The following is a 72,089-nucleotide window of genomic DNA, read 5'->3' on the forward strand; positions in this document are numbered from 1 at the left end:
GGGACAAATGACTGTTGCTGAGTATACCAGTAAATTTGAGGAGTTATGTCGCTTTTCTCGTATCTGTCAAGGTGCGCCTGAAGATTTTACTGAATGGAAGTGTATTAAATATGAGGGAGGTCTTCGGAGCGATATTCTAAGCTTCGTTGCCCCAATGGAGATCAGGGTGTTTTCTGAATTAGTGAATAAGAGTAGGGTGGCTGAGGATTGTGTGAGGAAGGCGGCAGCAGAGAAAGGGAGTTTGAGGATGCCTTTTCAGAGGTCTTCAGGGAGGAACTTTGCTCCGAGAGGTAGGAATTTCAAGCGTGGAGGCTTTGTTCCGCAGTAGACTCAGGGTCAGGGTAATTATAAAAGGCCGAATATTACTGCTAATCAAGGAAAAAGGTTTGGGAAGCAGCCACAGCAGGATCTGAATTGTCAGAAGTGTGGAAAATATCATCCTGGAGTTCCGTGTAGATTAGGACTTGGAGTGTGCTATTCCTGTGGACAGCCCGGGCATATAGCCAGTAATTGCCCTGAGAAGAAGTATGAGACTGGTAGGGTGCAGCAGCCGGGGAGAGTATACACCACTTCTACCATTGGTGCTGAGGGATCTGCGACACTGATTAGAGGTAATTGTGAAATGGCTGGTAAAATCTTAAATGCTTTATTTGATTCAGGAGCGTCTCATTCATTTATTGCATTTGAAAAGGCCAATGAATTAGGATTGAGAATGGTGGTTTTAGGTTATGATTTGAAAGTATATAATGCTACTCATGAAGCTATGGTGACTAGGATAGAATGTCCACAAGTTCCTTTTCGAGTGCAACAACGTGAATTTGTGCATGATTTGATTTGTTTGCCTATAACTGGTCTTGATCTCATTTTGGGATTGGATTGGTTATCCAAGAATCATGTTTTACTTGATTGTTCTGAAAAGTCAGTACAGTTTATGCCGGAAGGGTCAGAAGCACCAGTTGTGGTGAATAGTTACTATTTGAATTCTATGATAGTAAACTGTTCTGGAACTGAATGTCAGGGTATTATGTTATTAACTGCGGGAGTATCAGGTGATGATCAGAGTTTAGAACAAATTCCGGTTGTATGTGAATTTCCAGATGTGTTTCCGGATGATATTAATGAATTCCCACCTAACCGAGAGGTTGAATTTGCAATTGAGTTGGTACCTGGATCCGGTCCAATTTCAATTACTCCTTATAGGATGTCGCCTTTAGAAATGGCTGAACTGAAAGCTCAGCTGGAAGATCTGTTGGGTAAGCATTTTATCCGACCAAGTGTTTCTCCGTGGGGAGCGCCAGTGTTACTTGTAAAGAAGAAGGATGGGAGTATGCGGCTGTGTGTCGATTATCGGCAATTGAATAAGATCACTGTGAAGAATAAATATCCGTTGCCTAGAATCGATGATCTAATGGATCAGCTACAGGGTGCCAGTGTGTTTTCTAAGATTGACCTGCGATCCGGATATCATCAGATAAGGGTTAGAGACGAGGATATTCCGAAAACTGCTTTCAGGACCCGTTATGGTCATTCTGAGTATACAGTGATGTCTTTTGGGTTAACTAATGCCCCGGCAGTATTTATGGATTATATGAACAGAATTTTTCGACCGTATCTGGACAAGTTTGTTATTGTCTTCATTGATGACATTCTTGTTTATTCTAAGACTGAAGAGGAACATGCTGATCACTTGCGGATTGTGCTTCAAATTCTGAGAGATAGGAAGTTATATGCTAAGTTATCTAAATGTGAGTTCTGGAAGAGTGAAGTGAAGTTTCTCGGCCACGTGGTGAGTAAGCAGGGGATAGTTGTGGATCCTGCTAAGGTGGAAGCAATGATGAATTGGGAGCGACCAACTTCAGTGACAGAGATCAGGAGTTTCTTAGGTTTGGCAGGGTATTATCGCAGATTCATTAAGGGATTTTCACAGCTCGCCTTACCTTTAACTAAGTTGACTAGGAAGGATACACCTTTTATCTGGACTCCGGAATGTGAAGAGAGTTTCCAGGCATTGAAGCACAGGTTGACTACTGCACCTGTATTGGTATTACCTGAACCAAGTGAACCGTTTGAAGTGTATTGTGATGCATCTCTGAAAGGGTTAGGGTGTGTTTTGATGCAGCACCAGAATGTTGTAGCATACGCCTCACGGCAGTTAAGGCCGCATGAGATGAACTACCCGACACATGATTTAGAACTTGCTGCTGTTGTGTTTGCTTTAAAGATTTGGAGGCACTACCTCTATGGCGTTAAGTTTCATGTTTTCTCAGACCATAAGAGTTTGAAGTATCTTTTTGAGCAGAAAGAGTTGAATATGCGTCAGAGGAGGTGGATGGAGCTTCTGAAAGATTATGATTTTGAATTGAATTATCATCCAGGAAAAGCGAACGTTGTGGCGGACGCTTTGAGTCGGAAGTCTTTATATGCAGCTTGGATGATGCTACGGGAGGAAGAGTTACTGAAGGCATTTCAAGGTTTGAATTTGGGAGTTAGAGAAGAATCTGGAATTTTATGTTTGAGTCAGTTACAGATTTCAAGTGATTTTAAATCAGAACTTCTGAAGGCTCATCAAGATAGTGAAGCGTTACGTAAGGTATTACCAGCAGTTGAACAGGGAAAACAGTGGAGAATGTCAGAAGGTCATGATGGTTTATGGAGGTTCAAGAACCGGATTATTGTGCCTGATGTTGGAGACCTACGACAAAGTATCTTGAAGGAAGCTCACAAGAGCGGGTTTTCAATTCACCCAGGGAGCACTAAAATGTATCAGGATCTGAAAGCGATGTTCTGGTGGCCAGGTATGAAGAATGATGTGGCATTGCATGTATCTAAATGTTTAACGTGTCAGAAGGTTAAGATTGAGCATCAGAGACCATCAGGGACCCTTCAGCCTTTAGAGATTCCACAATGGAAATGGGAGAGTATCGCAATGGATTTTGTGATAGGGTTGCCTAGAACCCGATCAGGTTATGACGCTATTTGGGTGGTTGTAGATCGATTGACGAAATCAGCTCACTTTCTTCCTATCCGAATAAGTTGCACAATGGAGGAATTGGCTCGAATGTATATCAAAGAGATTGTCAGATTACATGGTGTGCCCTCTACTATTATATCTGATAGAGATCCCCGTTTTACATCAAGGTTCTGGGGAGCTTTTCAGCGTGCATTTGGGACTCAATTAAGCTTGAGTACTACGTATCACCCTCAGACAGATGGTCAGTCAGAAAGAACTATTCAGACCTTGGAGGATATGCTAAGGGCTTGTGTTTTGGACCAGCCGGTAAGCTGGGACCGGTATATGCCATTAGTAGAGTTTGCTTATAATAATAGCTATCATGCGAGCATCGGAATGGCTCCATATGAGGCTCTGTATGGCAGAAAATGTCAGTCTCCGTTGTGTTGGTATGAAACTGGAGAAAAGAGTTTATTAGGGCCTGAGATGATAGCCGAAACGACTGAACAGATAAAGAAGATTCGTAGTCGAATGCTTATAGCCCAGAGCCGCCAAAAGAGCTATGCTGATCAGAGGCGAAAGCCTTTGGAATTCGAAGAAGGAGAACATGTCTTTCTGAAAGTTACACCAACCACTGGAGTGGGAAGAGCTATTAAGACCAAGAAACTGAATCCTCGTTATATTGGACCGTTTGAGATTCTGAAGAGAATTAGACCAGTGGCTTATAGAATTGCCTTACCGCCGTACCTTTCGAATTTGCACGATGTATTTCATGTATCACAGCTTCGGAAGTATACTCCTGACGCAAGTCATATTCTAGAACCAGAACCAATCCAAGTGAGAGAAGATCTAACACTTCCAGTGATTCCAGTGAGAATTGATGATACTAATATTAAACGATTACGCGGAAAGGAAGTATCATTGGTAAAAGTGGCTTGGAGTCGAGCTGGTATCGAGGAACATACCTGGGAGCTCGAATCAGATATGCGAAAGGACTATCCACATCTCTTTTCAGGTAACTAGATTTGAATTTTGAGGGCAAAATTCTTTATTAGGTGGGTAGGATGTAAACCCCGGTTAAATTAGTAGATAATTAGTCAATAAATTAATTTTTAATAAGGAAGATTAGAAATGTGAATATTATATTAAATTAGGATAGAGCTCATCGAAACGAGAATTTTGACACCAATTTCGAAGAAATCGGTCCAAAATTAGACCGAACGGGCCAAACCGGTTGAACCGGGCCCAAACCGGGCCCAACCGGACCAGCCCTTTAAGTGAACCCACGTTCTTCTTCTCCCCATTTTTGGCAGCGTCGAAGAGCATCAGGGAGAAGAAAGGAAGAACGTCAAAATTGTTACGTTAACTTCCGATCCCCGTAACTTCTCCGTCCGAGCTCCAATCGCCGCACCGTTTGCGGCCACGCGTTCACCGCGTCGAGCTCTACATTTCTACCGGAACAATTTCATAGGTAACTTGCTATTTCACTCTCAGCTTCATCTTCCCCCAATTTTCGAATTTTAAGTGGGAATTTGAATTTCTTTGATTTCTGATGTTTTAGGATCCAATTAGCTTGAGAGAAACGTTCACTCTTGCTTATGTGAAGCTTGGGTAAGGTGAGGATACGATAATTCTATTTTAATTTCATTAAATTTGAGCTTTGAGTATTAAATTGGGTATATATGTATTATGAATGTGTATTAGGTTGAAAATAAATAATTGGAGCTTGAAATTGTGAATACTGGAACTTGGAGGAAGCGAATTAGTTGAGTTTTGAGGGGCTGTCTTGGTTTTGAATAAATAGCTTTGGTCGTTACGTGGAAATCGGTTAAGGTATGGTTTAGGTTTCTTGCATTTAATATATAATGTTCTGTGAAAACTTAGGCTAGACGGCCATAGGATAAGTTGGAATGCAGGTGTATGTTTAATGTTTAGTAATTTGTTGATGAATATATTTGGTTGAAGTTTATTGGATAATTAGTTATTAATCTTGGATGGTGAATGTTATTGTTGATGAACATGGTTGGTCTAGTGCTAATGATTTGGTGAATTATTGATTTGAGATATTATGTGTTAGAAGCCTAGGGTTAGTGAACTATGATCCTTAGTTGAATTTTTGGTTGTTGGATTTGAATATTGTATGAATATAATTGTAAATCTGAAGTAGATTTATTGTGGTGACTGTTATGATGATGAGGAAGGGTATGTTGAATTGAAAAGAAAGCAGGTTTGGACCCGAAAAGGGTGGCAAAGTCCGAGTTTTAGAGGAGATGCTGCCGAAATTTTATAAAAAATTAGAGATTTTGTTTAGATGATTATTTAAAAGAGATTTAGATTTAAATGTTATATGGTTTGATTTTGAGTTATTAAGAAAGTGAGTATGTTTTAAGTTTGAAGTTTGATTCTTAGAAAAGAATGATTTATGTTTTGAATTGAAACTATTGATGGACGGAATGGGAGGTGTGATAATGAAGGATAAGGATTGAATATGTTTAATGTATGATGATGAATGAGATGCAATTGAGAATGATGTGGATGTTGAGGAATTATAATTGAATTATTTATATGGCTTATGAATTTGAATAATCTGAGATACGAGATTCCTTGGATTAAGTGTCGTGGCTTGCCACCACGTGTATCAGGTTGAAAACTCGATACTCTGTTGACCCTACGACGTAAGTGTGACCGGGCACTATATAAATTCCCGGGAATGTTACCCCCATTGAGCAATATTGATTATTTGAGAAAAATCTATGCATAGACTCTTGGGGATGCACGTCGGGGGACAGTCTAAGGACAATTCAGACTTGTCGGGTTGGCTGGATAACCGACAGATGAGCCTCATCAGCCATAGGACAGGCATGCATCATATGCATATTACTTGAATTACTTGCTTGTGTATTAACTGGGTGTGCCTAAATGTACTTGCCATGTTAAATGTATATTTGTTATCTGCAGTACTTGTAACCTTCTTGTGCTTGCCTTTGTCTGTTTAGTTGTCTGTGAAAATGCATGATGGAGTCGGAGGTATGGAGGAATGGCAGAATGGGATTTAGATTTAAGGTTAAGTTAAGTTAGGTTTAAATATCCTTAGTAAACCACCTTTTATGGTTTCTGTTTAATACTTTAAGCTCTACAATCTGAGTGTCGGCGTTCTAGGATTGCCTCTGGCATTCCCAGGACCTTATATATTATGTGTGTGGCACCTTTACCATACTGAGAACCTCCGGTTCTCATTCCATACTATGTTGTTGTTTTTCAGATGCAGGTCGGGAGCCATCTCGTTAGACGTCTGGACTCTTAAAGCGGAGGGGTTACTAGATAGTGTTGTTGTATAGTTTTGTTGTACAGTGATGTATATATATGTACTTAGCTTTCTCTCCGCATAACTTGTCCTTTTTGATCCTCTTAGAGGTTTATGGAGAGGCAGGATTGTGTGTATGTACTTTTGGGTTTTGGATATGTATGTACATATGTGTAAATATTCTCCGGCCAGTCTTAACTTCGCAGGCTGAGTTAGGAGCTTGTTATCTTGTATCTTTGGCACTCTATTCCTACTTCTGTTATCTTATGTTTGACAGTTACAGTTTTCTTAGCATGCAAGTTAACTCGTTCCTTGAGCGTTGCGCTTTTATCTCGCGATTTTTATTTTCCCTATCCTTCAAGGCTCCTAGCATATTATAACTCTTCTGCTATTATATGTACTTATTTTATTTTAGAGGTCGTAATACCACATCACCTCTGTTTTACGACTTAAGCGTAAAGCTTTGTGTGGTAGGGTGTTACACTTCTCACCCCTGCCCCATCGTCGACCCCAAACCCGCCCCCGTGCCACCACCGCAGCACCGGAGCTGCCTTTCCGCCACCACCAGCGCCACCATCAACATCCCCTTCCCTCTTCATTTCAATTTCTTTCACTGCCCTCCCAGGTTTTACTGCACTCCAATTTCTTTTCCGTTCAAATTAGTTAGTTTGCATATTTTAATTATGTTTAATTTAATTTAGTTAGATATGCATGTTCGTAGTGGATTCTAGGTGGTTAGGTAGCTTGGATGTGATTAGAGAATTCTAGGTCTGATAAGTGCTCCTTCGTACATGCTATTTGATTTATCTGCTTTTCACTATTGGTTGGCTGCTGATGTTCCTATTCACTGCTGTTTGATTGCTGTTCAATCCTATTTTGCTTCATCAAATCTTAATTGATTGAACCCGCTGCTTCTATAGCTTCATATACATTAGCATTCTTGTTGCGAATTACTTTTTCCTTGTTAATTCAAGTGAGCTAATTACATTGCATCCATATCTTAAACTATTGCTTGCTTTCTGAATTTGCTTAGGATAGGCTGACTGCATATACATGCTTATTGCTGTTTTGGATTGGCTTAATTACTGGATTCTTCTGGTGTTACATAGTTTTCATGCTTGAAATGGTTACTGCCTTCATCAGGAATCCAAACTGATAAAAATGAGTTTCCAACCAGCATGCTGCCTTGTTTTGCTTTATAATGTCTGAGTCGCATAAATTACCTTGTTTTCCATGCTGCTAACATATATCCATATTCATATGTTATTTGAAATTAAAGGTTTCTTGCATGTTTCTATGCTGCTTTTATGAAATTTTATTTACTTCCTAAAGTGCTCCAATTCAATTTTTCCTATTTTAATTCCGCACTTCCATCTTTTCACTCAACCATGCTGATTTGGTTGCTAAATTTACCTTGACTTTCTAGTGATTCAATTTTTCTGCTCACTACCATTTTACTTGCTAGTTTGATATATCTTGTTCTCAGACTCATATAAACTGCTAAATCTTTTTGACAATTGCTGCTACTAGCATTATTATGCTGTTTGATTTTCCGGGAACGTTCCTTTTACAGCCAGAATGCTGCCCAATTTTTCCAAAAACCGATTTTACTTAACTGCTATTCATGACTCGCCTTTGGTAATTTCACATTGTGCTTTCCTTGGTTTAAACCAAAGTCACCTCATGATATGCTGGGCTAGCATTCACAATCTCTTTTGGTTCCTTTCCAACTTTAATTGCATTATTGATGATTATTAATCTTTTTCATGCTTCTTTTATTTTCATGTTTACCATCAATAATCTACATTCTCTGCTTGAATGTGAGTTACTTGTTCTTTAAGTTTATGCATTTCTGTTAGCTAGGAACTACAGTACCATGCCACTAACTTTAACTTTCCTTTTTAACTTTTGACTTCATTGACTTTCTAACTTCTTTCTTGGTTTACACTAACCCCTTTTAACCCCTTTCATGGCATGCTTATTGTTGTTTCCTGCCAAACAGGCATTGTGCATTTCAGTTAATTGTTTTTGGATTGTGATTTTTAATTGAATTCTTTGAATTTTATCTTGCATTCAGTCCAACATTCTATATATTTTTGGCTCACTTCATGCTTTGGCTTTTATTCCTCTTTTGCCCATCTATGCTTATCTTGCTTGAATCCTATTTGTCTTCCTATTTTTTCTGCTTTAAGTTAATAAATTATACCCTGAATTTTCTGTTTTTCAGGATGTATGATCCCAAAGGGAAAGGAAAAGCAAAAGCAGGCACAAGTAAAAGAAAGAGAGGAGAATCATCTCCCACTGTTTTAGATATACTACATGATGATTCCTGGCGTGAGAAAAACTTTACTCTGCAAGAAAAAGCAGATCAACTCGTGCCTGCCACTGATCTGATCAAGTTCGCAAGCCGCTACTATGAACTGAAATATGAAGTCTTTGGGACAAAGAGGCACCTATATCTGGAAAAAACCCTCATAATTCCAACTGAATTACAATAGTATACCACAGAGCAAATAAAACAGAGAGGCTGGTTCTTTCTGGAAAGGAATTTGACTGAGGTTAATGCATCTTTGGTCAGGAAATTTTACTGCAACTATTATAAAACGACCCTGAATGCATTATAGCTCAGAGGAAAACAAGTTTTAGTTACTGAGGAGGCAATTGAAGATATCCTCCATTTCCAGCCTAAGTCAGATGAACCAGATGGTTACTAAAAGGCTGAGGAAGCCATGAGATTCATGACTTTTGATTGGGAGGCAGTGAAGCGAACCATCTCTATTGATCCAGCTGTCCCATGGATTATGGGTAAGTCAATAGTGAACCCAAAAGGCATAAAAATTATTTATATGAATCATGAGGCTCGGCTATGGCAAAAAATTCTGAGCAACTATGTGATGCCGAGAACTCACGAGACTGAGGTGCCAGCTGCCATGATTACCCTTATCTGGTGCGTGATGGAAGGCAAGGACATGTACCTTCCCCGATTTATACGTCACTCCATGGCTAAAGTTCATGCCCGAGGCACTCTACCTTTCCCATATTTGATCACCCAGTTGGGCCACCGAGCTGAGGTACCCTGGGAGCCTGAAGATGAGAAGCCACCAGCCACCGACTGTAAGAAGATCATCCCACATGGCAGGAAGTTCGAGGCTCTGGGCTACAAACCGCCCTTTCTTACTGCCTCTGCTGATGCAGCCACATCTTCTGCTACCCCTTCAGCACCTGCCGCACCACCCACACCCACAGCACCCTCGCCAGCTTCCCAGCCCATCTACCACCTTATGCATCGACTCTTCGAGCGCCTGAATCGGATGGAGCGTCGCAATAAGCAACGCTACGAGCATCTGAAGCTAATGATCAGGACAAGACACACTGACATCCCCTCTGAGCCTGACACGCCATCAGAGCCATCTGAGGAGGAGGCGGATGAGCATGAGGAGGATGCACGAGCAGAGGATGAGCAGGCAGAGCACCAGCACCAGGAGCATCAGCAGACACAGCCGGCAGATCCACAGGCCCCTATACAGGCATAGCCTCAGGCACCTTCACTACCAGAGCCTATAGAGACAGCATCAGCATACCCTTCCAGAGGTGACGACTCTTCACACCCAGCCTGACTGAGCATCGAGGATGATGCTATTATGTAAGTGTGGGGAGGTCGCCATCTCTGGCGAACTTTATTTTGGTGAACTACTTTCAGACTCTCTTTATCCTATTTTGTTTCATTTTCTGTATTTTTATTTTATTTTATTTTATCTTATTTTTCTTTCAGTACTTGCACATTTTCTTTTGCTATATTTCTGTTTATTCCTACTTTGTTATATTTCGCACTTTGGGCTGTATATATATCTTAGATATTTAGCTTAATTTGCACTCTTAGCTTATTAGTTGTGATATAGAAAAATATGGATTATTAAGTTTAGTTTACCCTTTTATCATATATAATTTGGTTTAATTGAAAATAAAGAGTAAACTAGAAATTTTTAGATTTTCATAATCACAACAATCTAACTAAGCATAGATATATAGTAATAAATGTTGGTAAATTGACGACATTTTTTTTCAAGGAATATATTTATTTTTATAAAAGCCATTCAAACATTCACATTGATTAGAGTTGAAACTCTTTATCCCTACTTGCATAATATACATGACTGATATATGGTTTCTGAGCCAAAGAACACACAACCCGTGAGTTTTTTAGCTTAATTGCATGGTCACATTATTTAACCATAGTTTTCATTCCTGTGTGTTTCCTTCTCTATAATTGCAGACTTTACTTTGTTCCACTCTATATGTCCAATATAGAATGTATTTACATGCTTGCATATGATTAAGGCCATTACTTATTTTTGCTCACTTATCCCAAATAGCCTACCCTTTTATGTCACCCTTGTTAGCCACCTTGAGCCTTTAATCCCCCAATTATTCCATATTTTATCACATCACTAGCCTTAAGCTGAAAAATAATTATAAATATCCCAAATTGAATCTTTGGTTAACTTAAGATAGAGATTGTGTATCAACTAAGTGTGGGAAAATTGTGGGAACATGGGTTGATAGGAAAATGTTGAATTGACAAAATATTTGGAATTTGGGTGCATGCTCATGTGAAAGTTAAATAATTAAAATACCATGTGCATTGATATTTTATGTTCATGTTATGAAAAAAAAATTTCCTATAATTAAATAAATAAATAAGGGGACACAAAAATTACCCCAGTATTAAGTTTAGTAAAAATCAATGCACATGTGAAAATAAAATTAAAAAGAATTGGTACATGAGTATGAATTGAAAAAGTGGGAATTATGGGAAGCTAGGCATAATTTAAGAATTGTATAAAAGTATGTATATGTTAGGTGAAATCTTAGACTAATCAAGGATTCAATTTATAGCTCACTTAGCCATATATATATATATATATATATATACCCTCACCTTTGCCTTCACCCCATTACAACCTTGAAAAGACCTCATGATGTTTGCATGTATACATTAAATATTTGTTGATTGGTTAGATGAAGAACAAAGTTTCAGAAAGCATGACTAGAGAAAGTAGAGTGATTAACCCCAAACACTGAGTGATTAGAGTGTATATACAAATCCAGTGAGGTTTCAATAGCTCATTTCCATATATCCATGTTTAATCATTACTTGTCTTGCAAGTTTGTGAATTCTTTCGATTAACTCAACTCAACTGTGAATGTGTTTTTAACATGATTTAGCCCTTGGCTGTGCATATATGTTTCCTTGAAGAATTTGACTCAATTTAACCACATGTAAGCTTTATATATCTAGGTGGATAATAATTAGAATTGCATAATTCATTTAGGTAGCTTGCATTTAGATAGACTGTATTGCATAGATTCCACCATTCTACCTTCACTTTTTTTTTAGTTTCTCTTGAATTTAGCATGAGGACATGCTAATGTTTAAGTGTGGGGAGATTGATAAACCACTATTTTATGATTTATCTTGTGCTAAATTGAGTGGTTTTTATCAATTCTTCACCCACTTATTCATATAATCTGCATGGTTTTACAATTCCTTCCTTATTCTGTGATATATGTGAAAACATGTTTCCTATGTCTTAAAAATGTTAATTTTAATTATCCTTTATTACTATCGATGCCGTGATCTGTGTGTTAAGTATTTTCAGGCTTTATAGGGCAGGAATGGCTTAGAGGACAGAAAGAAAACATGCAAAAGTGGAAGGAACGTGCAAAATGAAGTTTTGAAGGAAATGGCAGTGACGCGCACGCATGGAAGACGCGGACGCGTGCCTAGCGCAAAGCACGAGCGACGCGTATGCGTGACAGACGCCACGTGCAAAAAGTTGCAGAATTTGCCCCCAGCAATTTCTGGGTCCTTTTCGGCCCAAATCCAAGCCCAGAAACACAGAATAGAGAAAGGAGAATGAGGGAATCAAATCAATCATTCATTCATTCATTCATATTCACAATTTTTAGGTTTTAGATGTAGTTTTCTAGAGAGAGAGGCTCTCTCCTCTCTCTTAGGTTTTAGGATTTAGGACTTCTCTTAGTTTATGGTTCATTCCTTCTCAATTCCAGGTTCAATGTTCCTTTAATTTATGTTCTCTTCTACTTTTAATTATTCTATTACTTTAGTTTGTTTATTTTCCTAAATTGGTTTATGAACTCTATGTTGAATTTGATTTTCCATTTAATACAATTTTAGGTATTTCAGATTTATGATTATTTCTTTTATTTATGTTATTAATGTTTTTTTAATTTAATTTAGATTTATTCCCCCTTTCTTTGGTTGAGTAATTGGTGACACTTGAGTTATCAAACTCAGCTGTTGATTGAAAATTGGAATTTGCTGATTGATTTAGATCCCTCTAAAGCTAGTCTTTCCTTAGGAGTTGACTAGGACTTGAGGAATCAAATTGATTAGTCCACTTGACTTTCCTTTATTTAGTAAGGGTTAACTAAGTGGGAGCAATAAACAATTCTCATCACCCTTGATAAAGATAACTAGGATGGGATTTCCAATTCTTATACCTTGCAATGGTTTTCATGATAATTTACTTTAATTATTGCCAATTTATTTTCCTGTTCCGTATTCAAAAAACCCAAAAATATACCTTTTTCCATAACCAATAATAAATCATACTTTCTTGCAATTCCTTGAGAGACGACCCAAGGTTTAAATACTTCGGTTATAAATTTTATTGGGTTTTGTTACTTGTGACAACCACAACTTTTTCACGAAAGGATTCCTTGCTGGTTCAGAAACTATACCTACAACGTGATTATTTTTATAAAATTCTTTACTGGCAGAAAATCCCGCTCGTCACGCACCGAAGAAACCCAGAGTTCCACACAAAAGTGATTGTCTAGTGACAACCTTCTTTTTAATTTAATGATTCTCACATCTCTTGCTTTAGTTTCCATTAGAAATACGAAGGCATGCTTATATTGTATACATAAACTTCTAAGCTCAGCTACTATCGTGGCGCCTGCCACTCTGTGACAGTTCCAACTTAGGACACTCATGGCTGTGTAGAGGGTATGGTTAGGCCTGCCTCCTCAGCCATTGAGTCTTCCTCTCATTTGTTCTGTCTTGTGTACATTAGCTTCTGGTAAAGCTCCTGAAATTCCTTCTCATCAGTATCACTTCCTCTGAACTTTTTTACTTGCTTTGGCTCTTGTTCATTCTCCCACTCCTCGTTTGTGATTAGGTAGCTCGCTGCTTCTTTTTTGCTCTTCATCAGACTCAGAACCTTCTTCATTCTCATTACTAGTTCCCTTTCCCAGCTGTTGAGTTCTCTTTGCCCTAATTCTCTTGCACAAAATATTCTTCCTCCTCTGGTGGAAGCTCCACATAATAGTCGCCCTTTTCCACATAGTTGAATGAGCCTTCTAGTCTCAGTTTTTCTTTTTCTTTGTTCATTTTGGCTGCTTCCCTAGTAGCCCATATCCCATATTCTGGCTCTTCACAGATCAAATTTTTTCAATTGGATATTCTGGATTGATTGAGAGTGCTCTTGGGTAGTTAGATGGTTGGTGCATGAAATTAGCTCTGCAGAATTCGCACAGAGAGACCGGCAAGTATACCAGGTTGTCCAAGTAATACCTCAGGTGAGTGAGGGTCGATTCCACGGAGATTGTTGGTTTGAGCAAGCAGTGGACACCTTGCAGATCTTACTCAGGAGGATAGAAAATATAGTTTGTCACGGAAGAATGCAAAAAACAAATAAATAAATAAAACGTTACTAGATAGACGAGAATTCAATAGTTTGAGAACGGTTTAGACTTTGGATATGCTTTGTCTTTCCGGATTAACTTTTCTTATTGTCTTCTTCAATAACCTTCTGATTCCTTCAATGACAGCCGTAAGTGATTAACTCATGTTCTCTCATCAAGTTAACCTCCTCCACTGTAGCAATCTACCACGTTGAGATGACTCATGTCCTCTCATCAAGCCACCTCTAGGTTTCTCACTGTAGCAGAAGATGAAGCTCTAAACAATCCACTCCCCTTCACGATCCTACTCAAGGTGCCACAGACAAGGCAGATCTTCTGGATCAGAAAGTGCTACTTCTCTGACTCTAGCCTTAGCGCCACAGAGACATCACGCACCCATAGTCAACAAGATTCCATGTCACATATTCAAAGTTGCTCAGATGCTTTATTGGAATCCCAATGCAATCTCTAGCTTTAGTTCAACGCTATCCGGGTCAGAAATCGCACGGAACCCATGTAGAACAAGGGTGATTGTCACGTGTCACCCTCAATTCATAAGATGAAGAACGAGATTGCATAAGAGAATAGAATCAGACATATTGAATTAGAACAGTAATATTATTGATCCATGAAACTCAGCAGAGCTCCTAACCTTAACCTTAGGAGGTTAGTGACTCATATTGTACAGAAAATAATAATGAAAGGTTCGAATGGGAAAAAGATGAGGTAGAAGATCCTAAACAAGGGTGATTTTCTCCTATATATACTAATCTAATAACTAAGAATTATAGAAATAAGATAAACTAGGCTGATAGTGCAAAAATCCACTTTCCGAGCCCACTTGGTGAGTGTTTGGGCTGAGAAAAGGGTGTCTCCACGTGCTAGTACCCCTTAGGGGCGTTGAACGCTGGCTAGGGGCTCCATCCTAGGCGTTGGATGCCAGCTGCTCCCCTGTGGGTGCTGGACGCAAGGAATGGGGCTGGTAACTGGCATTGAACGCCAGTTTTGGACCTTCATTTTCAAAGAAAAGTATAGACTATTATATATTTTTGGAAATCTCTGGATGTTAGCTTTCCAAAGCCATTGAGATCCTGCTAGTTGGATATCTGTAGCTCCAGAAAATCTCCTTCGAGTGCACAGAGATCAAATCCTGACAGCATCTGTAATCCTTTCTCTGTCTCTGAATCAGACTTCTGCTCAAACTCCTCAATTTCAGCTAGAAAATACCTGAAATCACCATAAAACTCACAAACTCAAAGTAGAATCCAAAAATGTGAATTTTGCACTAAAACCTATAAAAAATTAATAAAACTTAAACAAAATATACTAAAAACTATATGAAAATAATGCCAAAAAGCGTATAAAATATCTACTCATCAGAACACCAAAATTAAACTGTTGTTTGTCCCCAAGCAACCAAAAACAAAGCTGGATAAAAAGAAAAGAAGGATACAATAAATCTCAGAGTTCTCAATGAAGCTCAGTTTCAATTAGATGAGCGGGACTAGTAGCTTTTTGCTTCTGAATAGTTTTAGCATCTCACTTTCCATTGAAGCTCAGAATAATTGGCATCTTTAGGAACTTAGAATTCATATGATATTATTGATTTTCTTAGTTTAATTCTTTTTTATTCTTGAACACAGCTTCTTTAGAGTCTTGGCCGTGACCCTAAGCGCTTTGTTTTCCAGTATTACCACCGGATATATAAACGCCACAGACACTTAACTGGGTGAACCCCTTAGGATTGTGATTCAGCTTTGCTAGAATCCCCAGCCAGTGGTGTCCAGAGTTATTAAGCATACTCTTTTCTTTGGATCACGACTTTAACTGCTCAGTCTCAAGTTTTTCACTTAACACCTTCATACCACAAGTATATAGTTAGGGAAGCGGCTCATTTGAACTGTTCAGGCCAAGATTTTTCTTCTTTTAGGCCCTCCTAACCGTTGATGCTCAAAGCCTTGAATCTTTGCTCTTGCCTTTTTGTTTAAAGAGCTATTGGCTTTTTCTTATTTTTATTTCTTATTCTGCTTGCTTTTTTTTGCATATATATATATATATATAGGTGAGTTCTACCCAACCCTCTCTAAATCAACATGTAAATTACCCTCTATGACATGGCACATGTTAATTGGATATTTAGTTTTAGTTTGAGTTAATTTAATTCAATATGAGTTAACATCTTAACTAAAGTAGGATCATTTTGTAATTAAATAACTTTGTAAGAAGGATAATTAGATAATTTTTGTAAATATTAAAAAATAAATTTATATGATTTTACATTTTATAAAATAAAAAAATCCTAAATCTAACCATGACCCTCAACGCAGCCCAGTGCCCCAGTCACACTCCCATCCCTCTCCTCTCTGAAATTTTGAAATTGAAATTGAAAGAACAAACTCAAGAAAGACCCTAGCCACCCAGTCCCGCCGCCCGCAGCCACCGCAGCCCCGTCGCGTGTATAGGCATCACGTGTGGAAGTTTCGTTGCCGTCGCAGGAGCTGTGTCGCCGTCATAGGAAGCTCCCTCGCCGTCGTGTGGAAGCTCTGTGGCTGTCGCCGTCTCCTCTGTTCGAGCGGTCTCTCTGTGTTCGCCGGTGTCGCCATTTCCTCTGTTGTTGCCGTCACTCCCCTTCCTCCTCACCGCCGGTAAGCAGTAAGCACTGTGACTTGGAATCTTTTTGTTGGTTTTAGTGTTTTACTGTTGTTGAGTAGGTGAATTTTGTTTGTTGAGTTAATTTTGTTCATGATTTTTGTTAGCTGGATTTTGTTTGCTGAGTTAATTTTGTTAGCTGATTAACTAGATTTTGTTAGCTGGATTTTATTTGCTTGAGTTAATTTTGTTCATGATTATGTCAAATTTGAAATTTGTTTGCTGAGTTAATTTTGTTCATGATTATCTATGCTGCTTTTATATATATATTTTATTATTTTTTGCTGCTTTTTCTTGCTTCAAGAATCAATTTTTGGATTTTTTAGATCACCAATAATACTTCTCTTTTACCATCATTCTTTCAAGAACCAATATTATCAAATATGCACTGTTCATTCATACATTCAGAAAGCAAAAGCAATGCCACCACATCAAATAATTGAACTATTCTTAATATATAACTCGAAATCCAAGTATCTCACTTTTCTTTTTCAATTAAAATTTTCTTTTAAGCAAGGTGATAGATGTGTGGAATATTTCATAGCTTTAAGACATAAAGATGATCATGCACTAGAAACAGACAATAAAATAAACACATGGAAAATAGAAAAATAACATAAGCAAGGTGATTTAAGGGAACGGGACCACCTTAGTAACGGCGGCTGCTACTCTCTCTAGTGGATCCAATGGAGTGTTTAAGCTCCTTTATGTCTCGTCCTTGCCTCTGTTGCTCCTCCCTCATGGTTCTTTGATCTTCTCTTGTCTCATGGAGGAAGGTAGACTGCTCTTGGTGGTCTAACCTCAGCTGATCCACTTTTGATCCCAAAAAATTTTTTGGAAAGGAAAATTCATCCCTTGAGGCATCTCAGAGATTTCCTATTAAGGCGGCTCCATATGTTCTTGCTGTGGTCCATGTGTAGGCTCTCTAACATGCTCCATCCTTTTTTTAGTGTTGGGCTTGTCCTTCTCAATGGGGATGTCTCTTTCTATGACAATTCCACCTGAATTGCATAAGTGACATATGAGGTGAGGGAAATGGAGGCAAGTGCCTTTCCCTTCCTCTTCCTTGAGGTTTCACCATTCTTTGGTGCCATACTTAGGAGTGGTAGAAGTCAAAAAGCAAGGCTTTTGCAATACCAAACTTAAGAGTTTTGCTCGTCCTCGAGCAAATATGAACAATTGGGAATGAGAGAGTAGAAGGAGAAGAAGAAAATTGGAGAGATAGAGGGTGAGGTAGGTAGGGTAGGTGGAATTTCTGTGGGACCCACTGGTCTTGGGAGGCTAGAAAATTTGAATTCCCTGCCCTTTATGGGCGTTGAATGCCCAACTCTTGCTCCTGGCTGGCGTTCAACTCCAGCTTGACGCTCCTTATAGGGTGTTGAACGCCCATTGGGGTGCTCCTTCCTGGCGTTCAACGCTAGGTCTCTACCCCCTGGCTGGCATTTAACGCTAGCTTCATGCTCCCTGGCTAGCGTTCAATGCCACTTATGTGCTCCTTCCTGGCGTTCAACGCCAGGTCTCTGCCTCCTGGCTGGCATTCAACGCCAGCTATGTGCTCCCTGGCTGGCGTTCAACGCCAGCTTTGCTGCTCCTCATGGGCGTTGAATGCCCACTCTGGCCCCCTTGGCTGGCGTTCAACACCAGCAAGGTCTCTGCTCCAGGGTGTTTCGTTTCCAGCTCTGACAGTTTCTGTTTCTGTTCTAACTACTGCACATGATCATAAACGTTAAAAAGCAAGGGAAAACTCTAAAAATAAACTAAAATAAACTCAAATGAAGATAAACAAAAGAAATAAGAACATAAATACTCTACTCATGGTTGGGTTGCCTCCCAACAAGTGCTTCTTTAATGCCATTAGCTTAACACTCGATTGCTGACTTTCTTCCTCTTCTTCCAGTTGGTTAACAGAAATGACTCCATGGAAGAAGAGGAGGAGATTAGTGTCCTCATATTTGAATTCCTTCTAACAAGCTTTCTTTTAGTGTGATGAGCTTGATTCTCCTTCTTTGTTAGGGTAGGGGTTGTATTGTACTCTGCATGGTAGTACCTCCTTTGTCAGGGGGTAGTGTAGGTTGAAGGACCTTGATAATCATGTAATCCTTCTGTAACCTCATCACTAATTCGCCTCTCTCAGCATTAGAAAGGTTTCTTCCAGTAGATAGAGACCATTGCTCCAAAACCTCAGCAAAAGAAATATCGAACTGTAGCTTTTTATAGCCTTCCAAGGATTGTGAGCAGTACTCATCCTTGGTCTCCTTTTGGGGCATCTGAGGGTGTGGTACTTCAGGCTTTCTTCATATAAGAGGGATGTGCAACAATGTGCTTCTAGCCTCTTCTTGATTTAGTTCCTCAACAATGTGTACCATCTTAGGCTCAGCTTCCTTGGTACTAATGAAGGCTAGACACTCTTCTCTTATCTGTTCAGATAAGTGTTGTCTAGTTTGACTGAACTGTGCCTTTATAGCTCTGTTAGAGGCTCGGGCTTCTTGCATCATCTCTTGAACATTTATTGTGCAAGGGAGTGCAGTTACTAGGTTAATGACTCACTTTGCTCAGGAGGTTCTGACTCAATAGACACTATTTTAATCTCTCATTTCATTGGAGTCTCATTAGATGAGTACAGATGTTGATTGCTGGCAAGTGTCTCAATGAGCTCATGAGCTTCCTCAATTGTCTTTCTCATGTGGATTGAACTACCAGTAGAATGGTCTAAGGACATCTTAGCCATATCTGTGAGTCCATAATAAAAGATGTCTAACTTTACCCATTTTGAAAACATTTCAGTAGGGCATTTCTATAGCATCATTCTGTACCTCCCCAAGCATCATAAAGGGATTCATTATCTTCTTATTTGAAGTCTTGAATGTCCAGTCTTAACTGGGTTAGCTTCTTTAGTGGAAAGTATTGATTCAAGAACTTATCCACCAGCTGACTCCATGTTTTCAAGCTTGATTTGGGTTGATTATCCAACCACCTCTTTGCTTGGTCTTTCACAGTAAATGGAAAGCGCAACAACCTGTAGACATCTTGGTCTACTCCATCAGTGTACACTGTGTCAGCATATTGCAGGAAATCTACAAGGAATTCTATGGGCTCCTCTTGAGGAAGTCCCTGAAAATGGCAATTTTGCTGCACTAATGTAATTAGTTGAGGGTTGAGCTCAAAGTGAGCTACTCCAATAGGAGGTATACTAATACTGCTTCCATAGAAGTCAGGAGTGGGGGCTATATAAGACCCTAAGGTTCTTCTTGGTTGTGCCTCTTCCTCTAGATCTATAGTGCACTCTTCCTGTTCCTGCATACACAGACAAGACAAAGAAAAGTGGGAAGTCTCTATGTCAGAGTATAGAGAACTCCCTGTGAGATACCAAAAAGAAGAAAAGAGACAAGAATTAAATATTTTTTTTCAAAAATTAAATAAAAAATAAAATAAAAATAGAAAACTAATTCGAAAATAAAAAAATAATTAAGAAATTTCGAAAAAATAAGAAAAGGAAAGATTAAGAAAAGATATGACAACCAATTAACTAACAAGATTTAAAATCAAAGAGGGGATTTTCGAAAAAGAAGAAAGAGAAAGTAGTTAGGAAGTTTTGAAAAAAAGGAAAGAGAAAGGAGAATAAAAGATAAAACAAGTAACTAACTAATTAACAAAATTTACGAACAAAATAAAAGATTTGATTTTGAAATTAAAAGGAGAAAGTTTTGAATTTTAAAAGTTGAAAGAAAGTAAAGATTTGAAATTTAAAAGTTTTAAATTCAAAAAGAAAGATAAGGTAAAGATTTAAAGAGATTAAGAAAGATAAGACTTAAAATTTAAAAATTTTGAAAAAGATTTTAAAAAGATATGAAAAAGATTTGAAAAGATAAGATTTGAAATTTGAATTTTGAAAAAGATTTGATTTTGAAATTTGAAATTTAAAATTTGAAAATTGAATTTTTAAAACTTGAGTTTTGAAATTTTGAATTTTGAAATCTTGAAATTTGAAAATTGAATTTGAATTAAGATAAGATAAGAATTTTGAAATCTTGAAACTTGAAAACTGAATTTGAATTATGATAAGATAAGAATTTGAAATCTGAATTTTAAATTTGAATTTAAAATAAGATAAGATAGGATTTTTGAAATTCAAAGAAATATAAAAAAAAAAAGATAAGATGAAGATTTGAAAAAGATTTTGAATTTAAAACAAGATAAGATAAGATTTTTGAAATTCAAAAAAAGATAAAAAGATATGATAAAGATTTGAAAAAGATTACAAGATAAGCAAAAAGATAACTAACGGGACACTAAACTTAAAATTTGAAATTAAATTAAAATAAGATAACAAGAAAATTTAAAATTTAAATTTTAAATTTTGAAAAATTAAAAACACAAACACTAAACAGATACCAAACTTAAAGATTTTGAAATCAAATACTCCAATTTTCGAAATTTTGGAATGAGAAACACAAAAGGACACCAAACTTAAAAATTTTAAGATCAAACAAAGAAAAATACCAAGAACAATTCGAACACAACGAAGAATACTCAAGAACACCTTTCGAAAATTTAAGAAAAGAAGAACACAAAGAGACACCAAACTTAAAAATTTTAAGATCTAATAACATTAATTTTTGAAAATTAGAGGAAAAACAACTAAAACACACCAAACTCAAAATTTTTAAAATCAACCAAGAAAATTTACTAAGAACAGTTCGAATATGAAGAAGGAAAAATAAGAACACCTTCAAAAATTTAAAGAAAAAGATAAAAATAGGGGGATACCAAACTTAAAAACTGACAAAAGATTCAAACAAAAGACAAAGATTACTAAAGAAAAGAAAAGATTTTGAAAAATTTTTGAAAAAGAAAATAAGAAATAAGTAAGACTCAAAGTAAGAAAATCAAAAGAAAATACATAGCCAAAAACAGAAAAGGTTTTGAAATTTTTTTGAAAAGAAAACAAAAGACACAAACAAAAGAGCAAATAAACCATAAATAATACCTAATCTAAGCAACAAGATAATCCGATAATTTGTCAAATCCGAACAATCCCCGACAATAGCATCCAAAACTTGGTGCACGAAACTGGCTCCGCAGAATTCGGACAGATAGACCGGCAAGTATACCGGGTCGTCCAAGTAATACCTCAGGTGAGTGAAGGTCGATTCCACAGAGATTGTTGGTTTAAACAAGCAGTGGACACCTTGCAGTTCTTAGTTAGGCGGATAGAAAATATAGTTTGTCACGGAAGAACGCATAAAACAAATAAATAAATAAAATGTTACTAGATAGACGAAAATTCAATGGTATGAGAACGGTTGAGGCTTCGGAGATGCTTTGTCTTTTCGGATTAACTTTTCTTACTGTCTTCTTCAATAACCTTCTGATTCCTTCAATGGCAGCCGTAAGTGATTAACTCATGTCCTCTCATCAAGTTAACCTCCTCCACTGTAGCAATCCACCACGTTGAGATGACTCATGTCCTCTCATCAAGCCACCTCTAGGTTTCTCACTATAGCAGAAGATGAAGCTCTAAGCAATCCACTCCTCTTCACGATCCTACTCAAGGTGCCACAGACAAGGCAGATCTTCCAGATAAGAAAGTGCTGCTTCTCTGACTCTTGCCTTAGCGCCACAGAGACCTCACGCACCTATAGTCAATGAAATTTCATGTCACATATCCAAAGTTTCTCAGATGCTCTATTGGAATCCACAATGCAATCTCTAGCTTTAGTTCAACGCTATCCAGGTCAGGAATCACACAGAACCCATGTAGAACAAGGGTGATTGTCATGGGTCACCCTCAATTCATAAGATGAAGAACGAGGTTGAGAGAATAGAATCAAACATATTGAATTAGAACAGTAATATTATTGATCTATGAAACTCAGCAGAGCTCCTAACCTTAACCTTAGGAGGTTAGTGACTCATACTGTACAGAAAATAATAATGAAAGGTTCGAATGGGCAAAAGATGAGGTAGAAGATCCTAAACAAGGGTGATCTTCTCCTTTATATACTAATTTGATAACTAAGAATTATAGAAATAAGATAAACTAGGTTGATAGTACGAAAATCCACTTTCTGGGCTCACTCAGTGAATGTTTGGACTGAGGAAAGGGTGTCTCCATGTGCTCGTACCCCTTAGAGGTGTTGAATGCTAGCTAGGGGCTCCATCATGGGCGTTGGACGCAGCTACTCCCCTGTGGGCGCTGGACGCCAAGAATGGGGCTGGTGGCTAGCGTTGAACGCCAGTTTTGGACCTTCATTTCCAAAGTAAAGTATGGACTATTATATATTTCTGGAAAGTTCTAGATGTTAGCTTTTTATAACCATTGAGAGCGTGCCATTTGGACTTTTGTAGCTCCAGAAAAGCTCCTTCGAGTGCACGGAGGTCAGATCTTGACAGCGTCTGCAGTCCTTTTTCTGTCTTTGAATCAAACTTTTGCTCAAACTCCTCAATTTTAGCCAGAAAATACCTGAAATCACCATAAAACTCAAACTCAAAGTAGAAACCAAAAATGTGAATTTTGCACTAAAAACTTAATAAAACTTGAACAAAAAAACTAAAAACTATATGAAAATAATGATAAAAAGCGTATAAAATATCCGTTCATCAATGTGCTTGTTATGTTCAACTTTTCTGGAGATTGTAAGTTGGTTTGGGCTAAAATTCCTTCCTGTTATATCTTTGTTAGGGCTGAATCCACTTGAATTATCTCCCACCATAGCAACATCTTGATTGGTTTCTGCCTCTTTTTGTTTGCAGCCCATTTCTTGGTCTTTGATTTTTGGAATTGTTGTGTTGGGCCCCATGTAACAGGAGGCCCATTTTGATTGCTTACTATCCCTTTTCCTTTTCTCGGACACTCCAACACCCTTCTTTCTACCTTATTCTTTTCATTTATCTCTCTTTTGATTTTGGATGCTAGACTAATTTGATTGATTTACAACAGATCTTGCTTCTTGAGCTCCTTTCCTTGTGTCAGGGAATTAAAGATTTTTTCCTCCTTTTTTCCTGCCTCTTTCCTACCGTCCTCGTGTACTGCATTGCCCTTATCTTTAGAAGTCACTTTAGCCCCTTCTCTCTCTATTATCTGCTAGTTAATAGCACTTTTAGTAGTCCTTTGTTCACTCTCTCTAGTCCTGCTTGTCTTCTTGCCTCCATGGTGATTAGTGGTCTGGCTGGGTTGGTTCCTAGCTTCACGGAGTATTTGGGTATGTTAGGGTTCTAGCATGTCATGGCTGTGGATCTACTACAGGCCCTTCTCTCATGCCCTATGATGCTGCATTGAAACAGTAACAATCTTGTAATCTCTCAATATTTGATTTTGAGGCTTATCCACATTTCTAGATGGGGTCTCTTGAGAGCCAGAATCCTGTTTGGAGGGGCCTTGAAATGTCTATTGTGGTTTTGAATCTCAAAACTTTCCTCATGAGAGTGTTGTCTATGACAGGATCATCCACTTCCTTGACAATTCCTATTAAATCTACAATTTCAGAGACTACTTCCAGGTTCATGTTTTCCTCTGGCACTCCATGTACTTGAATCCAAAAAGCCATGAAGTCGTGGTTTATCTCCTCTAAAGCGTCCCCTCGGTGACCATCTTTGTAAGTTGATGAGATTTTCTTTTATGCACCAAGGACCATTGTCTAGGGTTTGCATTCATCTCCTTTTGTCGCTAAAGCTGATTAGGACTTTGTTCCTACCCACTTCAAAAATGGCTACTCCTTCTGAGTTTCCCCACATGCCCAAAAGGACATTCTTGCAAATCTTGAATTTTATTTCTTTTTCTGTGATGACTATTCCAACCATGTTGCAATGGTCTAGGTTGAGGCCTTGGTTTCTCTTAGGCTTTATGCTTATGATTTTGCCCTCAATGGGCTCCATTCCCATATTTGTCGCTATAATGTCCTGGTAATTCAACTTCAGTTCAATAGTTGATATGATTTGTGTGTGGTTGATTTCTAATGCAGGTTAACTTGTGATGAGATACGGGTTTCCTCGACTTGGGAGAGGATAAGGCTGTTTTGTAGATGTGGTTGGCGAAAATGGTTAAAAAGATGTTTAGTTGTGCTATGCAAGGTTATAGTTTAAGAGTATTTTGCTGCTTAGTGATAAAATATGTAGGATTGGACTCGGGAAGGGTAAAAATTAATGGTTAGGTTGTTGCTAGTAGAAGTTATATAATGTATGGTAGAACTGTTGAAAGCAGTGGAGTAGCTGGTTTAATTTTCTGTGTGCTCTATTGTTAGTTAAGTGATTGGGTTAGAATGGTTAAAAGAGCTTGGTCAGGGTTAAAGGTTAGCAAAGGTTGCAGGTTTGCTGAGTTATTTAGAAAAGTGGTTTAAGGGGATGTTTGATGGTTATGCTTAGTGATATCAAAGCTTGAATGAACAGGGTGTTATGATCGGAGACTGCTTGATTTGAAATTGTGTTTTGCACTTCAAATGTGGTTTGTAATGGAGACAACTCTCTCACTTACTAGAACCAAAGTTCTCAAGAACCTCTTCGTTGAGAGAAAATTTTTTCCAATTGAAAGAAACTTAACAAACGTAAGGTGTCTTTGCTTAATACATCTGGGTAGAGTGGTTAACAATATCAGTCCCATGAAATTTGGGTCTTGATTATACGAATTAAGATGAGAGAGTTCAAGAAAAAACGGTCACATTTTTTTAAAAAATAACTGGGCTGAAAGCCGATATATGAGGCCTAGGGAGTCTAGAACCAATCCTATGACAAGTTCTTTTTTTGCTATTTTTTATTTATTTTTATTTTGACCCATCATTTTAGTTTTATTCAATAAATTCTTTTATTAAAGTTATTTTATTTTGAGTATTTATCCATTTTGGTCTTTAAAAAATTTTGAATTAGACACTTTAGTTTTCAAATAAAATTAATTAGCTTATTAGTCCCTAACATTTAATTCTGTAAGTTGTACTGGTTTCTGACCCACTTTGCTCTGTCAAATCCTAACGGAACTATCCTATGTATCACGTTAAATTTCCATGTCAGACGTTAAGCGCCATGTGTACGAAGGAAACAAATTGGTTATTGGACAAATTACAGTCAATTTGGTCTCCAAAATTATTCATTATAAAACAAATCAATCCACTAAAATATTCATTATTAGGAAAATTAGACTATCACAAACATGAAAAAGATTTCAAACTAGAATGTCTATTTTTTACTAATTAAAGATAAAGTTTCACCTTTCAATAGCATAATCACCCAAGTCATCTTGCAATAAGCTCAAGAAACCACTTTTCACAATATAAACAATCACATAGAAGTGATTAAGACGAAGTGCAAGGTTAAGACTTAAGAGGGAGAGTGAGACTAATGCCGAAGAGGCTAGATAAGAAATGCTAATGGAGCTCCACTAAAAATGGATGAAGAAACACAAGAAGCAGCCGTTAAAACTAGAGCACATGGAATGATAATTAAGATTGGAACAGAAGGGAGATCACAGCAATTGGCTATAAGTAATATAAAGGATGTTGGGGCTAAAAGTGGAGGACCTCAACCACAAATTATTATAACAACCAACAATGCAGAAAATCCACAGAATGAATGTCCATGGCTTATTTATTGTGCTTGAAATAGTACAAGAGACTACTTCCAAATCAAAATTTATTGTGTAACGGAATTTGGATCTAGCCTGACTAATCAACGTTGAGTGACAACTATATGGGAGAAGAGGCTCCTTACTTAGCCTCACTTGACATATTGAGAAACATTTGATTAATTTCCAGTGATAAAATAATTTACAGAATTTTTAAACTAGCAAGGCAGAAATATATTAACAGTGAGAAGGTCTAATATGGCAATGATAGCTTAGTTGTTTTGATAATGAATATTTTTGGAGATTGATTTGTCTTATGAATAAATTTTAAGGACTAATTTGTTTGACAAGGAATATTTTAAAAGACCAAATTATTTATAATTTGCCTAGGATCAATTTGTCTCCTTTGTACACGTGGCACTAAACGTTAGGAGTTGGTGAAGTAAAATGGACCAAGGACCAAGACTACTTACGAAATTAAATGTTAGAATTAACAAGCTAATTTATTTTAATTAGGGACTAAAGTGTTTGGTTCAGAATTTTTTGAGGATCAAAATAGATAAAAATTTTTTATTTTTATCTCTTTTTATCATCTACCATTTGGGATTGGCTAGCACTAGACCAGTTAGTAGATTAACGGCGGTCAGCTAGGGATCAATTAGAGAATCGTGGGTGTGCGCTCGGCCAACTTTGAAAATATATATTTAGGTGAATACTATTCAATCCTCTCTAAATTAGAGGGTAAAATGTAAATTATCCTTTGTAACATATTTTTAAAGTTTTATGTGAAATAAAATTAATTGACTTATTATGATTAACTTTAACTTTAATCTAACCTAAATTTTGTTAATTTAATTAATTAATCATGATGTAACTATTTTTTGCAAATTATAAAAATTATTTAAAAAATTTAATTTTGTAATTTTTTATTTCTTCTCAAATTATATATTTGTTAATCAATTTCAATCGCAAAATAAAAAAAAATCTCAAAAGACAGAATAAATAAAAAATTCAAGAAGCACAAAAAAATTAAAATTTTTAAAATTTTCTCTCTTGCTTCCTTAAATTTTTTGAAAAAAATAATAAAATATAAAATAAAATTTCTCTAATCATTTTTATAATTTGTAAAAAAATTATACCATAATTAGTTGATTAGGTTAACAAAATTTAGATTAGATATTAAGAAAAGTTATATCATAATTAAAAATTTAAGAAAGCAAAAGAGAGAAAATTTTGAAAATTTTAAATTTTGTATGTCTCTTGAATTTTTTTTATTCTTCGAAAAAAATAGAAAATTAAGAAATTAAAATTTTTTTAATAATTTTTATAATTTGCAAAAAAAAAGTTACATAATGAAGAATTAATTAAATTAACAAAATTTAGGTTAGATTAAAAGTTAAAATTAACCATGATAAGTCAATTTATTTAATAATAGAACATGTCACAAGAGATAACTTACCCTCTAATTTAGAGAGAGTTGGGTAGAATTCACCATTTATTTAATATCTACTTTGTTTTTAAAATTTAATTTTAATACATTATCAGTGTAAAATACTTTCACGTATATCTAATTACGTAACGTCACATCAAAAAAAATAATTACTTTTTATATTGACATAGTCAATGATCATCCGAAAAAAATGGATGTAATTAAACAATTGTATAAAATATTTTATACTGTTAGTGTATTAAAATTAAATTTATTTTATCACATTTTTAAGTATTTAAGTAGTTTATTTATTATTAGTATCTTTTAAAATTATCTTTATCAATCAACTCACAATATCATTTTAGTAGTTTGCCTCCAAAAATTTATTAGGACCGAAGTATCTTACATGAATGAACTAGAAATGTTTAGTTTGTAAAATTTATTATGAATGTTTGGTTTGTAATTTTTTTGGACTTTTTTAAAATTTGTTATACTATTTATAGGAATCATGGATATCAGCCTTGCCATGGACAAATAAATGGAGACAGCAGGGACTGTGGTGCATTTTTTTTTTTTTTAATGGAAATGGGAGGAGGGATACCTACCCCAGTGACACTCCATTGCTATCCCTAACCGAGAAAAAAAAATTCAATAACCAACGTTAGCCACGACAAGGGTGGATCAAGGCCAGTCCTGTCTTTTCGAGGAACATTCTGGTTCTTGTCAGGCGGCCAAGTGTCTTTGACCTGAAACTGAAAGTTCATATTTAGAAAGTTATAAACTGATTATCAAATTACTCAGCATAGCGATATAGACTCCGTTTAGCCAACTTTCTACTGCAGATTTGCTTGATGCTGAAGTATGGATTTGTATCTATGCAGCCAGAGACAAATAAAATACACAAACACGGTAAAATATTTGTTTTAAGATTCACTCATAATCCTGGAATTTGGATATTTCAGGAATACAAAATTACAGCAAGAATTGGTATTATATGGTTTTCTTTGAGAGCATGAAAGGAAACTGGACAATGACAGAAAATGAAGTTGGAAATGATGAATAATCAGTACCGGAGAATATAAGCCCAGAAGTTTCAACATATAATTAGCTCCACGATTAGGAATTATTCAGTAAAGTTCCGAAATATACGCAACAAGTTCCAGCCACTACTGTCGAGCCCACCTAGTGGGACAAGACTTTGTTGTTGTTTGTTTATAATTTATAATCCTTGATCTTAGTTATTTTCAAGGTCAAATTCCAAAACAGAATGAGATATTTTATTAAGCACTAAATATTTCAGGGCCAAATGCCATGTTGAGTGGATAGAAAGTAGATAAAGAAATATTTTACTAAGTACCAATAATATTTCAGAGCCAAATGCCTGTTGAGTGTAAAGAAAGCAGATAAAGAATGCATGAATTCCGTGTGTAAAAGCTGTATCAATAGAGACTAGTTTATATTGATAGGATGAAATTAACACACACATACAGGAAACAAATACATATGAAAACATATTTTCTTATTGCATTCCCACATTGGCAATCAAGACTTACAAAGGAGATAACGATGTCCAACTTCACAACCAACTTCCTAATCAATGTTCATTTCAGCATAGCTTATGCTTCAGTCTCAACTACTTTTCACTTTTTTTCCCCTCCAAGAGGCAGGCATTCAACATAAATGTTCATATTAGCAACAGTAATTTGCAAATGCCCTTTTTTATTTTTCTTGTCAAAAATTGATGCAAAAATACAAAACAAGGAAATCAAATCTTTAGTATTTTGTTCATTCCAAATCGATTCATTTACTATTAATTAAATGTAATTATAATAAAAGAAGTACTAAAATAGGATTGATATGGTCTGCTAGTGACAACATTGCTCAAAAATCTGTTTACTTATTGGACCAGGCACCAAAACCAGTATGCGCTTTGTGAATTTCTGATGAGAAGAATTAGCGTGAACAGGGAATTCACCTAGAGAGTGATCAGGAGTCCAGGACTATCCTTATCAAAATAATAATTTTTCTTCTCACTAGACTCCAAATAGAGAAAATCACGAAAAGGACATGTAAAATTATTGAACAAGGTATGAAACTAAAGGAAGGGATTTGCTACTAAAATATTAGCATACAAAGTATCCAGACAAAATTTTCTGGTTCATACCTTGCTCACTTTTAAGAATTACTCCTCAACACCATTTCCTAAGTGCAGATTGAAATGGAAAATAAGCTCTATATTTCAGAATGCATATGTTTAATGGTTATTTCCAGATTCAATTGGATGAATTAGCATATGTTTAATGGTTATTTCCAGATTCAATTGGATGAATGTAATTAATGGACAACAAAGAAAAGGTAAAGGGGATATCCTAGAAAGCGGCCACTCTGGTATGATACTAGGGATTTTTTATTTTTTTTATTTTTATCTTAAAGTGAGTTGTTATACTCAACAACAACAACAACAACAACAAAGCCTTAGGGGTCAGCTGAGTTCTTATACTCAATGGGGAAAAATCAGAGACATCTAAACCAATGAAAGCAAAGCATTTTTGTTGAGTTTTCCTTTTCAAGATTCAATGAAAATTATTACTCGCAGAAGTCAGAATACCTAGTTGTATGCCCTTAGAACAAATGACAAACTAACCATTCAACATGAGGATGGATGATAGTGATAGAACTAGTAATGCTATTCAAGGATAGGTAAAGAAAGCATACCTTAACAGAGATAATACCATTAGAGTATCTTCGTCCAGTTTTTTCTTCAATGACGTCTCAGATCCCCAATCAAACCACAACAGGTTCTATATCGGTAGAACCAAACAAGCCTAGAAACCAGAAGTTGTTGGTTTTAGGCAGGGTTAGGTGAGAACATTTTCTTCTTCTCTCTCTAAAAGGATCAGGCATATCAGTATAATGATTCTCCATAGGCAAATAAATTCACATCAATAGGTCGAGCAAATGGAAGGCAAACAAAACTCCAATTTGTTCAACCACTATTTAACTACGATAAACACTGCCAGTTATGTGGCAAGACTTGAAATATGCCAACAGAGGAGTAACGTTCAAAACTGCAAGTATCTTCTGAGTTCATTAACTTATGCTGAATACTATAAGAAAATACTAAAAAATAACTACTCAATGTATTTACTTCAATATTCTCTAGCCAAGAAAAGGCTGAAGTGTTTAACCGCGGCAGCTGTTGTTGTATTCTAAAATCAAGAGGCACTATACCCAAAAGTTTACAATTGCAATGTTAGATACCCCAAAAAATGAATGCACATCTGCATTGCTTATTTGCTTTTACTTTTTTACCACTAATAGGAAAAAAAAAATTAAAACAGCATGCTAGAAAACCATATTAGAAAATCCATCACATGCCAAAACCGATGAAGATACTTACTCTTTAGCAGCAAAAATCAAAGGTATCATAAGAAGACAACAAAACTGCAATTATAAATAGTCATCAAAGAATATTCAGCTATCTAAGAATTCCCTGTCATGCTATTCTGACGAGCACCTTATTCTTTTTGCCAGCAGATAAAAGGAGAACTTTCCCATCCACTATATCTGCTTCCTCGATCCTCTAATTTTCACTATCCACTCTGTTATTTTTCAAGTAAAGACCCCCTTGCTTCAACAAACGGTGCGCGGCAGATTTGCTCTCAAACAAACCAGAAGAGACCGAAAGATCTACCAATGACAAGTTCAAAACACTGTCATAAGCCAAAGAACAAAATGGTACACCCTCAGCTATTCCCTCGATAGTTTTCCAGTCCAACTTTGTCTCAGATCCCGACCGCAATGCTTCTGTAGCCTTAAGTGCCTCAGTCAAACCCTCCTTTCCGTGAACAAACCTTGTAACTTCCTCAGCAAGTTTGCGCTGAGCAGTATTAGGCACATAACCCGGTTTCTTCATCTCCCCTTCCAATGCAGCTATCTCCTCAATATCCAAAAACATGAGAATCTTCAAAAACCTAATAACATCTGCATCTGGAACCGTGAAACAAAAGAGGGAATGTAAGTCCGTAAGCGCCCTCCACCTGCAAGATCTTCCGAATCAACTCAGTCCCGACAGTTATATTCCCCCACTGATCACTCCCCCCAATCTGAACATTCACACCCTCATTCTGAAACAAGTACAAGAAATCATATCCCTGCAACAACTGGTAGGTGAGTTCAGTATAACTCATTCCTTGTTCAGATTCCAATCTCTTCCTAACACTCTCCTTAGCTATCATAGACCCAACCCTGGCATACTTACCAACATTCTTCAAAAATTCTAACAAACTAAACTCTTTCCACCAGTCATAGTTATTCAAAATCACAACATTAGAACCTTCCAAGTTCGAATTCAGAGAGTGACCTAGAATTTTTTTTATAGTTTGGGATATACCGACCTTGTTCCTCTCGAGTGTGGCGACGTCGAGCTCCGGCCGCTCCAGTGACTTGCCAGAGGGGTCGCCAACGCGGGCGGTGGCGCCGCCGATGAGGGCAACGGGTTGGTGGCCGCAGCGGCGGAACCAAGAGAAGACGATGATGCTGGGGAGGTTGCCGAGGTGGAGGCTCTCTGCAGTGGGGTCGAAGCCGCAGTAGACCTTCAAAGGTGGGGAATTAGCAGCGTCGGCGGAGGATGACGGCGATGGTGCTGCGGCGGATCTCAGGGCGGAGTCGTTGGTGGTGGAGTCGAGGAGGCCGCGCTCTTCGAGGACTTCGATGACGTTGCGGCGAAGTAGAGTTTGAGGTTGGTGTTGGAGAGTGCATTTGGTTCTGGTGAAATGGAGAGTGAGGGAAGGGTAAGAAGAAAAAGAGAAAGAGGGTTTGAATGGGAAAAAGGGAGAGTTTGGTGGTTGAGTGAGATAAGAAGAGGATGGTTCTTGTTGAAGCAGCGATGTAAGCCATTGCTGCTTCTCTCTGCCTTGCTTTCTCTCTCTACCTTCCCTTTGGGATGTTTTTGTAAATAATATTAATGGGATAATTTACATAATTACGCTTTCCACCTCTAAATTGTACATTATATGTAAATGAATCCCTTGTACTACATAAAATTATATATAGAAAAATCTAAATCAGTCCCTGATAATTATCTCAAAAGACAACGAAGTATTCGACAAAAAAAATATCTAACCCGATTTTTGAGCTTTATTTTTATAGAACTGATTAGTCTCTGTACCAAAAAAAAATGAATGTTGTTTTTTTTTCTACATAGGAACTAATCAATCAAAAAAAATATCAAAAATTGGGTTGAATGTTTTTTTTTAATCTCGTTGTCCTTTCAAGATAATTGCGAGAGGTCGGTTCACTCAATTATATATATTATTTGGTCCTTAAAACTTTAGATATGACATATGAGCCAATTTGTTGATTGGTTCCATAAAATTGATAATAAATTAATGAAAAAAATTAGTGTCAAGGATCATAAAAGACTAATTAATAAATCTGTAACTAAGTATTCTTAAAAAAGTATTCATAATTCAGCATTTAAAAGAGAAAAAAATTAAAAATAAGTAACTTTTTAGAAAAATAGATATTTAAAATTAATTAAATAATATTATTTAAATAAAAAATTGATTAAAGACAAAAAATTTAAAAGACAAGTAACATTTCTCTTAACAAAAGGACTAGTTATATCAAAATTATTAAAAAGAATTAAATAGATATTATATTTAAAAATTAATAAATAAGATATAAAATGATAAAATTATCATATTCTCTTTTTTTTTATTTTTAGTATATCTTCTTTATTTTTGTTTATTTCATTTTCTTGTGTACAGATGCCTTTGTTATTATTGGAGCTCTTCCAATGAGTTCTTCTCCGTCTCTAAGTTCCTCATGAATCCACTTTTTTAGGTGCACCATACAACTTTTGCTAAAATTACTAACTTTTTTTTATGTTATAGAATTTGATGGATTATGTGTTTTATGATTTGTTTGAATTGAATGAAGGTACTTAAGTTTACTTGTTTGTCTATGATGAACACAAAGAAGTATCACCAAAAATCTATATATGTTCTATATTAATTTTATTTTGTTATTGTAAAAAATAAATAATTTGTTTTGTTGAGTATATTATCCGTTTGCTTTGGTTACAAATTGAAACAGGTACTTAACTCAAAACCAAAGCAGAATTTAGCTAGTGTTCCAAAAAATTCCTTATGTCATGTGTTATGTTAGGAGAATTTAAAATTTTCAATCTCATATTCTGTATTTTACTTTTTTTTGTATCGATTATCTCTTATCCAAATTGAAAAATAATGTCTTACTCATGAAGTTTGTATAGTTTTGTACTTTATTTGATATGTATAGTGGATTGTAACTTCATGTTGAGTTTGAAGAACTAAAATATTTTAAGATGATGACTAAACTGTATTGGGATAAAAGCCAAATTGTATGTGTGATTTATTTTGATTAGTGTGCAGGAAATAATTTAATCACACTAGGCCCAAGAAACATAAATACAAAGTCCAAAAGAGGTTCAGCTTAAACAAAGTATTCACACCATTACTCTTGATCCAAAGATTGAATGGCTGAACTATAAGAAAGAAGGGAAGGAAGCAAATTGGCCCAAGATCAAACCTAAGCCCAAAATTAGTGGTCTATATCCAAATCCAATCTTTCAACTTAGTTTCTAACTAAGTGATTCAATTTTCATTTCATTTGAACCACACTACACCACTGAACCAAACTCTCTCTTCTCTCTCTTCTCTTTTCTTTCACATCACCCAGGTGAACTTTCTGAAATAAAAGAAAGAAAAAGAAAGCTCTGAGCTAGGGCAAAATTGAATAACAAAAAGCAAGTTTCCAAATTCAAGCAAACAAGAGAAAATCAAAGAGGCTAAAGAAAAAAGGCAAAATCAAATCAGAAGGACAAATCACAAAAAGGAGTTTTCACATTTGTGCTTCGTTGAAGGTTGCTGAAGAAATTCTCTACATTGAAGGTACCGATTTGAAAAAATGAAGTAAAGATCATGGAGCTCTATTGTGAATCAATGTTCAAGCATCTGACTTAAAGACAAAGCAAGAATGAAGGGTTCAAATTCAACAAGCAAGATGAAAAAGGTTGAAAGAGAAAATAGAAGGTATGGTTGCATGTATGGTTAAGTCACTACTTCTACCCTGTCTCTTCTCTGTCACGCCGCTGCTGCTTCTGATTTTGGGAGAAGAAGTCAAACAAGTGCTGAAGCAAGTTTCAAGCCTAGGAAGTTTCATTCCTCTATTAAAGGGGTGAACGGCCAAGGATTGGAGTAAGGAGTGAGAGCACAATGTTTGGGTTTCCATAGCTTAGTGAGCTAGTCATTCTTCTCCTTCATGGTTCTCATTGAATATATTGTTTTCTCAGTATAGTCTTTCTTTATTATCAATGGAAAAAGGAAATACTATGAGAATTGTATGAAAAAAGCCATTGAGTGGAAAAAGGTAAGAGAGTAAGACTTGGAGAAAAGCCTATGTTTACTTCAGAAATTCTTTGTAAATTTTTCTATTTTGTTGTCATGATCTTGAGGGGATTTTCTTACAAGTTGGGTTAGCACTTTGCTGTTGAAAGCTAGGGTAAATTCCTAGTCAAGTCTGATTTATATTAGAAACTGGATTTGTCCTAGATAGGATTGGTTAGAATCCTGGGGAGAATTGGTGAATGTAATCTTGTTGAAAGATAGTGAAATTTCGTCATTGTTGTGATGGAAACTGGATGTAGGCTGCATTGCACTGAGTAGTCGAACCAGGATATATGGCCACGTTCTTCTTCTTCTCTTCTCTATTTCTGGTTCTACACTTTAGGAGACAAAATAAAAGTATCTCCTGATTCTACTATCTAGCTATACTTCACTATGATACACCTTGCTCATAACTTTGTTTTGGCTCCTACCGTGTCAAGAGACAAAAACAAAAGGTCTCCTATTTCTTACTCAAAATATCTTAACAGAATCCTGGTTCGAAAGTAAAAATCAAAAGAGGCCAAAATTCAACCCTTCCTTCTCTTAGCCACTGATATCTATCAATTGGTATCAGAGCCTGGTCTCAAAGAGATCAAGCTTCACAGCTTGGAGAAAAGATTCGGATGGCAAACAACATGGGTTCTAACTCAATGGCATATACACTGACTGAAGGACAATCAAACAATAGACCTCCATTCTTCAACGGAAAAAACTACAACTATTGGAAAGAAAGAATAAAGATCTTTATTCAATCGGTGGATTACAACCTCTGTAAGATAATCATGAATGGTCCTCAAATTCCTACCAAAACTGGCGCTGATGGTGTTGTTACTCCCAAAGCCGAAGCATAGTGGAATGAAGATGACAAGAAAAAGGTATAACTCAATGCCAAGGCAGTCAACATACTAAATTGTGCAATCAGCTTCGAGGAATACCAGAAAATTTCAAGATGCAAAACAGCAAATAAAAGTTGGGATAAGCTCCAAGTTATACATGAGGGCACCACACAAGTAAAAGAAACAAGGATTGACATGCTGAGCAAAGAATATAAGATGTTTCCTATGAAGAAAGGAGAATTGATTGATGACATGTTTGAGAGGTTCTCTATCATCATTAATAGCTTGGATGCTATGGGAATTACTCATTCCAAACAAGTGCTAGTGAGGAAAGTCTTGAGAAGCTTGACTAAAGAGTAGAAAACTAAGACTATTGTCATCTCTTAAAGTAGCAACTTGAATCAAATGACCTATGATGAGCTGAGAGGAAAGTTACTAGCATATGAAATCGCTCACATAAAAAATGATACAAAAAAGAAAAGAGTGACTCTTAAATCTTGTACTGAATCATTGGATGATGAATCCAGTGACTGTTTATCAGATAACGAGATTGTGTTTTTTACTAGAAAACTTAGAAGGATGATGAGACTGAAAGGAAGAAGCAAAGGAGGCAACTCAAAAGATCCAAAGAAAGACATCAGCAAGGTCATTTGCTACAACTGCAGAGAAGCTGGACATTACAAAGATGACTGTCCCAAGCTGAAGAGAGAAGACAAGTCTCAAAAGGACAAGAATAGGGGACTTATGGCTTCTTGGGAAGATCTGGAGAATGACAGTGAAAACAATGAAGAGTCTAACAACAATTCTCAAGCATGCTTAATGGCCGACCACAGCACCAAAATGAGGTAATCTTTCTTGAACCCTCTAATGAAGAACTTCATCTTATGATTGATGACCTCACTGAGAAAATTAGAATTTTTTTTTAATCAATGTCATGAACTTGAATATGAAAATGACATCTTAAAAGGCTGAAAATGCTTACCTCAAAGAAAAATTAAAAGAAGCCGAAAGAAGCTGAAAATTCTGTTGATCTTGTTGAGAAAAACAAATGGCTTAGATTTGAAATTCAAAGTCTTGATGGAAAGCATTCTGTTGTTGCCTATTTAAATTGCATTGAAGAAAATGAAAGATTACAAAATGTGATTAAGGGATTAAATCAATACATAGCTAAATTTGTCCAAAGTTCTGAAAACTTGGACAAACTATTAGCTAGTCAAAGACCTTTATTTGTGAAGACTGGGTTGGGGTATCAAGAAAAAATCTAAATCTGTTTTTGAAAATTTATGCTTTAAAAATGAAGCCTCAACATCCAAAAATTAGGCTTTCAAAATTCTAATCACATTGAAAAATCAGCAAGCAAAAACTTTTGTCAAAAATGCAATTGGGTTGGTCAGTTACCTATTCAATGTTTTATTTTTGAAAGAAAAATTAGTGAAAAAGTTTACAAAGTGATTGGCAAGTACAATGCACTTGGACAACTAAGAAGGTTTAACATTAAAGGATCTAAAATGATTTGGATATCTAAAATCACTTAAGGTATTGTGCAGTTTTGCCTAACATCCAAGAAGAAGAATGACATGTGGTACTTGGATAGTGGATGCTCTAGGCACATGACCGGAAAGTCCACATTCTTTATCAAGCTTGACAAATACGATGGAGACTTTGTGACTTTCAGTGAAAATGGAAAGGGAAAGATTGTGGCCATAGGTAAGGTTGGTAAGATCGAGTTTCTCCACTTTCATTAAAGATATATTCTTAGTTGAGGGTTTGAAACACAACCTTCTAAGCATTAGCCAATTGTGTGATTTAGGATATTTGGTCATTTTCAAAAAGTTGGAATGTTTGGCTGTTTGTGAAAATTATGGTGAAATTTTGTTTGTAGCTAAAAGATACAATAATGTATATGGACTCACCTTAGAAGAACTAAAAGAATAAAATGTAGCTTGTTTTACTTCCATTGAATCTGAAAAATGGTTATGGCATAAGAAATTAGGACATACTAGCATGTTTCAAATTTCTAAGCTTATGAAAAAGAATTTGGTTAGAGGTCATAGAAAAATCAAATTTGACAAAGACATCACTTGTGATCCTTGTCAATTAGGCAAATAAACTAAAAGTTCTTTTAAATCCAAGGATGACATCTCAACCAAAAGACTATTAGAAATACTACATATTAATCTTTTTGGTCCTACTAAGACTCAAAGTCTAGGTGATAAATATTATGGTTCAGTGGTAGTTGATGACTATACTAGGTTTGGATGGATTCTTTTCTTAACTCATAAGAATGATGCCTTCTTTGCCTTTTCAACCCTATGCAAAAAGATTCAAGATGAAAAAGATTCAAAAATTGTTTCAATAAGAAGTGACCATGGAAAGGAATTTGAAAATCAAGAATTTGAATCCTTTTGTGATGAATATGGAATTAATCATAATTTTTCATGTCCTAGAACACCTCAATACTTTGTGAAAATGAAATTCCAAAATTTTTATGGGCTGAAGCAGTAAACAATGCATGTTATATTTTAAATCGAACAATCATTCAAAAAATTTTAAAGAAGACACCATATGAGCTTTGGAAAGGAACTCCACCCAATCTTAAGTATTTTTATGCTTTTGGATGCAAATGCTTTGTTTTAAACACTAAAGACAATCTTAGAAAATTTAATCCAAAATCTTATGAAGACATTTTTGTTGGATATTTGATGAGCGGATAATTTATACGCTTTTTGGCATTGTTTTTAGTATGTTTTTAGTATATTTTAATTAGTTTTTATTATATTTTTATTAGTTTTTAAATAAAAATCACTCTTCTGGACTTTACTATGAGTTTGTGTGTTTTTCTATAATTTCAGGTATTTTCTGGCTGAAATTGAGGGACTTGAGCAAAAATCTGATTCAGAGGCTGAAAAAGGACTGCAGATGCTGTTAGATTCTGACCTCCCTGCACTTAAAGTGGATTTTCTGAAGCTACAGAAGCCCAATTGGCGTGATCTCAATTGCGTTAGAAAGTAGACATCCTGGGCTTTCCAGAAATATATAATAGTCCATACTTTGCCCGAGATTTGATGGCCCAAACAGGCGTTCCAAGTCAGCTCAAGAATTCTGGCGTTTAACTCCAAAACTGGCACAAAAGCTGGAGTTAAACGCCCAAACTGGCACAAAAGCTGGCGTTTAACTCCAAGAAAAGTATCTACACATGGAAGCTTCAATTCTCAGCCCAAGCACACACCAAGTGGGCCCGGAAGAAGATTTCTGCATTAATTACCTATTTTTGTAACTCTAGGCTACTAGTTCTCTATAAATAGGACCTTTTGCTATTGTATTTCACACACTTGATATACTTTAATAGATCTTTTCATGTTTGGGGGCTGGCCTCACGGCCATGCCTAGACCTTGTTCTTATGTATTTTCAATGGTGGAGTTTCTACACACCATAGATTAAGGTGTGGAGCTCTGCTGTTCCTCGTGAATTAATGCAATTACTATTGTTTTTCTATTCAATTCACGCCTACTTCTTCTCTAAGATATCACTTGTTATTCAACTTGATGAATGTGATGATCCATGACACTCATCATCATTCTCACCTATGAACGTGTGCCTGACAACCACCTCCGTTCTACCTTCGATTGAGTGTGTATCTCTTGGGTTTCTAATCTAAGATTGGAACCTTCGTGGTATAGGCTAGAATTAATGGCAGCCATTCCTGAAATTCGGAAAGTCTAAACCTTGTCTGTGGTATTCCGAGTAGGATCTGGGAAGGGATGACTGTGACGAGCTTCAAACTCGCGATTGTGGGGCATGTGACAGACGCAAAAGGATCAATGGATCCTATTCCGACATGATCGAGAACCGACAGCTGATTAGCCGATGTTGTGATAGAGCATCAGGACCATTTTCACTGAGAGGACGGGATGTAGCCATTGACAACAGTGATGCCCAACATAAAGCTTGCCATGGAAAGGAGTATGAATGATTGGAAGAAGGCAATAGGAAAGCAGAGGTTCAAGGGGAACAAAGCATCTTCATACGCTTATCTGAAATCCACCAATAAATTACATAAGTATCTCTATATTTATTTTATGTTAATTTCATCTTTTAATTATCAATCCTTCATCACCAATTGAATCTGCCTGACTGAGATTTACAAGATGACCATAGCTTGCTTCAAGCCGACAATCTCCGTGGGATCGACCCTTACTCACGTAAGGTTTATTACTTGGACGACCCAGTGCACTTGCTGGTTAGTTGTGTGGAATTGTGACAAAGTGTGATTCACGTTTGAGAGCTCCAAGTCTTTGGCGCCGTTGCCGGGGATTGTTCGAGTTTGGACAACTGACGGTTAATCTTGTTGCTTAGATTAGGTATTTTTCAGAATTTTTAAGAATGAATTCTAGAGTTTTAAGGTGATGTTCCTAGCATCACAAAAGCTGATTGATTCTCATCAATTTAGCTGCTGAATATAATGTCCTGCTGAAGCTTGGCCAAACATGTCTAATCTTTTTAGACTGAAGCTTTAGACTAACATTGCATGATTCCTAGAATTCTTATTAAAAGTTTTGATTCTCTTTATTTTCTTTTCTATATAATTTTCAAAAATAAAAAAAATTTTAAAATCATAAAAACCAAAAATATTTTATGTTTCTTGTTTGAGTCTATTGTCTAATTTTAAGTTTGATGTCAATTGCATGTTTCTGTTCTTCTTGCATTTTTCGAATTCATGCATGTTCTTCATTATTCTTCAAGTTGTTCTTGATGATTTCATTGCTCTGATCTTTAAATTCTCTTGTTTTGTGTGTTTTGTTGTTTTTCATATGCAATTTTACATTGTTATAGTCCTTAGTATACAAACATTTAAGTTTGGTGTCTTGCATGCATTGTTTATTTTATCTTAGTTGCATTTTTTATTATTTCTCATCATAAAAAATTCAAAAAATATTTTTAAACTATGTCTTTTCAAGTCAATAATACAGAAAATTGAAGATTCAGAACATTCAGCAGAGGAATCAAACAGAAAAAGCTGGGCGTTCAAAACGCCCAATGAAGAAGGAAAACTGGCATTTAAACGCCAGCCAGGGTACCTGGCTGGGTGTTTAACGCCCAAAAAGGTAGAGATTTGGGCGTTAAATGCCAGAATGGGCACCATTCTGGGCGTTTAACGCCAGGATGACACTAGAGGGAAGATTTTGTTTTTAATTCACATTTTTTCAAGTTTTCATAATTTTTCAAAATCAAATCTTTTTCAATTCATATCTTTTCAATCATATCTCTTTCAAAATCAATTTCTTTCCATTTTATATTTATTTTTACCATTTTCAAAAATCCTTGCTTCAATTCAAGATTTACTTCAAAAATTTTCAAGTTGTTACTTGCCTATTAAGAAAGGATCAAATTTTAAATTTTAGAATCATATTTTTTAATTTCTTGTTAGTCAAGTAATCAACTTTAGTTTTAAAACTTTCTCTTTTTTTAATTTGATTTTCAATCATATCTTTTCAAACATATCTTTTCAATCACATCTTTTTTAAAATTAATTTTTTCAATCATATCTTTTTCTAATTTCAAAATCTTTTTCAAAAATCACTTTATTTCTTTCCCAATCTTAGTTTTTGAAAATTTCAATCAAATTTTCAAATTTCTTTTTAAAATCTTTTAATTAATTTCGAAAATTTCTTCCCCTCTTCTCACATCCTTCTATTTAAGGGACTAACACTCCTCATCAAGGTGCAATTTGAACTCTATCCCTCTTGATAAGTTCGACTTCCCTCTTCTCCACCTCCTCCTTCTATTCTTCTTTTCCTCTGACACCTCAAGGAATCTCTATACTGTGACATAGAGGATTCCATACTTTCTTGTTCTCTTCTCTTTCATATGAGCAGGAACAAAGATAAAGGCATACTTGTTCTAGCTGATCCTGAACCTGAAAGGACCTTGAAGAGAAAGCTAAGAGAAGCTAAAGAACAATTCTCTTTAGAGGGCCTAACAGAACTCCTCAAAGAAGAAGAACCCATGGCAGCCGAAAACAACAACAATGCCAACAATGCAAGGAAGGTGCTTGGTGACTTTACTGCACCTACTCCTGATTTCTATGGGAGAAGCATCTCTATCCCTGCCATTGGAGCAAACAACTTTGAGCTTAAGCCTCAATTAGTTTCTCTAATGCAACAGAATTGCAAGTTTCATGGACTTCCATTAGAAGATCCTCATCAGTTCTTAGCTGAGTTCTTGCAAATCTGTGACACTGTCAAGACTAATGGGGTTGACCCTGAAGTCTACAGACTTATGCTTTTTCCTTTTGCTGTAAGAGACAGAGCTAGGACATGGTTGGATTCACAACCTAAAGAAAGCATGAACTCTTGAAAAAAGCTAGTCAATGCCTTCTTGGCAAAGTTCTTTCCACCTCAAAAATTGAGCAAGCTTAGAGTGGAAGTCCAAACCTTTAGACAGAAGGATGGTGAGTCCTTCTATGAAGCTTGGGAGAGATACAAGCAATTGATCAGAAGGTGCCCTTCTGACATGCTTTCAGAATGGAGCATCATAGGAATCTTCTATGATGGTCTGTCTGAACTATCCAAGATGTCATTGGATAGCTCTGCTGGAGGATCTCTTCATCTGAAGAAGACGCCTGCAGAAGCTCAAGAACTCATTGAAATGGTTGCAAATAACCAATTCATGTACACTTCTGAAAGGAATCCTGTGAATAATGGGATAGCTTAGAAGAAAATAGTTCTTGAGATTGATACTCTGAATGCCATATTGGCTCAGAATAAAATATTGACCTAACAAGTCAATATGATTTCTCAGAGTCTGTCTGGAATGCAAGCAGCAACAGGCAATGCTAAGGAAGCTTCCTCTGAAGAAGAAGCTTATGATCTTGAGAACCCAGCAATGGAAGAGGTGAATTACATGGGAGAATCCTATGGAAACATCTATAACCCTTCATGGAAAAATCATCCAAATCTCTCATGGAAGGATCAACAGAGACTTCAACAAGGTTTCAACAACAATAATGGTGGAAGAAACAGGTTTAGCAATAGCAAGCCCTTTCCATCATCTTCTCAGCAACAGACAGAGAATTCTAAACAGAGCCCCTCTGACTTAACAACTATTGTCTCTGATCTAATCAAAACCACTCAAAGTTTCATGACTGAAACAAGATCCTCCATTAGAAATTTGGAGGCACAATTGGATCAGCTGAGTAAGAAAATTACTGAACTACCTCCTAGTACTCTCCCAAGCAATATAGAAGAGAATCCAAAAAGAGAGTGCAAGGCCATAACCACATCTCACATGGCCGAACATGGAGAGGAGGAAGAGGCAATGATCCCCACTGAGGAAGACCTCAATGGACGCCCACTGACCTCCATGGAGTTCCCTAATGAGGAACCATGGGAATCTGAGGCTCACACTGAGACCATAGAGATTCCATTAAATTTACTTTTGCCATTCATGAGCTCTGATGAGTATTCTTCCTCTGAAGAGGATGAAGATGTCACTGAAGAGCAAGTTGCTAAGTACCTTGGAGCAATCATGAAGCTAAATACCAAGTTATTTGGTAATGAGACTTGGGAGAATGAACCTCCATTGCTCACCAAAGAACTGGATGACTTGACTAGGCAGAGATTACCTTTGAAGAGACAAGATCCTAGAAAATTCTCAATCCCTTGTACCATAGGCACCATGACCTTTGAGAAGGCTCTATGCGACCTAGGGTCAAGCATAAACCTTATGCCTCTCTCTGTAATGGAGAAGCTAGGGATCATTGAGGTACAAGCTGCAAGAATCTCACTAGAGATAGCAGACAATTCAAAGAAACAGGCTTATGGACTGTTAGAGGATGTCTTAGTAAATGTTGAAGACCATTACATCCCTGCTGATTTCATAGTCCTAGAGACTGGGAAGTATATGGATGAATCCATCATCCTTGGCAGACCCTTCCTAGCCACAGCAAAGGCTATGATTGATGTTGACAGAGAAGAATTGATCATTCAAGTGAATGAAGACTCCCTTATGTTTAAAGCTCAAGGATATCCCTCTGTAACCATAGAGAGGAAGCATGAAGAGCTTCTCTCAATACAGAGTCAAACAGAGCCCCCACAGTCAAACTCTAAGTTTGGTGTTGGGAGGCCACAACCAAACTCTAAGTTTGGTGTTGAATCCCCACATTCAAACTCTAAGTTTGGTGTTAGGAGGTTCCAACATTGCTCTGAACATCTGTGAGGCTCCATGAGAGCCACTGTCAAGCTATTGACATTAAAGAAGCGCTTGTTGGGAGGCAACCTAATTTTTACCTATCTATGTTAAATTTCTATTTTCTATTGTTATTTTATGTTTTCTGTAGGTTGATGATCATGTGAAGTCACAAAAATAATTGAAAAAGCAAAAACAAAGTGAAAAACAGAATGAAAAACAGAACACCCTGGAGGAGACAGTCACTAGCGTTTAAATGCCAGTAAAGGTAGCAGAATGGGCGTTAAACGCCCAGTCTGGCACCATTCTGGGCGTTTAACGCCAGAAAAGGGCACCAGACTGGCGTTTAACGCCAGGAATGGGCAAGAAGCTGGCGTTAAATGCCAGAAATGGGCAGCAGCCTGGCGTTTAACGCCAGGATTAGCAGAAAGGGGCATTTTGCACGCCACTTGGTGCAGGGATGAAAAATCCTTGACACCTCAGGATCTGTGGATCCCACAGGATCCCCACCTACCCCACCTCTCTCTCTCTTCTTCACCCATTCACCAATCACCTCAATACCTCTTCCCCAAAAAAAATCCTCACCTATTAAATCCCACCATTCTCTTCACCACTCACATCTATCCTTCATAAAACCCCCACCTACCTCACCATTCAAATTCAAACCACTTTTTCCTCCCAAACCCACCCTCTATGGCCGAACCATACACACCCCTCTCCCCCTATATAAACCCATCTTCACTCCTTCATTTTCACACAACCTAAACACCACTTCTCCCCCTTGACCAAAACACAAAGTCCACTCCATCTCCTCTATTTCTTCTTCTTCTACTCTCTTCTTTCTTCTTTTGCTCGAGGACGAGCAACCTTCTAAGTTTGGTGTGGTAAAAGCTAAAGCTTTTTGTTTTTTCATAACCATTTATGTCACCAAAGGCCGGAGAAACCTCTAGAAAGAGGAAAGGAAAGACAAAAGCTTCCACCTTCGAGTCATGGGAGATGGAGAGATTCCTCTCAAAGGGTGCATCAAGACCACTTCTATGAAGTTGTGGCCAAGAAGAAAGTGATCCCCGAGGTCCCTTTCAAACTCAAAAAGAATGAGTATCCGGAGATCCGACATGAGATCCGAAGAAGAGGTTGGGAAGTTCTCACCAACCCCATTCAACAAGTCAGAATCTTAATGGTTCAAGAGTTCTATGCCAATGCATAGATCACCAAGAACCATGATCAAAGTGTGAACCCGGACCCCAAGAATTGGCTTACAATGGTCCGAGGGAAATACTTAGACTTTAGTCCGGAAAATGTAAGGTTGGCATTCAATTTGCCTATGATGCAAGGAGATGCACACACATACACTAGAAGGATCAACTTTGATCAAAGGTTGGACCAAGTCCTCATGGACATCTGTGAAGAGGGCGCTCAATGGAAGAGAGATTCAAGAGGGAATCCGGTTCAACTAAGAAGGTATGACCTCAAGCCCGTGGCTAGGAGATGGTTGGAGTTCATCCAACGCTCAATCATTCCCATTAGCAACCGGTCCGAAGCTACTATAGACCGGGCTATCATGATACATAGCATCATGATTAGAGAGGAAGTGGAAGTTCATGAGGTTATATCCCAAGAACTCTATAAGGTAGCGGACAAGTCCTCTCCTTTGGCAAGGTTAGCCTTCCCTCATCTCATCTGTCACCTCTGCAATTCAGTTGGAATTGACATAGAGGAAGACATCCTCATTGATGAGGACAATCCCATCACTAAGAAAAGGATGGAGCAAACAAGAGATCCCACTCATGGACAAGAGCATGAGGAAATTCCTCATCATGAAATTCCTGAGATACCTCAAGGGATGCATTTTCCTCCACAAAACTATTGGGAGCAAATCAACACCTCCCTAGGAGAATTGAGTTCCAACATGGGACAACTAAGGGTGGAGCACTAAGAGCATTCCATCTTCCTCCATAAAATCAGAGAAGATCAAAGAATCATGAGAGAGGAGCAACAAAGGCAAGGAAGAGACATTGAGGAGCTCAAGCACTCCATAAGATCTTCAAGAGGAAGAACAAGCCGCCATCACTAAGGCGGACCCGTTCTTTAATTTCCTTGTTCTTTATTTTCCTGTTTTTCGAATTTTTATGCTTATGTTTGTGTCTTTATTACATGATCATTAGTGTCTAAGTGTCTATGCCTTAAAGCTATAAAAATGAATCCATCACCTTTCTTAAATGAAAAATGTTTTCAATTGAAAAAGAAAAAGAAGTGCATGAATTTCAAATTTTAAAACAGTTTAATTATCTTGATGTGGTGGCAATACTATTGTTCTTCTGAATGAATGCATGAACAGTGCATATTTTTTAATTTGATTGTTTATGAATGTTAAAATTGTTGGCTCTTGAAAGAATGAAAGGAAAAAGAGAAATGTTATCTGATGATCTGAAAAATCATAAAATTGATTCTTGAAGCAAGAAAAAGCAGTGAAAAGCTTGCCAAAAAAAAGAGAAGAAAAGCAAGCAAAAAAAGCCAATACCCCTTTAAACCAAAAGGCAAAGGTGATAAAAAGGATCCAAGGCTTTGAGCATCAGTGGATAGGAGGGCCACAGGAATAAAATCCTGGCCTAAGCGGCTAAACCAAGCTGTCCCTAACCATGTACTTGTGGCGTGAAGGTGTCAAGTGAAAACTTGAGACTGAGCGGTTAAAGTCGAGGTCCAAAGCAAAAAAAGAAGAGTGTGCTTAAGAGCCCTGGACACCTCTAATTGGGGACTCTAGCAAAGCTGAGTCACAATCTAAAAAGGTTCACCCAGTTATGTGTCTGTGGCATTTATGTATCCGGTGGTAATACTGGAAAACAAAGTGCTTAGGGCCACGGCCAAGACTCATAAAGTAGCTGTGTTCAAGAATCAACATACTTAACTAGGAGAATCAATAACACTATCTGGATTCTGAGTTCCTATAGATGCCAATCATTCTGAACTTCAAGGGATAAAGTGAGATGCCAAAACTATTCAGAAGCAAAAAGCTGAAAGCCCCGCTCATCTAATTAATACTAATCTTCATAGATGTTTTTGGAATTCATTGTATATTCTCTTCTTTTTATCCTATTTGATTTTCAGTTGCTTGGGGACAAGCAAAAATTTAAGTTTGGTGTTGTGATGAGCGGATAATTTATACGCTTTTTGGCATTGTTTTTAGTATGTTTTTAGTATATTTTAATTAGTTTTTATTATATTTTTATTAGTTTTTAAATAAAAATCACTCTTCTAGAATTTACTATGAGTTTGTGTGTTTTTCTATAATTTCAGGTATTTTCTGGCTGAAATTGAGGGACTTGAGCAAAAATCTGATTCAGAGGCTGAAAAAGGACTGCAGATGCTGTTGGATTCTGACCTCCCTGCACTCAAAGTAGATTTTCTGGAGCTACAGAAGTCCAATTGGCACGCTCTTAATTGCGGTGGAAAGTAGACATCCTGGGCTTTTCAGCAATATATAATAGTCTATACTTTGCCCGAGATTTGATGGCCCAAATAGGCGTTCCAAGTCAGCTCAAGAATTCTGGCGTTTAACTCCAAAACTGGCACAAAAGCTGGAGTTAAACGCCCAAACTGGCACAAAAGCTGGCGTTTAACTCCAAGAAAAGTCTCTACACATGGAAGCTTCAATGCTCAGCCCAAGCACACACCAAGTGGGCCCGGAAGAAGATTTCTGCATTAATTACCTATTTCTGTAACCCTAGGCTACTAGTTCTCTATAAATAGGACCTTTTGCTATTGTATTTCACACACTTGATACACTTGATATACTTTCATAGATCTTTTCATGTTTGGGGGCTGGCCTCATGGCCATGCCTAGACCTTGTTCTTATGTATTTTCAACGGTGGAGTTTCTACACACCATAGATTAAGGTGTGGAGCTCTGCTGTTCTTCGTGAATTAATGCAATTACTACTGTTTTTCTATTCAATTCACGCCTACTTCTTCTCTAAGATATCACTTGTTATTCAACTTGATGAATGTGATGATCCGTGACACTCATCATCATTCTCACCTATGAACGTGTGCCTGACAACCACCTCCGTTCTACCTTCGATTAAGTGTGTATCTCTTGGGTTTCTAATCTAAGATTGGAACCTTCGTGGTATAGGCTAGAATTAATGGCAGCCATTCCTGAGATCCGGAAAGTCTAAACCTTGTCTGTGGTATTCCGAGTAGGATCTGGGAAGGGATGACTGTGACGAGCTTCAAACTCGCGATTGTGGGGCATGTGACAGACGCAAAAGGATCAATGGATCCTATTCCGACATGATCAAGAACCAACAGCTGATTAGCCGATGTTGTGATAGAGCATCAGGACCATTTTCACTGAGAGGACGGGATGTAGCCATTGACAACGGTGATGCCCAACATAAAGCTTGCCATGGAAAGGAGTATGAATGATTGGAAGAAGGCAATAGGAAAGCAGAGGTTCAAGGGGAACAAAGCATCTTCATACGCTTATCTGAAATCCACCAATGAATTACATAAGTATCTCTATCTTTATTTTATGTTAATTTCATCTTTTAATTATCAATCCTCCATCACCAATTGAATCTGCCTGACTGAGATTTACAAGATGACCATAGCTTGCTTCAAGCCGACAATCTGCGTGGGATCGACCCTTACTCACGTAAGGTTTATTACTTGGATGACCCAGTGTACTTGCTGGTTAGTTGTGCGGAATTGTGACAAAGTGTGATTCACGTTTGAGAGCTCCAAGTCTTTGGCGCCATTGTTGATGATCACAATTTCGCCTACCAATATTCAACTACTAGTAAAGCTTATAAAATTTACCTCAAGGAACATAGAGTTATAGAAGAGTTCATACATGTTACATTTTGTGATTCTAACTCTATTTCAAGTGTTGTTGAGGAGAATGATGCAGGAATTGAAATTGAATTTAAGTTCTAAAAAGGTCCAAGGTTAAGATAAATCAAAACCCACATTGAAAAATATTGTTCCTGATTCTGCAGAACAAAATACAGGAGACAATTCTGTTTTGTCTCCTACTGAAGCAGAAAACTCTGGAAATCTCAACAATGTAGAAATTGATCATTCCTAACCTGAGATACTTCACCAAAACCCAGAGAATGGAAGTTCTTGAAGAACTATCCACATGAGTTTATTATTGGAGATCCATCTCAAGGAGTTATCACAAGATCCTCAAGTAGAAAAAGGGCCGAACTCAACAACCTTTCTCTTATATCACAAGTGGAACCCCAAAATGTGAAGGAGGCCCTTAATGACCTTTCTTAGATCAAGGCAATGGAAGAAGAATTGGTCTAATTTGAAAAGAATAAGGTTTAGACTTTGGTGCCTAATCCGAATGGTAAGAAGGTAACAGGTATTAAATGGATGATAAACCATAATTTTATGGTTTATTTTGTATTGAATTTTGTGGATTTTATCAACTTTTCCTACATTTATTCAATGAAATAGCATGGTTTTGTAAATTCTCCTTAATTTGTGTTTAAGAGTGAAAACATGCTTTTTAGGCCCTTAATTTGATAAATTTAATTCATTTTAATTCCATTCGATGCCTTTATATGTTTGTTAAGTGATTTCAGGTTTAAAAGGCAAAGATTGGATTGAAGGAATGAAGAAAAAGCATGTAAAAGTGGAGAATTCATGAAGAAATGAAGTTTTGGGAATCTGTCATGCGATGCATACGCGTGACCTGGAAAATGCAATATGACGCGTACATGTGACCCACGCGTACGCGTGACAAGCAGCACGTGACCTCATTAATGAAACACGGGGGCGATTTCTGGGGCTGCAGAAGCCCAATCCAACTCATTTCTAAAGCTATTTGATGCAAAATTCAAGAGGGAACAAAGGGAGAGCAATTAGGATAGATTAGTAACATGCCTTAGGTCATATTCTAGAGAGAGAAGCTCTCTCTTCTCTCTAGAATTAGGGTAGATTAGGTTAGATTTTCCTTAGGTTTATGCTTTAATTGTTGTTTTGATTTACTTTTCCTTACAATTTATTGTTCTTGCATCTTTGTTCCCTTAGTTCTACTTGTCATTTCCTTTATCTTGTTGCCTTTATGTTCATGATACTTTGTTAATTTTGATTTCCATTAATGCAATTTGTGTTTTCATGTTATTATTAATTTCTTTAATTGTTATTATTATTTTCTTGCATTGGGTAGTTGTAGATTTATATTTCTTGCAATTTTAACATGCTTTCCTCTTAGTGCCTTCTAAGTGTTTGATAAAATACTTGGTTGGATTTTAGAATAGATTTTGGTACTTTTGGCTTATGATTGAGGACTTAGGTCCCTTAAGATCATTGATGTCCAGTTCCATTGGTGATTTAGGGTTGTTAATTGGTTTTAGGATCAATTATGTCCTATTGACTTTCCTTCAATTGTTAGAGGATAACTAAGTGGAATTAACTCTTTGTAATTACCATATTGTGATCAAAGATAGGATACCTTGACTTTTGACCCTTGCCAAGGCCTTTTCACCATTTGAGTTTCCTTTCCTTCATTAGTTAATTGTCATTTACTTTCTTGTTATTTACATTTCTTGTCTCTCATTACAAAAACCCAAAAATATTTCATAGCAATAATTGAGCACATGATTGTAATTCCTAGGGAGAGCGACCTGGGATTAATACTTCTGGTTATTTTTTATTTGTATTGTGACAACCTTCTAAACTTTGATTGAGAGTTATTTGTTGGTTTGGAACTATGCTTACAATGAAGTTTTTTTCTATTGAGAAATTCTAGACTGACAATAATCCTCCATCAATGGATCTTTAGAAATAAATTAGGTGAGGATGGCAGTGTTATTAGAAATAAAGCTAGACTAGTAGCTCAAGGGTATGACCAAAAAGAGGGCATTTACTTTGATTATTCATTTGCTCCGGTTGCTAGAATGGAAGTAATAAGGTTATTGCTTGCTTATGCAGCCCACAAAGGGTTTAAGCTCTTCCAAATGGATGTTAACTGTGTTTTTTTTAATGGATATTATTCATAGTGTTGGTGTGTGTTCTAGGTTTCAATTCCATTCTAAATAATCACATCTTTCTGCTGTAAAAAGGATCATTAGATACATCAATGGCACTGTTGATTTTGGTCTTTGGTATCCTAAATCTGATGAGTTTTGTATAGTTGGTTATTGTGATGGGAATTTTGCCAGAGACTGCATTGATAGAAGAAGCACTTTAGGGATTTGTTGCTTTCTTTGACAGTCCTTGAATCTGTGGTCAAGCAAGAAGTAACCTACTGTTGCTCTATCTACTGTTGAGGCTGAATACATAGCCACTTCTTCTTGTTGTTCTCAATTGATTTGGCTTAAAACTTAATTTGCAGATTATAAATTGTAAGTCAATAGTATCCCTTTATTTTGTGATAACATGAGTGCAATCAATATTTCTAAAACTCCTGTTTTACACTCAAGAACTAAGCACATTGAAGTGAGATATCACTCCATTCGGTAACACGTGTAAAAGGGAACAATTGACATACAATTTGTGAAATCTGATGATCAATCGGCTGATATTTTTACAAAACCTCTGTGCGAAGATAGATTTTGTAAATTGAGAACTGGTTTAGGGATTGTTGATGCTGAGTTTTTGAAATAAATGTGATAAATCGTGTTCTTATTATTTTTGTCTCTCATGTCGACATGAGATAAAACTGGACAGATGATGACTTCCTCTAGGTTCCATGAAGTTCAGACAATGTATTGGTGATTTTAATCAATCTAGGACAAAACTGAATTTTTGGTAGTCCATTGTGTTTCCTTAAAACCACCATTGGGCCCAAGAGAAAGAGATTCTATTTTATGAAGTGGGCCTCATTGATTGTTTTGATCACTAACATAAAAAAGAGTATTTGCTTTTATTTTTTCATTCAAGTCAAATCAGTTTCTTTTCAAAATCTTTGTTTGACTTGTCATTTCAAAACTGTGAGCATTAATTTTAAAATTCAAAATTCCTTGAATCATGTTTTCATTTATTCCCTCTTGTGTTTTCAAAGGATTTTTGAACATTTAAAGCAGTTATTGTTTGATAATTTCTCATCTTCTTCATCACTCCACTACTTCCACTTCTTTATTCATAAAACCCTCTTAAGATGAGAAAGAAGGTTGCTACCCGCAGAGGCACTGGTACCATTTGTCCTCCACGCAACCCTCCACAAAAATAACAAGCCCACACTCACATTCACATACATTCACATTCTTCCTTTCATTCCTCTCAACCACCCGAACCAATGGCTAGAACGAAGACCACCAATTTGAGGCCATCTTCGGCACCTCAGGAGGAAGGCACTTTAAGGGCAAAAGTGGCAAAAGGGAAGAGACCCATGACTGATGAAGAACCACCAACTTCTCCTCCTCTTTGTTCAACCTCTCGTCCTTAAGGACGCTCAGTCCCCTATTCTCGCCTTTCAAAAGGTAACAAAAGACCTTTCATTAACTCTGTAAAGGAACCTGCAAATCCTAATTCAGAGGCCTTCAAATCTCATTTTAGTAAGCGACCTCACTCTCACTATGATCCTCTACGGTTTTCTTCAAGAATGAATTTTGAGTTTCATAGAGATATTGTTTCCAAATGACCCCTGTGTTCTACTTATGTTGCTGATCTAAAGACTTTGGCTGAAAAAGGAATTGATTTTATTGAAAATTTTAAATACTTGGATTAGAAAAAAATTTTGAAATTCGAAAACCTGTATACCCTGATTTGGTCAGAGAATTCTACGCTAACATGCACTATAGTGAGGCTTCTGTTTACTCACGTGTTAAAGGGTGCCAACTCTATTTGAACAAAGAAACTATTGGTAATTCTTTGATTATTATGATGTAAGAGTAAATGCCTACATTTTCGGAAAGTGGCATAATAATCTTGATGTTTCACACAAAAATGTCTTAGCCAACATGTGAGAACATATTCCTCATGGATGGTGTCACACCAAATCATAGAGCCTTAAGTCCTGCCAAAGTACAGCTTCACCGCCTTATCACTCATATTCCAATCCCCCAAAGTGGTTCATATCAGATAGTCACCTTCTGTGATACCTTGGTCCTCTATGCAATACTCAACAAAACTGAAATTTCTTTTGCTTACTTGATGATGTGCTATATGTTCGACTGTATCAAAAGCGATAAAAATATTTCTCTTCCATATGGAATATTTTTAACTTGTATCTTTGAGTATTTTGCTGTTGATCTAAGCAATGAGACCCTAGAAGACAAAATTTCATATCTCAAGAGTGGTGGTGCAGTAAAACAATCAAAGAGAAAAGGCATAAGGGCAGCCAAAAAAACAGTTTTGGAAGAAGAAAAGGAAGAAAGTCTTCCTCCTCCATCTACTGTAGGGACATCCTCCTCTCACAAATACTTAATGAATGGCATTGTTAAGGACGTCTTGCAAGAGTTTATAAATCTCACTAAACAGATGATCAAATCGAGCCAACAAGCTAGGAAACTAGCAATTCAAACTGAGAACTCCTTTAGGAAGTCTCAAAGCCAGGTTGAAATATTGTTCAAATATACAAACTCTTTGGATGACGAACAAGCAATGTCCGATCAATATGAAGATCCTCTCGGAATCGAGGATGAGGGATCTGATGTCGAGTCCTTGTCTACTGCTGCTACTAATGTTTAAAACTTTATTTTTTTGTGAATTCTAGTCTTTGTTTTTTTTATGGTTAAACACTGTTTGCTAATTGGATGACTGTAACTTAACTTTGATATTAACACTTTCACTTGTTTTACACTTTTGGATTGCATATTGAATTGTTTGCTATGCAGGTTTCTCTCCTTGATAACAAAAAGGGGAATAAAGTGACATGTGAAATTGAATTGAAATTGTTAAAATTATGATATTGTGATATTTATGTATGATGGTCGGAGCAGGCTGCTCTTTTTGTTTTGAACTAGTGATTGAAAATCTGCAACTTATAAATATTGTTCTGATTTTGAATATTGTTTACACCTATCATAGCCTCACCTTGGTATCTGAGTTTTAAATGAATGGCTTTGATATGGATTAGCTCTGATTGATGTGTGTTTTAAGGCTAATTGATAATTTTTTTTATAATAGCCTCGTAAATATTGGCATAGGATCAAACAAGTTCTCTAAGACATAAAACTATTTGATATATCTTGAATATCGGCATTATTTTTATGAAAGAATTGTTCAAATCAAGTTGGGATAAGCAAATATTCAGGGAGAACACTGTGATCAAAAGAAAGGGGGAGCTTCAAAACTAAGAAAACATTAAAGGAAAGTTTCTAAAAATGCTCTCATTCTAGTTTTTAATGGTGGTTAAGTGAAGAAAAACTATTGATGAAAATGATGCCACAAAAAAAGTAATTATAGTACAATAAAATAACATCGAATAAGAAATGAAAGAAGAGAACTTTAATATGTTGATAATATTGGTATTGGTGATGATGACAGTAGAGGAGATAATGATGATGATAAAGTATGGTTACATAATAAAAATAATAGAGATAGGAGTGATAATAATGAGGATGAAAAAGATAATGGTAATAGTGGTAGTAATTGGTTACATTGTTGAAAAGATTTTTGTGGGGGTTTAAAACCCCCCACAAAATACAAATAAAACCTTCCACAAAATTAATTTTATTATTATTTAATTATTTTTTTAACAGATGGATTGTATTATCCCAAAATAAAAAGGTTGAGGGTCGAAGTGTCCCTTTTATTTGGACAGGGATCGCTTTGTCCTTCGTGAAAATGGACAAGGACCGGATTGGGTGTTTACTCTTTATTTTATAATGTTTGTAATCAAGGGGGAGATTGTTGAGGTTGAAGAACTAAAATATTTTAAGATGATCACCAAACATTATTGGATTAAAAGCCAAATTGTATGTGTGATTTATTTTGATTAGTGTGCGGAAAATAATTTAATCACACTAGGCCCAAGAAGTATGAATACAAGCCTAAGAGAGGTTCAGCTTAAACAAAGTATTCATACCATTATTCTTGATCCAAAGATTGAATGGTTGAACTATAAGAAAGAAGATAAGGAAGTAAATTGGCCCAAGATCAAACCTAAGCTCAAAATTGGTGGTCCATATCCAAATCCAATCTTTCAACTTAGTTTCTAACTAAGTGATTCAGTTTTCATTTCATTTGAACCACACCACACTACTGAACCAAACTCTCTCTTCTCTTTTCTTTCACATAACCCACTTGAACTCTCTGAAACAAAAGAAAGAAAAAGAAAGTTCTGAGTTAGGGCAAAATTGAAGAACAAAAAGCAAGTTTCTAAATCCAAGCGAAGAAGAGGAAGTCAAAGAGACTAGAGAAAAAAGGCAAAATCAAATCAGAAGGGTAAATCACAAAAAGAAGTTTTCACATTTTTGCTTCGTTGAAGGTTACTAAAGAAATCCTCTGCGTTGCAAGCATCGATCTGAAAAAATGAAGAAAGTAAATATCATGGAGCGCTGCTATGAATCAACTTTCAAGAATCTGACTTGGAGACAAAGCACGAATGAAGGGTTCAGATTCAACAAGCAAGATAAAAAAGGTTGAAAGAGAATATAGAAAGTATGGTTGCATGTATGGTTAAGTCACTGCTTCTGCCCTATCTATCCTCTGTCACGTCGCTACTGCTTCTGATTTTGGGAGAAGAATTCAAACAAGTGCTGAAAGCAAGTTTCAAGCCTAGGAAGCTTCGTTCCTCTATTAAAGGTGTGAACGGCCAAGGATTGGAGTAAGAAGTGAGAGCACAATATTTGGGTTTTCATAGCTCACTGAGCTAGTCATTCTTCTCCTTCATGGTTCTCATTGAATATCTTATTTTCTCAGTCTAGTCTTTTTTTGTTATCAATGGAAAAAGGCAATACTGTGAGGATTGTATGAAAAATTCATTGAATGGAAAAAGGTAAGAGAGTTAGACTTGGAGAAAAGCCTATGTTTACTTCAGAAATTCTTTGTAAATTTTTCCATTTTGTTGTCATGATCTTGAGGGGATTCCCTTACAAGCTGGGTTAGCACTTTGCTGTTGAAAGCTATAGTAAGTTCTGAGTCAAGTCTGGTTTGAGTTAGAAACTGGATTTGTCCTAGATAGGATTTGCTTGCCTCCACCTCTACTTCATCTGCCTCGCTTTCTCCTCCATGTCTACCTATGATTCATCTGCCTTTTTCTTCTCCTCCATTTCCACCTTGCTTCAGATCTGAGTCGCCTGCATCCCATCACCATTGTGTCTTGTAACACCCTACCACACAGAGCCTTATGCTTAAGTCATAATTCAGAGGTAGCGAGGTATTACGACCTCTAAAAATAAAATTTAGTACATATAGTAGTGTGAAAAATGTTTATAACTAGGAGCCTTTGAAAAAAAAGGGGTAAAACAAAATCGTTAAATAGAAAAGCGCAACACTCCGATCAATAACGTAACAAAACAGATAAAGAATAGACTAACGTGAATACATAAACAAGAGAGTGCCAAAGATACGAATATCAAAACTCAAGACCCGATTTGCGAAGATAACCGGTCCGAGTATAAAAGTATATATATATATATATATAAGAAACCCAAGAGAAACCCAAAAGACAAATTACCAAAAACATGTTCTCCAAAACAACCTCTAAGAGGAGTCAAAATAGTATATACTTATTTAGTGGAGATAATAAGTATCTAAGTAAGTACAAAAAAAAAACCAAAATAAAGTCCCGAGAACTAAGGATCTTTGCTAATCCAGAAGTCTCCAGCATGCCTCAGCGAGAAGCCTCACGACTTTCATCTGAAAACCACAAAATCCGCATGGGTGAGAATCGGAGGTTCTCAGTATGGTAACAATACCCACATATCTAACATGTAATGTCCTGGGAAAGTCAAAGGCAATCCTAGAACTTCGAACAGATAAAATTAAAGCTTATAAACAGACTAAACCATAAATGACAACTGACTAAAGATCTTCAATCTAACTAATAGTCCCCTTTCTAAATCATGTGAACCTCCCAACCGCCATCAGTAGTTTGATATTGCAAACACAATTATATCAATAAGAAAATGCACAAATAGGAAGCAGATATAGCATTTATACAATTACCAAGTATTATGCAGTCAGTTAGGCATTCCAAACAATTCACATATAATGCATATGATGTATGCCTATCCTAGTGGCTGATGAGTCTCATCTGTCGGTTATATAGCCAACCCGACAAGTCCTGGTAGCTAACCATTGGACTGTCCCTCTGTCGTGCATCCCCAACTCGAGTTATACTCAATCATAATCATCAATACATATTCACAACACCCACACTAGTGTCTATTCACGGGGGCGAGCTCATCCGGAACTTTCACATTGTCCGGCCGCACTTACGACATAGGGTCAGCAGAGTATCGAGTCTCCACCTAGAACACGTGGTGACTAGCCACTGCTTTCACCCAGGGAAACTCGTATCTCAGATAGTGGAAGTGCAACATTCACATTTATTCAATACGCATATATGCAATCATACTCAGCCATAGTTCAATAATGGCTCAGCCATAATTTGGCAATATCTCAGTCATTCGGCTCATAATATAATCCATAACCAGCCAATTCATTAACAATTACAGTCCTTCGGCTCTTGGCATATAAAGTACTTCCACAATCATCCTCCGTATCTCATACAATGATCTTTGATCATCATTCATCATTAATTCTCCCCTTACTTCATCCACAAGTTACCATATTTCCTAACTTCTTCCCATTGCTAGGCATATCACAAGGATTTAAGACATAAGGGGTGAGATCGAAGGCTTAGAAGTCTGAAATTTGGCTTTAAAAACTCAAAAATCAACCTTGGGATGAAAACAGAGTTACACGTGCGCGTCGCCCACGCGCACGCGTGGATGGGGGAAAAGCAAAGTGATGCCTACGCGTGGGTGCATTTTGTGCCCCTCCCTTGCACAAAACCAGCACAATACCCGGACAACTCTCGGGAACTTTGGCTGGGCAACTAAATCAGCACATTGACGCGTACGCGTCGGCTAGGCGCACGCGTGGGGGAGTGAAAATTTGAAACTGACACGTGCGCATCGGCCACGCTTACGCGTGGAAGTACGATCTGCCAAAAATTTTACTAAGTTAAAAAGCTGTAGAATTCCAGTTTCAAACCCTAATCTTCCGACGGGCATAACTTTTTTGTTCCAAGTCATTTTCCATCCGTTCTTCGAACGGCATAAACATCTCAGATCCAATTTCATTTCTAATCAAGTTTGACACAAATTGGGGATCCAGAGACCAAGATATGCTCTGTCAAAGTAAGCCCAAAAACCACATTTTTATACAAAGTCACAAGGTTCTATTTTCAAAACAAACAAATTTCAACCCTTTTCAAAACCAACCAAAATATACCAAAAATCAACCTCAAACCTCCTCAACTCATATGTTAATATTTTTATCAAATTCGCAATCACCAATGCACCATTTTAACTAATCTCAACCAAATAACTCAATTTCAAACACAATATCATGTTATATATATTTCCTCATCCTAATCTCCAACAATACCCTTCCCAATCAACCCTCAATACATACAACCAATATCACCCTCACCATCAACATGGTTTCACCTACAATTCAACTTCAACCAATCATTAAGCGTATATCAAAACATGCATATCTCTCATGCATCATACCATCACAATACCAATATTCATTAATCACATACATAACGACACAATTTATCTCAACCATTCAACAACATCAACCATTCAAGTCCTATCTTAGGACCTCTAGCCCAAGTTTTCACACCACATTACATTTTAGATACAGGAAACCGAGACCATACCTTAGCCACTTTTCCGCTTAACCCGGAACACCTCCAAATCACTTTTTCACAAGCTCTTAAAGCTTTAACACCTCCAAGAACAGATTTTTAGCACACAGAGCCCTTCTTCCAAACTTTCCAAAACCTCAATCAAGCTCCAACACACATATATACACTTCCTAAACCACAATATCACATTCAAACATACCCACTCAATACCCAAACATCATAAACCAATAAATTCTATTAGGGTTGAAAATCTTACCACACCCAAGGATCAAAAAGACAAAATTAAGCCTCTTCTTCAAGCTAGTTGGATCCTATAACATCAAAGAGCCCAAAATCTCAACACTTTTTTCCAAAAATTTGAATTTAAGGGCTGAGAATACTAGACTAAAATCGTGGCTTACCTCAAGAACAAAGTAATGGATTTTGTAGAGCTCATCGCGGTGCACGCGTGGCCGCAAACGGTGCAGCAATCGGAGCTCCGGATCAAAAGTTATGATGGTTTGAAGATCAAGTGAAAGTTAGAACTTTGGAAGAGTGTTCTTCCCCTCCCTTACTCCATTTCAGCGTGTTTGAGGGTTTAGAGAGGAGAGAGAGTGCTGTTTTTAGGGTTTTAGGTTTTGTTTGGTTGGGTCAAGGGCCCAATATGGGTCCGGTTGGTCCGGTTTGGCCCGTTCGGTCTAATCTTGGGTCGATTTCTTTAAAATTGATATTGAAATTAAATTCTCATTTTAATTTCCTCTATCATATTAAACCATAAAAATCACATTTTTAACTTTCTAGAATAAATTCTAATTCTAATTTATGGATTAATTAGTCATTAATTAACCAGACTTTACATGTCTCACATATATGTACCGTCTCCACTTTAACACATCCACCTCCACCAACTCTTCCCTCACCTTCACTTTCAATCTCTATTTTAGATTTTTTTTTTCAAAAAATACAATTATTTAATTGATTGTTGAATTTAGTTTGTCTTTTCTATTTTAAAAAATAAAAATAATTACTGAATTGATTATTGAATTAGGTTGTTGATGGTAATAAATTTAGGCTGAAGTTAAACAATTAGTAGTAATAGTGGTGATGGTAAAAATAATAACAGTAGTAATAGTGATAGAAAAATCGTAATTACAAATGTATTATTTATATATTTTTGTGTCTATATCTCTTTGTATATTCGTATTTGTGTATACATTAATCAAACGCTGCCTCATGTAATTATGTCTCAAATGTCCTTTGATTCTATTCTACTTTCTTCTTCCATTGTTGTTTTAATCATTTATCACTTTTGTTTTAATTTAAGTCTCAAGGTAAAGTAGCCTTATCAACGAAATTGTTTATATTTTGATGTATTTTATTGCTGCATACTTGCATTCCACGTTCTGAAAATTAAATTGATTTATCAAATCACTATAATTACTTGTTCACCAATTTAATTGTTGGTAGAACTGAAATAATTGATTTTAATAAAAAAAAATATAAAATTATAAATAATACACAAAAGCATAAATATTCTAAAGTAAATTTTAAAAATATACAAATTTAAAGTACAACATTAACTAAAGTATTATAATCCCATGTAAATACACAAACAAATGGTGCAACGGTAAAATTAAATAAATTAACAATTCAATTAACAATCACAATGCCAACCATTTCAATTTATCGAATTTACAACTGTAACTAGGGACGAATCTACTTATATTGTAGAGGGGCAAGTGTCCCACTATAATTTGAAATTTTTTTAAATAGTGCATAACAATAATATTTATTTGTTCTCATTAAATTATTAAATTTGATTCCACAATATTTTTTTTATTCAACTTTTGACACTTGGTAGTCAATTTAAAAATTTCATATTAGATGTGCATTATAATGATAAATTCTCAAATTTAAATGAGATTGGTGTTCTTTCTTAAAAAATCGACTTGAAAGAATATTATCTATCCATTGATATTTTTTTTTCTTTTGAAATTAGTTTTAATTTTTTCCATAACGATTACACTAATTGAATGAACTTTTTCAACTGTAAATATCATTAAGATCAGAGCTAATTATATGAAATGTGGGTTTTAAATATTTTTAAATAATTGTCTAACAATATATATAAGAGACATTTTGATTACATTGTCAATAAAAAATTATTCAATTTTTTAAAAATATGAAATATAAAAAAATAAAATTCTAAATTATATGTTATTATTTAAATTATTATTTTAGTTTTTTAATTTGTAATTAAATATTCTGAAGACTAATCATATTTTATAATAACAAAATATAATTATACCAATAATTATATTACGTATACATAAAAAATATTATTTGTATAAAATAAATTTTAAAATACAAAATATACATTGAAAATAAGTTAAATAATATATATTTATTTATACACAAATTTATAGTAGATAATTTGATAGCTAATTTTTTATATAAAAATAATATTTTTATTATAAAAATTATCACATTATATATATTTTGTTTTTACTATCAAAATTTTCTGGATCCGTTACTGACCGCCCAACAATAAATTCAAAATTCTCAACACCAGTAAAGAGACAAGAGGGAGATAAAAGATGTTCGTCGAAAAAAAAGAGAGAGGACGAGACCAGAGATGGACGAGGGATCGAACCATAACTAACTAAGATAATAAAACAACAATGACGAAGATGAAGACTAGAAGACGAGATGCACGACTGCACGAGGAACGACAGCTGGAAGGCGAGATGAAAGAGAAAACGATAACACCACCTGGAAGCGTGATGTGAGGAAACGACCATGACGCCTGGAAGTGTGGCATAGGACACGACGACTGCGACGGCCAAAACTTTGTTGGATTTTCCCTTATTTTTTTCAAAAGACTTAATTAAAAATCTAATTTTCATTCGATTTTTAGATTTGTCACCGATTTTGGAACAAAATGTTTTTGCTTAAGAACCTGATCGACTTGGCTTTCGGTTCTCATTTCGACTGGTCGAAGCAATCAAGATTTTTAGAATTATGGTTGCAATGTTACTAAGACATTCATGAGTTAAATTTTAAAGTCGTTTCGAAACTTGTAATCCAATTTTGAACTCGTTCCTGAATTTAAAATTGTCTAAAATTTATTCCTGAACTTAATAATTGTCTTCCTTAAATTATTTTTCAACAACAGATTGATGACGTGATTGGACGAAGGCCACGCCGGACTTATAAACGTCATCATTTTCTTTCTAAAGCTGAAGATGAGAGTGAACTTGAAAAAGTTCTTCAGTTTTTGCCCTCTCTTCCTCTTCTTCTCCTTGAATTTTACCATAATGAACTCTCCTCTCCTCTCGACAATACCACTTCCGTGGTAGGCGACTAGTGTGGAAGTGGAAGAAGGCGGAATAAACTGTCGAATTTTGGATCTTCCTTAATAAATTGTTTCAGATAATTGATGATCACACGATTCTCAACATTTTCAAAGTCATTGAAAGGGAGAAAAAGTAGCTTAGCGGCAGCGGCGACGGGAGTATGTCTAACAGGGAGATCCGATGTTCTTATTGAAGAGAGAGGGGTTGATTTTGGGAGTGATGAGGTAGCAACGAGTGGAGTGAAAACCACGTCGTTTCAGTTATATTTGATGCCAGAAAGGAAATGACGATGTTTACAAGTTTAACGTAGTCTCCGTCCAACCACATCATCAATATGTTATCGAAAAATATCTCAAAGACGACCATTATTAAGTTCAAAAACAAATTTAGAGTAATTTTAAGTTCAAGGACGAGTTCGAGACTCAATTACAAATTTAGAGATCATTTTAAAATTGAACTCGCCGTTATTTTTTAAAATAAAAAAAAGGCCCAAACTCAGCATTTACAAGGCTAAAGATGAGTTGCATAAATGGTCAAACAGGAACTGATCAAATTTAGAAAAAGAGAACAGAGGACATTTGACCAAGTAAAAAAGTAGAACAACGGTGGTTGTTTCTATGTGAAAGCACCTTCATTCATGTCACATCTGAAACTTAATCTCTGTGGAAAAAAAAAAGTTACATGTTATATTTTTCTTAAAAATATAAAATTCACGAGAACGTAAAAAAGTGAAACTTAATTTGTGCCCATAGTATTTCTGTTACACGAATTACCATATTTATAACAAGAATTAATTTTAAGTCAATCTTGTCATTTCCAATTTAATTTATATAGGTAAGAAAAATTGTAATATTAATTAAATAATTTTAATTTCCTTTTTTTATCAATTTATAATAATTATTTTATGATTTTATTAAATAAATATTTCAATTAAAAATAATATAATTCCTTTACATGTATAGGTTTAAATAATTTTTTACTATGTGTAAAAACATAATTGTTTTTAAGATAAACGATTCAAAATTCACTCAAATTATCTTGGTACTAATAAAAAAATACGCTGACCCATATATATACGATTTTCATGGCGTGCTTCGCATTCCTCCTTCTCCTCCTCCTCTTCCTTCTTCTTCTCCTTCTTTTCCTACTCTTCTTCTTCTTCTTCCTCCATGAAAACGAATTTTTTGCCAAATTTGATCTCCTTCGTGCGTTCTCTCTTTGCCTTTTCATTCGTTGTTTTATCTGCGTTTATCACTGGTATTCTTGCTTCGTTTTTTTTTTTCGATTTTCATAGTTTTTGAAATTAAGCTTTGAAATCGTTTTGAAGATAATAGAATTTCAGAAATACACCCAAACGATTACAGAAATACACCCAAACAATTACAAAAATACACCCAAAGGATTACAGAAATACACCCAAACGGTTACAGAAATTCACCCAAAGGATTACGAAAATACACCCAAAGGATTTAAGAAATACACCCAAAATTCGTTGAATTACACCTTATACATAATTCAGAACTCTTTCTCTTTCTCCTCCTCATCTTCTATTGCTTCTTCTTCTTCAAAAACGATTTCAAAGCTTGATATCAAAAAATAATGGAAATCGAGAATAACGAAGAAAAAAAAACAGAGAGAAAAGCACGTAAATGAAGAAGGAGAAAGAGAAGGCAAGAAACGAAAGAAAAGAAGAAGAAGAAGAGGAAGAGGAAGAAGAACGTGCATCAAGAAGAAGAAGAAGAAGGTGCAGAAGATGAAGAGGAAGAAGATGAAAAACGTGCAGTCAAGAAGAACGAGGAGAAACACGATGATGAAGATAAAACACTTCAAAAACGAAGAAGAAGAAGAAGAAGAAGAAGAGGAGGCACAGAAAAAGAAGAAGAAGAAGGAGAAAAAAAAGAGGAGGCATGGAGAAAGAAAAATAAGAAGAAATAAATGACTTGTATAACTTGTATGGGAAAACGCTTGTATGCAGAGAATTTCTCTAAAATTATCTCCTAAATTTGACTTTTTTTTTTTCGATGTAGATTCTAAGATGTGTTGTTTATGATTATGAAGATTGGAGAGCTTGTGTGTGTTTAATCAATATAGAGCCTATTTTTTTCTTTTAAATTTCAAAAGGGAAAAAAAAACTGGTGGTCCAATTTGAGGGAAGGTAAATTCAAATTCGAGAGTTTACAAAATAGATGGTCAGATTTATATAAGTTTACAAATTAAGTGTGTTTAGATTACAGTTTATAAATGGGAGTTTGCATAAAATTGATTTTGCAAACTTGATTTTGATGAAAAGTAAGTTTGTATTGAAGTTATTTATGTTTGGCCATTTTTATATCAAAATGGATTGTAGTAAAATAAATATTGTTTGGATTACACTATTCAAAATCACTTCTAGATGAAAAATTACTAAAATAGATATCAACTTAAATAATTTTTTTATATTATCCAGTTATTTTAATTTAGATATTTGAATATTCTTATTAATTAATTTTATAATAAAATTAATATTTATTTATTAAAATAAAAATAACATATAAAAATTAGCAAAATATATTTTATATTAAAAATAAAAAATATAAATTATATATATAAGAGTATTTAATCAAATATGTTACATTTTTTTAAATTTTAAATATTAACGTAAAAATGTTAATTTAGTATTTTTTTTTTACATCGTATTTTTTTAATATTTTCAATAATCTTATTCTTAATATTATTTTGGAATCCAACGTGATTTTATTAATACCTATGATTAATTTTTTATTTAATTTGTCTTTTTTTAATATATCATAATTTATATTATAAAAAATTACAATAAAAAATTGTATATACTAGAATTATAATTATAAAAAAATACTAAAAATAATAAAATTAAATATTTATCTTAGTAGAAATGAAACAAATCTAAAAGTTCTTATAATATATTTTATATAGTATATTTTTAGTTCTTTTAGTACTCTTTTTTAGTACCTATAGTTTTTTACTATTATTATTATTTATGGTTAATTTTTTGTTTAATTTACTTTACCTAATAGGATCAATAAATTATATTATGAAAAGATAATAATAAATATAATTACAAAAGTTATAATTATAAGAGTGTATAATGTCAAATAAAAATTTAACAAAAAAATAAAAATAATAAATAATAGAAAAAGAGAGCTCATATAGAGAGAAATAATAAGAATTCCATAAATAATACAATAACATGTCTAAAGATTAAAATTGGTAAAAAAAAAATATATGTTTAGTATAAATGGCTAAAAGCTCGTTAGTAAAACGCAGAAGTTAGAAATTGTTGCTTCTGGTAAACGTGGTTTTGACTACAAAATCACTTCTACGTTTGCCAAATCAAAAGTTAGTCAAACAAAAAATTAAAATTTTTTCTCTTCAAACGAATTTGCCAAACGGATTTGCTTAAACGTGTTTTTTCTCTTTTTGAGAGTTTACAAATTAGATGGTCAGATTTATATAAGTTTACAAATTAAAAGGTCGGTTTTGTATTTTTAAAATTTTAAAATATTAAAATTACAAATTGAAAAAGTAATTTTGTGTTTTAAAAATTTTAAAAAGTTAAACTTTTTAAATTGAAGAGTCAAATTTGTGATCTTCATATGAAAAAATATATCAAATTTCACGTATTATTGGAAAATACTACTATAAATCCAATATCAAAATTAAAAAATACCTAAATTTTTATTAACGTAATTAGGTAAAACATCTCAATTTATAAATTTATATTTTTATCATATTTTTAATTAATAAAATAATTCAGATACAATTTTTTGAGTTAGTTTTGTCTTTGAACGGAGTTGCTATTTCTTCTAAGAAAAAAAAAATCAAATTGGGTTCGAATCAGTTGCGACAAAATTTCGTACACAAGTAACGCGGAGAAGTAATATCTATGCGCTACTTGTTCAAAGCTTACTAAAATGATAGTCAAACCCAATAGTCAATAGTCACAGACACAAATGTCAGAAAATAAAAGAAAATCAAAGTTTTAGAAAAGTTCAACGCTATATAAGAACAATTTCATATTGATATTTCGCGTACATAGAAATGTAGAAGCCATTTTAGAAGTCAACGTCAAAGGATTGAAAGGTCCCAACATAACTCTCCGATTCTCATCATCTTCTTCTTCTTGTTCCCTACCGCGTCCCTTTCATTTCCAGCTGAAACAAAAGCCTCTTCCGCCGGTGTCTGCGGTGTTTTCAACGCTTCTTTCTTTGCTTCATCAAATATTTCCGGTAATCCGCATGTTATTTCTGTTATACTTCCCAATGTTGTTTAAATCATTTGGAAGTTGTTTGAAGTTTTTCTAATTTTGCTACTTTATTCAGTTGTATGTATTGGTGTTGTTTGATTGGTTGTGTGTCCCTTTGATGATCTTGCTTGGTGTATTGTCGTGTTTTCCGTTTCTTGATTCTCAATGAAAATGAAAGCTTGACAATTTTCCTTTTTCAATTAGCTGTTAAGGTCTAGTTTGATATGATAAACATAGTTGAATCTGTTTTTACTCTTTGTTGAGTTGTGTTGAGTTGAGTTCAGCTTAATTTATGTTATGCTTGGTTGCCAATGATTACGTAGCTGGTTTCAAGTCTGGATAATCAAGGAGGAGAAAGTAGCAATAGCACATGTTGAAGAAAAATATGTTGTGATGGTTTTATGTATTTTCTTGGAGTAGAAACAAAATGATAAATTTCCCTCCAGAAAATGTTAATTTTTTTTGTTACACATATTTCAAAACTGATGCTGAGTGTTTTATTTTTTGTTTCTTAATACAGGTACTATGGACATATCTTTGTTAAATGTGCTCTCCAATGGCATATCCTCATTTTTGCATCCATCATTTTCTGGAAACATGAACTCAAAACCTGTATCAATGTATTGCCAAAGTGCAGAGCAGACACTTAAGTTGTTGAAGCCAATTATCGACACAACTGTTCATTCTGATATATCTGCTGATGAAGAGCTTAGAAAGTTATTTGAGGAACTTGGTCAGTCTGTTGATGAGTTGAGGGAGCTTTTCGAGAATTGGCATCCGCTATCCAGTAAATTTTACTTTGTAAGTCCTCATTAAATTCCTTAATTCACAGATAGAGAAGAGATTTTTATTTTAAGGTGTGATCTTCAGTTTTGATTTTGGAAGGTAAGGAGGAAAAAGCAAGGGCTTGAATTAATCTATTTTACTCTCTAAGCCTTTCCTATCCCTCAAAAATTAAATTTTAGAACTCGTAAAATAAGCTGAGCTTATATTTGCAGTGATTGATAAGTACTAACTGCTTTCTTGTATAGTTTTCCTGTTAAGCATGTGTTGATTATCATTATTTTCTCTTTCTTGATCACTAGGTGATGCAAGCTGAACCGTTGATAGCTAGAATTCAGTCTATAGGGTTCAATATTTTGCAGAAGCTGAAGGCTTCACAGCAATGTCTACCTGATGATTTGGGGCATGATATGACATCAATCATTAAGGAAGCTATAAATGAACAACCGGAAGGCGAAGGACCAAGTTCTGAGATTCTAGCAAATATTGCCGAGATCCTCGACTTAAGGTCTAATCAAGATGTTTTGATTGAAGCTGTGGCCCTTGAAAGGTTGAAGGAGAATGCTGAACAAACTGAAAACATTGCAGAAGCTGAGTATATTGATCGAATGATCTCTGTTGTGACTCGAATGCATGAGCGAATCATCATTCTCAAGCAAGCTCAGAGCTCTATCCCGGATTCGGTACCTGCTGATTTTTGCTGTCCTCTCTCTTTGGAATTGATGACAGATCCAGTCATTGTGTCATCCGGGCAAACCTATGAGCGAACTTTCATCAAGGACTGGATTGATCTTGGGCTCATGGTTTGTCCAAAGACTCGTCAGACTCTGGTTCATTCCAACCTAATACCTAACTACACTGTAAAAGCATTAATTGTTAATTGGTGCGAAACAAACAATGTGATACTAGTTGATCCAGTAAAGTCCACAAACATAAATCAACTGTCTCTCCTTCATGGATCTATTGAGTCTGGTACAATCAAGGAATCAACTGTTAGAACTTCTTTCAGTGCAAACCATCAAGAGGAAACATCACCATTCCATCCTAGTTCAACTCCAGAAGATTCCTTTAGTGGCGTGGATAATGCACAGCATGTGGATCCTGTAAGAATATCATCTGCAGTTTCAGATGACAGGTCTGCTAGCTCGGACGAAGAAAGTGTGGATTTAGTTTCACAATCATCAACTTCACCATCTAGAAGGGAAGCTTCAAATGCCTTGAGATCAGAGCAATCTCAAAACCATGTAAGAACTTATTCTGATTCCAGTGAACACTCTAGTGAAAATTTTCATCAAGGCATACAGGGTGATAGCAACAATGGTCCTCTTCCATCATCAACCAGTCCAATCCACAGTCGAGATGCTTCTGAGGAATTAGCTCCCGAGCTGGATGCTGGTGCCAGGCCAATTCCACAAGGCGAGCCCGAGTTTTCACCACAACTTGTGCAGCCAAGGTTTCCAAGAAAAACTGTATTACAACGGCCGTCAGAGAGGTTTGTCCCTAGGATAGTTTCTTCTCCTCCTGTTGAACCAAGAGGCGATGGATCCGGTATTGAATCCAGGGTTAAGGAGTTGATTGAGCTCTTGAAGAGCTCTTCTCTTGATACTCAAAGGGAAGCCACAGGAGAACTCCGCCTTCTTGCTAAGCACAACATGGATAACAGAATTGTGATTGCAAACTGTGGAGCCATTCCCTTGTTGGTCAATTTGCTTCTATCAACCGATACAACAATCCAAGAAAACTCTGTTACAGCACTTCTTAACTTATCAATCAATGACAACAACAAAAATGCAATTGCAAATGCTGGTGCAATTGAACCTCTGATTCATGTCCTTGAGACAGGTAGTGCAGAAGCAAAGGAGAACTCGGCGGCTACTCTTTACAGCTTATCAGTGGTTGAGGAGAACAAGATCAGGATAGGGAGGGCCGGGGCTATTAAACCTCTGGTTGAGTTATTAAGTAATGGAACTCCAAGGGGTAAGAAAGATGCTTCCACTGCTTTATTTAACTTGTCAATATTTCACGAAAACAAGGATCGAATTGTAGAAGCTGGTGCTGTGAAGCACCTTGTAGATTTGATGGACCCTGCAGCCGGAATGGTCGATAAGGCTGTGGCTGTTCTAGCAAATCTGGCCACAATACCGGAAGGAAGAACTGCCATTGGGCAGCAAGGTGGCATTCCTCTTCTGGTTGAGGTTGTTGAGTTGGGTTCTACTAGAGGAAAGGAGAATGCAGCAGCAGCTCTTCTACATTTATGCGTAAACCATCCGAGATATTTAAACATGGTACTCCAAGAAGGAGCTGTTCCACCATTAGTCGCTTTATCAAGATCAGGCACCGCAAGGGCTAAAGAGAAGGTATAGTTTTTTGTTTATGGTTTCATATCTAAGTTTCCTCTTTATCTTCTTTGTTTTGTTACAAAATGTGGTGACTGAGATTTGGTTCTGTTTAGGCCCTGTCTCTTCTGAATCATTTTAGAGATCGAAGGCATGGTGGTGCTGTGAGGGGCTGATTCTTTGTTACCAACTTCTTCTACCATCTAAAAGGTTTTGAATTGACTCTTAAAGAATGTTGCTAATTTATATATTTTCAATTTCTTGTAAAGATAATAAACATGGATTATATGTATCCTCTTGTAAACAAACCTTACAATGATGTGATGAAAAATTATACATGTAAATCTTCTTTGTTACAAAAACATGATGTCTAGCTTTTGTTGCTGACTTGTACAAGTTGTTCAATGACATTCAATTATGTATTAACTTCCAATTCAGTTAGATAGGGATCTGATCTATCTGGACCTTCTTGTCGTCCTTCGATTTCAAAGGGGCAAGGAAGCGATCTTGAAGTTCTGAAAAAATGGTTGCCTTGATATCAGCAATAGAAACTAGAAAGCACTATATACTTAGAAATAATTGAAAGTACTGGCAGGGAGCCAATACATGTTGTATTAGATATTTCTTGAATCCCTATTGTTTGTATTTTTCAATTCATTTTTGAATATTTGTATCAGTATAGGTGAAGCTTCACAGTAAGTAGCTAAATAATCGTTATGTTATTGTTCTACAATTCTACATTGAGGCAATAGATTTATGAAACATTAAAGTCTCTTAATTTATAGTTTAAGATTTCTTAATATTTGTTACTTCTGTTAATTTCATGTGTTGTTATCCATATCATGTCTTATAATTTTTAAACTACCATATCCATGTATTAGTGTTGTTATATTTCAGCATCTGCTTGGAGCTTCTTAGGAAGACTTGGGCATTTTTCGGTTGTCTTTAACCAAATTCTATATTTAAATTTTTATATATATTCTGTTTGTTGAAGTTTTGGTTCATCAATCATGTTTTAATATTTCCTTCCTTTTTTTCTTCCCCCTTGGATGAGGTGAATGCATAGTAGTGTTTCAAAAAGCTTCCTTACAATTTCTCCTTATGTAGTAGTTTTGGAAAGTTGATTCTATTATTTTCTATACTAGCAGAAGTTATGACAACCATTTTTTAACATATAAATTGGAAAGAAAACTTGTAGAATAAGTATTTATAGTGATTGCTATTAAAATTTTACATTTGATTAAAAATATAGTCTCATTAGATTCTTGAGGAATCTTCTTCAATATTGAGCTAACTTTTACGATCAAATTAAATTTACTTAATTATAAATATTATCAAAATTTTAGATGGATCACTCACGGATATGCTCAGTAATGAGTCTCCATGGTTTATCTTTGGAGGTAGGTGAAGGAGAACTAGCTGGGAGGATAATTAGTCGCAACGTTGTAGCATGAAAGCATCCTTTCCAAGGCTTTTTTCAATTTTGAACCATAAATGATTCATCATTAAAAAATGTGGATTTTTGGGATGGAATAGAGTGAATTTGGAATTTTTAGCGGGAGAGCTTTACCAATAAGAATTAGAATGTTAGATTAGCTTCACGGTGTCTTACAATTGGCTAAATTGACAAAAGAAAGGGAAAATACTATTGTGTAAAAATTTGATAAAAAAAGTATGTTTACTACTAATTCTTTTGTACAGATTTTGCAGACAAATATGATTTAAAAAAATATATCCCGATACGATTCAGAAACATATATCTAGTTATAGCTTCACTAATGCTATCTGAAGGAGGTTGGTTCCCTACATGAGTTAACTATTTATTTAGTTTGTTTTAGGGTATGTTTGGCAAATGCGTGGAAGAGGATAAAAGTGCGTTTAAGTTTTTAAACGCTATTTTTTGTGTTTGGTAACTTTTTCTTCCCTAAACACATAAGTGATTTTGCATCCTAAAGCCTGTTCACTTAAAACAAAAAGTTGTAGTTTTGCATTTATTTAACGTGTGTTTAGGTTTATTGCTGGTCATTATTGGTTTTCTCTAAGAAGAATTTTCAAATTTGTTTCAAGTCATTTCAAATATTTTAATTTTTTTTATCATTTTTAGTATTTTTTTTCATATTTTAATTTTTTATCTTTATTAAATTTTTTATTATGATTTTGTTATAATATAAATTATTGATCTTATTCAAAAGGACAAAGTAAATAAAAAACTGATCATATATAATAATAGAATCATAAATAATAAAATTTTACCATCCAAAATAATACTAAATAAAAGAATACTGAGAGTATTAAAAAAATTATAAATATTTTTTTGTTTGACATTGTAAAATTTATTATTGTAATTCTTGTGCACCATTTATTATTCTAATTTTTTATAATATGTATTATTATTCTTATTAGAAATAATAAATTAAATAAAAAATTAACCATAAATAATAATAAAAGCATAACTAGTAAAAAGTTAGAACCCAAAACAATAATACAAATAAGATTATTAAAAGTATTTAAAAAGAATATTAAAATATGTTATTTTATATGTTAGT

The 72,089-nt window shown here is 35.6% G+C and overlaps 1 protein-coding gene, 1 non-coding gene and 2 pseudogenes across 2 annotated transcripts; 2 read left to right on the forward strand and 2 right to left on the reverse strand.

The window, feature by feature from the left end:
• Positions 1-30,964: 30,964 nt before the first annotated feature.
• Positions 30,965-32,506, reverse strand: LOC107609635 (tyrosine--tRNA ligase, chloroplastic/mitochondrial pseudogene; annotated as a pseudogene).
• A 3,139-nt stretch (positions 32,507-35,645) lies between these two features.
• On the forward strand, positions 35,646-36,707 carry LOC148550552 (uncharacterized; annotated as a pseudogene).
• Positions 36,708-42,270: 5,563 nt separating this feature from the next.
• On the reverse strand, positions 42,271-42,378 carry LOC148550553 (small nucleolar RNA R71). Its single transcript, XR_015892600.1, has one exon. It is a non-coding gene; the product is annotated as a small nucleolar RNA R71 (small nucleolar RNA).
• A 23,692-nt stretch (positions 42,379-66,070) lies between these two features.
• On the forward strand, positions 66,071-70,340 carry LOC107608867 (U-box domain-containing protein 4). Its single transcript, XM_016310618.3, has 4 exons — positions 66,071-66,407; positions 66,945-67,225; positions 67,510-69,564; positions 69,660-70,340. Exons 2-4 carry the CDS (start codon positions 66,950-66,952, stop codon positions 69,717-69,719), a joined length of 2,391 nt encoding a protein of 796 aa, XP_016166104.1. The 5' UTR covers positions 66,071-66,407; positions 66,945-66,949; the 3' UTR covers positions 69,720-70,340.
• The last annotated feature ends 1,749 nt before the right edge of the window (positions 70,341-72,089 follow it).

Source organism: Arachis ipaensis, chromosome B7 (genome assembly GCF_059453495.1).
Source record: "Arachis ipaensis isolate K30076 ecotype BB chromosome B7, ASM5945349v1, whole genome shotgun sequence".
NCBI classification, from domain to species: Eukaryota; Viridiplantae; Streptophyta; class Magnoliopsida; order Fabales; family Fabaceae; genus Arachis; species Arachis ipaensis.

Bases quoted from the DNA above. Each gene is read 5' to 3' on its own strand.
- LOC107608867 (XM_016310618.3), top strand. From the start codon at position 66,950: ATGGACATATCTTTGTTAAATGTGCTCTCCAATGGCATATCCTCATTT. The intron at 67,226-67,509 runs GTAAGTCCTCAT...CTTGATCACTAG, and splicing joins TATCCAGTAAATTTTACTTT to GTGATGCAAGCTGAACCGTT. The intron at 69,565-69,659 runs GTATAGTTTTTT...GGTTCTGTTTAG, and splicing joins CCGCAAGGGCTAAAGAGAAG to GCCCTGTCTCTTCTGAATCA.